The sequence below is a fragment of the Vicia villosa genome, linkage group LG6 (genome assembly GCF_029867415.1).
Source record: "Vicia villosa cultivar HV-30 ecotype Madison, WI linkage group LG6, Vvil1.0, whole genome shotgun sequence".
Classification (NCBI taxonomy): domain Eukaryota; kingdom Viridiplantae; phylum Streptophyta; class Magnoliopsida; order Fabales; family Fabaceae; genus Vicia; species Vicia villosa.
The window spans coordinates 33334446-33406534 of record NC_081185.1 but is presented as its reverse complement, the minus strand read 5'-3'; the positions used below and the strand labels follow the sequence as shown (position 1 = coordinate 33406534).

The 72089-nt window shown below is 36.3% G+C and overlaps 7 protein-coding genes across 7 annotated transcripts; 5 read left to right on the top strand and 2 right to left on the bottom strand.

Annotated features, from left to right (window-relative positions):
- Positions 1-9297: 9297 nt before the first annotated feature.
- LOC131613500 (uncharacterized) lies at positions 9298-11055 on the bottom strand. The gene has a single exon (XM_058885164.1). The coding sequence runs from the start codon at positions 11053-11055 to the stop codon at positions 9298-9300; it is 1758 nt and encodes a 585-aa protein (XP_058741147.1).
- A 1266-nt stretch (positions 11056-12321) lies between these two features.
- Positions 12322-13666, bottom strand: LOC131613499 (uncharacterized). Its single transcript, XM_058885163.1, has 2 exons — positions 13165-13666; positions 12322-13019 (listed from the first exon to the last, which is right to left on the bottom strand). Exons 1-2 carry the CDS (start codon positions 13664-13666, stop codon positions 12322-12324), a joined length of 1200 nt encoding a protein of 399 aa, XP_058741146.1.
- Positions 13667-14757: 1091 nt separating this feature from the next.
- LOC131613498 (serine/threonine-protein phosphatase 7 long form homolog) lies at positions 14758-16398 on the top strand. The gene is made up of 2 exons (XM_058885162.1): positions 14758-15016; positions 15710-16398. Exons 1-2 carry the CDS (start codon positions 14758-14760, stop codon positions 16396-16398), a joined length of 948 nt encoding a protein of 315 aa, XP_058741145.1.
- A 2812-nt stretch (positions 16399-19210) lies between these two features.
- Positions 19211-21866, top strand: LOC131613497 (uncharacterized). The gene is made up of 10 exons (XM_058885161.1): positions 19211-19351; positions 19550-19817; positions 19915-20005; positions 20086-20213; positions 20293-20365; positions 20481-20628; positions 20734-20891; positions 20985-21105; positions 21215-21442; positions 21693-21866. The coding sequence occupies exons 1-10, from the start codon at positions 19211-19213 to the stop codon at positions 21864-21866; spliced, it is 1530 nt and encodes a 509-aa protein (XP_058741144.1).
- Positions 21867-22761: 895 nt separating this feature from the next.
- LOC131611422 (uncharacterized) lies at positions 22762-26513 on the top strand. Its single transcript, XM_058883447.1, has 4 exons — positions 22762-23797; positions 23910-24351; positions 24434-25407; positions 25520-26513. The coding sequence occupies exons 2-4, from the start codon at positions 24140-24142 to the stop codon at positions 25624-25626; spliced, it is 1293 nt and encodes a 430-aa protein (XP_058739430.1). The 5' UTR covers positions 22762-23797; positions 23910-24139; the 3' UTR covers positions 25627-26513.
- On the top strand, positions 25689-26267 carry LOC131613495 (uncharacterized). The gene has a single exon (XM_058885160.1). It carries the CDS (start codon positions 25689-25691, stop codon positions 26265-26267), a length of 579 nt encoding a protein of 192 aa, XP_058741143.1.
- Positions 26514-46034: 19521 nt separating the features above from the next.
- Positions 46035-46571, top strand: LOC131613494 (uncharacterized). Its single transcript, XM_058885159.1, has one exon. It carries the CDS (start codon positions 46035-46037, stop codon positions 46569-46571), a length of 537 nt encoding a protein of 178 aa, XP_058741142.1.
- The last annotated feature ends 25518 nt before the right edge of the window (positions 46572-72089 follow it).

Here is a 72089-nt window from a genome sequence, read left to right as displayed (position 1 = left end):
CCTCAGACGGTTCCAGAATGATCTAACATCGCAGATCTAAAGTTGATACCTCAGACGGTTCCAGAACGATCTAACATCGAAGATCTAAAGTTGATACCTCAGACGGTTCCAAAACGATCTAACATCGAAGATCTAAAGTTGATACCTCAGACGGTTCCAGAACGATCTAACATTGCAGATCTAAAGTTGATACCTTAGACGGTTCCAAAACGATCTAACATCGAAGATCTAAAGTTGATACCTTAGACGGTTCCAGAACGATCTAACATTGCAGATCTAAAGTTGATACCTCAGACGATTCCAAAACGATCTAACATCGAAGATCTAAAGTTGATACCTCAGACGGTTCCAGAACGATCTAACATTACAGATCTAAAGTTGATACCTCAGACGGTTCCAGAACGATCTAACATTGAAGATCTAAAGTCGATACCTCAGACGGTTCAAGGATGATCTAACATCAAAGATCTAAAGCTGATACCTCAAACGGTTCCACAATGATCAACTTTCAAAATCTAAAGCAGGAAAAACTTTGGACAAGTTCCGTAGCAATCATCCTCCTAGACTTAAAGCGGTAACCTTGGACGGTTCCGAAACAGTCAACACAAAGACTTTCAAATCCTTCATCAAGATATAATCAATGGATTCATTCTGATGAACAAACCATCACCCCATTTACCAGGTGGCATCTGAAAGCCCATCTCAGGTAATGTTTCAATCTGCCAACAACATTTCGCAGACGACATTCAAATGCAACTTCCAACATCTCTTCTGATCAAGGTAAGTGCAAATTTTCAGGGCATCTAAATATTCAATCATCTTCAACCTTCAGATTTCAGACAATCTCTTCAGGTTTAAGAAGATTGAATAGGGGCAACTGTTATACCCCAAAATTTGCCCGCATCTTTTTTCAAGAAAACTCCAATCTGAAAATTAAGAGTCTCATATAATCATGGATTTTTATTTCAACAAATATCCTGACATATGAAATACTTAGTTTTTAGAATTTTTCTTATACAGTAATTTGGCTTGCAGTTGAATATATTCTTACGCAAACGCCAAATACTGTTTACTACTTCACACATGCTATTTATTTATTTACAGATAAATAGTACTCACACAATTGGTACAGAGTTAAATCTTTTTGCAGGCGCAGAATCAGGAAACTCAGACTATACTGGTAACAATCAGTCGACAGTCAAACTGCTGGCAGTACAATTCTCAGTGTTTTGTACCATCAATCAAATCAATCTTTTACAATTCAAAATTCCAAGATTTTTGTTCTAGAAGTCTTCTGAATATCACGCGATTAGCAGAGACTCAACACTGCACAAAAATCAGGTACGCTTAACTACCTCCTACACAAACAGTCCCTGACTAGGGTTTTCTTGTTTTTACAGGAGAAACAAGTTTTTGAGACCTCAAATGGATTTCATGCACATCCATATATCTCAAAGTACCATCATACAAATTTTCAAACTTCAATTCACTCAGACGCACCGTCAGCAGCTCAAACAGTCAACAGACGACCCGTTTGACCAAAAAGTCAACAGACAGTCAAAAATGAATTTTTTTGTCAAAGTCCATATTTTGTCAAAGGATTCATCATTTGATCATTGGATGATCATAATTCATCAAGGAAAGATCAAAAATCAACCAAACCCTAAGATTCAAAATTAGGGTTTTTGCCTGAAAAGTCAACTCAACTTTGACTGGTCATAACTCTCTCATCCTTCATCCAAAAAATTCAAACCAAAGCTCATTTTGAAGGAAATTCAATTATCTTTCAAATGCAATTGATATCATGGTCATTGCATTCACCATTTGAAAAATATGACCAAAGACATTACAGGTCATTTTCAAAGTCAACAAAAAGACACTTTTTTTCAAAAGGACACACAAGGAGCATCAAAAATCATTTTGACATGAGACCAAAGACATTGGTTAGAGGACTCTTTGAGGTTTCCAAAAAGTGCAAGATCTCCTTCATATGACAAAAATTGAGGGATTTACACCTTGTTGAAGTTGGCTAAATTTTGGGAAAATACATGAAATCAACATTGCTCAAAAATGTGTTTTTTCCAAATGGGGCCAAGTTTTCATAATCCAAACATCATTTCCATGATATAATGGGCCTCCCACGACCAAGACAAAGCCCACATCATTTTTATCCATTTTTGATTTAATTTTATCACATATAAGATTAAATTTAAAAAGGAAAATGGAAGGATAATGCATAGCTTGAATTCCAAGCATGACTCATCAAGAGAATCATTCAACTCTGTCCCAAGCCAAAGTACAGCAGAGGGAGAGAAGAAAATCAAGCCATAGTGACTTAAATGCCAAGCTACACATGTGGAAAAAGTCAAAAATTCAACAAAGCACTTATTGCTTTCTAGCTTAGATTTTAAGCACTTCAATGCTTATATATAGGCTAGCATACTTCAGTAATGAAGAGAGAGAAGTTCAGAAACAAAGCCTTGCTTGTAACACACTTGTAATCACTTGAAACTTTTCAAAGAAATCTCAAATTCGAATTTTGAATTCCAGTCACTTTCCATACAAACTAAACATTCTAATACCTTCCTCAAGCATCACTAAACATATCTCAATCATTTCCAAGTCTTGAAACCTCATAAATCGAGCTACCTAGGCCACGATTTGTTCAAACTAAAACTAACTCATATCTCATAACACACGCATATCTAGCAAGATGTAGACATATATTTGAACTTAGTGTGGTGTGTAGATCGTTTCTGGACATTTAATTAAGGTTTGGTTGCTTATATACGAAGTTACCATTTTAGGGTTCATACTCTCCAAATTAGGGCTTTCTGAAATAAGCAAAATTACAGGTTCTAAGTGGTACCACTGAATTCGTATGGACTAGACGAATTGAATGGGCATGTCGCGCCAAATTTATATTCACGTTTACCCCTATTCGCTATTTTGCAGGTTTAAGCATCACTTATTATAGCGTTTTTTTACAAAAGCGCTGTTAAAGGTGTTGTCTGGAGGTTGAAGACGAAGACGTGTCTTCCCCCCATTGGTTCAGACGCGCGCGTGTTTTTTTAAATTTGTCTCTGATTCTGTGCTTTGCAGGTGTAACTTTTACCACGTGCCTCAATATCTGGGCCATCTGATCTCATTTAATGACTCATCCAACGCATCAGAATGAATCTCCATGCCATGGACTCTCAGATTAATCACACATGATCATGTATCCTTTTATTTTCTATTTTATTTTAATTTTCTTTGCAAAATTAATTAAAAATAGTTTTAAAAATCCAAAAAATACACAAAAAATATTTTTAGACTTCTAAAATAATATATTATTTTCTGAAATAAAAATATTTTATTTTTCTTCAAAATTTCAATATTTTGCATAATTAATTAGTATATATTTATATATTTGCTTTTTAATTATTCTAACCAATCAAAAAATCATAAAAAAAAATTGTTCTTTATATTAAATATTGTTTATATGTTATAAACTAATTTTGTACATATTTAGGATAATTTTCTCTTTAAGTTTTAATTATTTGTATAATTATTTGCATAATTATGTTTTAATTAGCTTAATCAATTTCAAATCAATTTCAAAAATTCCAAAAAATTAGTTTTGTTTTAAAATTAATTGACAAATATTTTGTACATTTTTTTAAACTTAATTTCTAGGTTTAAATTTGTTTTCATCTTTTTTCTTCATTTTAATTTAATTAATCATGCATTAATTATAATTAAAATCAATCATAAAAAAAATCCAAAAACATGCCTTTTATTTTTCTTGCAATTTAAATTCGTAGATAAATGTATAGGATGTCAAATTCATGTAAATAGGCTAGTTTACATTTCCTGCACAATCGATGTAATAGCGTAGATTTACTTTCCGCACTTTACATTTCCGCATTTTAATTTCCAGCAAATATAAACTGCGTGTATGTCAAAGATAAAATTGAACCGTTAGATCACTAACTTCAAAGATAAAATATCTGAATCCAAACACAATCACACTTGCACCTCTTAAGGTAATCCCTTCTCATTCTTTTCAAAATCAAAGTCAAAATTCTACTGTTTCGAGTACAAAATCGAACCTTTTGTTTGTATCCGATGAAAGGATAGATTTTTAAAGGAAATAAGGATAAAGACCTTACAACTCAGGGTAGACCTCCTAGTTTGCTTGCTCAAATCAAAACAAACAAAATTCTCATACACTGTTGTTTTTCAAAACAAAACTTTCCAAAAAGACAATACTTTGTATACATCCAAACACGGATCATTACAAAGTTAACGTTCTTTTCAAAACATCTTTCGAAAGATAAACAAACATTTTGTATACATCCGCACAAGGATCATTACAAATTCAATTTACAAAGGTATTTGAAACCACATATGAGCATTCTAAAGCAATTGAAAAATGATCGAAAAACAAGTGAGCTAAGCAAACTTAAGAGCCCATGGATAACCATGGATACAAAGGGTGTTAACACCTTCCCTTTGTATAACCTACCCCCTTACCCAGAATTTCTTAAAGGTCTTTTTTCTGTTTCTTTTATAAACCTTTCCTTAATTGGATAAAATAAAAGGTCGGTGGCGACTCTGTGAATTTTTCAAAAATGCGAAAGCATAAGCGATAAAAAAGAGTCAGTTCACGTATCTCTCCCTCTCAGAGGTATGGCCCGAAAAAAAACGGAGGTCCACAACCGTAGTTGGGGACCTCATCGGGCTTTTTTCCCGTTTTTATTTAAAGCACTTAGTTTTTAATGCTTTTGTTGATTTCCTTGGAATTTGTGTGCATGCGTTATGAGTTTTTGGGAGGTGTGTTATCGGTTCCCAACGTCTTTATTCATTAAAGGCTTGTTCGTTTCCCAAGCTTTTTGTTCCCCTTCTTCCTTTATAAAAGGAGGTCTTATGGACCTTTCTTTCTTCATTTTTGTACGCAGGAATGTGTGGAGCTAAGGAGAAGAAAGTGTTTTCAGCTTCGCGTTCTCGTGGAGTGAAGAGGGTGAGTGAGAAGAAGAAGGTTACGACCGGCTCCGCTTCTCGTTCCCAGGGGGCCCGGGGTTCTAATGCTCATGCTCAGTCGACTGGCTTGAGAGTCGTGGTTGACGCAAATGGTTCCGAGACCGAGTGGGATGAAGATTGGTATCAGTATCTTCACTCGGAGGAATTTGTCCGTCGGGAGGAGTGAAGCGTTTTCATTTCATTCGATGTTTGTTTTGTAATCTTCATGAATGATGAATAAAGTACCATTGCTGTGTTTTGTGTGTTTATTTTGCATATTTGGAAGGTTTGCTCGACTTATAATGTATTGATCGCCAAGTGTGTGGAACTGTGGTCGATTGCCGGGGACATGTGCCTGGCATATGGTGAGTCTTGGATTTCGTTGTGTTGAGCTCTGGGGCTCATGGCCTGAATGGTCCCCTCGCGAGCGGGGCGTTCTGCCATCGTGGTACATGTTTACGACAGAGATGCTTGGTATTCAGGTTCCCCGAAGGCCGCACCTGTGATTTTAGATGTAGTATTATTTGAGCTTTTCAGCGTTCCAAGGTCGAGCGAGTTCTTCTCCTTGCAAATTCTCTAGGTAGTATGCCCCGTTTTCTGTCCTTGCTCGGACACGATAGGGGCCTTCCCAATTTGCAGCCAGTTTTCCTTCTCGGGAATCTTTGTGGTTTCTTTTGAGCACTAGGCTGTCTACTTTGAATTCCCGTTTAATGACTTTTGCGTCATGCCTTAGGGCAATTTTTTGCTTGAGCGAGGCTTCGCGTAGAGCGGCTCCGGTTCGGATTTCTTCGACCAGGTCGAGCTCTTCTCTAATTTCCTCGATGTTGCCCTCCGTTTCGAGTGGCACTTCGGTGCGTCTTGAGGGTACATGTATCTCGACGGGGATCACAGCCTCTGTCCCGTATGTCAGTCGGAAGGGGGTCTCCTCGTTGGTGGAGTGTGGGGTGGTGCGATAGGCCCAGAGGACGCTGTGTAGCTCTTCGACCCATCCCCTTTTTATTTCATCCAGTATTCTTTTGAGGCCCCTTAATATTACTCGGTTAGCGGCCTCTGCTTGCCCGTTTGTTTGGGAATGCTCGACTGATGCGAAATGTTGTTTGGTTCCTAATTTCGTGACGAATTCTTGAAAACGGCCGTCGGTGAACTGGGTGCTGTTGTCGGTGATGATGGCCAAGGGTACCCCGAACCGGGCGAGGATGTTTCTTTTGTAGAAGCAGAGTACGTTTAAGGATGTGATTTTGGCTAATGGTTCGACCTCGATCCACTTAGTGAAATAGTCGACCGCGACTATCAGATACTTGTTCTGATTGCTCCCGGTTATGAACGGGCCGAGGAGATCCATGCCCCACCACGCGAACGGCCATGGAGATGACAAAGACTTGAGTTCGTTGGGGTGTGCAAGGTGCATGTCCCCAAAACGCTGGCACTTGTCGCATTTCTTTGCGTATTCCTTGGCGTCATCCTGCATCGTGGGCCTATAGTATCCAGCTCAGAGGGCTTTCCGGGCGAGAGATCTCCCTCCTAAGTGTTGCGAGTTGATTCCCTCGTGTATCTCTCGGAGTATGTGGGGAACCGTGCCCTCATCTATGCATTTGAGGAGGGGAATGGAAAATCCTCGTCGGTAGAGGCGATTTTCAACCAAGACGTACGAGCAGGCTCTCCTTTGGATTACGGAGGCCTCTTTGGGGTCGGCGGGCAGGAGGTCGCTAGTTAGGTAATTATATACGGGGGTCATCCAGCAGGACGCATCCCCTATCGCGTTTACGAGTGTTAGCGCGGATGGAGATTCAGTACTGGGTTTTGGCAATATTTTCTGGATTACAGATTTGTTGCCCCCTTTCTTCCTCGTACTAGCTAGTTTTGATAGGACGTCTGCTCGGGAGTTGTGTTCCCTTGGGATGTGTTTTACTTTGGTGCTCTTGAATGGGGTTAGTCTTTCTCGTACGAAGGCCAGATATTCGGCGAGGGCTTCGCTTTTGACCTGATATTCGCCTGAGATATGGGATGCGACCAGTTGAGAGTCGGTGAATACCTCAATTTCATCGGCTTCTAAGTCATTTGCGAGGCACAGTCCGGCAAGCAGGGCCTCATACTCGGCTTGGTTGTTGGATGTTGGGAATGAGAGCGAGAGGGATACTTCTATGAGGGTTCCTACCCCGTTTTCTAGAATGATTCCTGCTCTGCTGCCAGTTGAGCTTGATGCCCCGTCCACGTACAAGGTCCATCTCCGGGCGTTGTTGTTTGTTGTTTTGGGGAAGGCCATTTCGGCCATGAAATCAGCCAAGACCTATGCCTTAAGGGCTTTTCTTCCTTCGTACTTGATGTCGAACTCTGCAAGCTCTAATGACCAACGGAGCATCCTTCCGGCCATATCGGGGCGTGCAAGCAATTGTTTCACGGGTTGCTCGGTTCGCCCGACTATGGTATGGGCTAGGAAATAGTGCCTGAGTCTCCGGGCCGCGGTTATTAATGCGAGTCCTACCTTTTCGATTTGCTGGTATCTGACCTAGGGGCCTTGGAGTGCTTTGCTTGTGAAGTAAATGGGTTTCTAGCCTTCTGGGGTTTCTCGTATTAAGGCCGTGATGACGGCCTCGGTGAATACGACAAGATAGAGGTATAGGATTTCTCCGGCCTCAGGCCGGGATAAGACCGGTGGGCTGGAGAGTGCTTGCTTGAGATGGGAGAGGGCGCGCTCACACTCTTCTATCCATTCGAAGGCGGTTTCCTTGCGCAAGAGTTTAAACAAGGGAAGGGCATGTTGGGCGGATTTGGCCACAATCCTGGATAGTGACGTGAGCATGCCGTTTAGGGTTTGGATTGATTTTTTTGAGCTCGGGGTGGGAAAATCCGAAAAAGCCCTGCATTTACCCGGGTTGGCTTCGATTCCTCTTTCCGTTAGGTAAAAACCGAGGAATTTTTCTGCCTGAACGTCGAACGTACATTTCTCAGGGTTGAACCTCATCTTGCACTTTCGGGCTTGCTCGAAAACCTTTTTGAGATGGGCGGCATGATCGGTTTCTTTTTGAGATTTGACGATCATATCGTCCATATAGACTTCGAGCATGTCTCCTATTTCCGCTCGGAACACTCTATTCATCATGCGCTGGTATGTCGCGTCGGCGTTTTTCAGACCGAAGGGCATTACATTGTAATAGTAGTTGCCCGATTCGGTCATGAAGGTCGTGTATTTCTTGTCAGTTTTAGCCATGGATATTTGATTGTACCCAGAGTATGCGTCCATAAATGAAAGTAATTTAAAACCGGCGGAATTATCTACTAGTTTATCTATATTAGGCAGAGGGTAAGCGTCTTTTGGGCAAACCCTATTAAGATCGGTGTAGTCAGTGCACATGCGCCATTTTCCATTTGTTTTTTTTAACAAGTACAATATTGGAGAGCCAAGTGGTGTACTTGGCCTCAGATATAAATTTGGCCTCTAGGAGGTCTTTTACAGCTAGTTCGGCCGCAGCCGTTTTCTCTGGTGATTGTTTTCTTTTTCTCTGAGCGACGGCCTTGCAAGCGGGGTCGATAGTCAGGTGATGGCAAGCCACTTCTGGATCGAGCCCGGGCATCTCGGCGGCGCTCTAGGCGAATAGGTCGGCGTTCTCGCGGATGCAAGCTTTGAGTTGTCTTTTGGCCAAGTACGGCAGGTCTGCTCCGATCTTGACTCCCCTGGTCGGATCTTCTCCGAGGGCCACGAGTTCGAAGTCTCCGTCTGGAATTGGTCGGAGGATCCCTTCTGATTTACATGCGTTTGTGCTCTGCTCGGGTTCTCCCAGGAAACGGCTGTCGAGGTCGACCGTGTCGATGCGCGACATTGATCGGTTGGTCTTGGAGACAGCGCTGATTGTTGTTTTGTCTTGAGCGGGTGTCTTTATCGTACTCAAGCCTTTGGCGGAGGCTTCGAAGCATCTCCTGGCCGCTTCAATGTCCCCGTTGAGTGTTGCGACTTGTCCTTTGGTTGTGTAGTATTTGAGTTTGAGATGCACGGTTGAAGGGACCGCGATCAACTCGGCCAGGGTCGGGCGTCCGAGGATGCATTGGTATATCGACAGGCATTCGATGACCAGGAATTGGACTTTAAGACCCTCGCAGTTTCCGCCAATCCGATTGAAACTATGAGCTCGACGAAGCCCCACGATTTAGTTACCGTGCCGTTGAAACCTTGTAGGTCCGATCCTACATAGGGGGTGAGGTGGCCGTCGTTAAGGTGCAGCGTTTTGAACAGTTGGGAGTACAAGATGTCAACCGAACTTCCTTGATCGACCAATATGCATCGAACGTCAAAGTTGGTCATCCGAGCCCGGATGAGGAGGGGAATGGTGGCGGCCAGGGTCGGGCGTCCGAGGATGCATTGGTATATCGACAGGCATTCGATGACCAGGAATTGGACTTTAAGGCCCTCGCAGTTTCCGCCAATCCGATTGAAACTATGAGCTCGACGAAGCCCCACGATTTAGTTACCGTGCCGTTGAAACCTTGTAGGTCCGATCCTACATAGGGGGTGAGGTGGCCGTCGTTAAGGTGCAGCGTTTTGAACAGTTGGGAGTACAAGATGTCAACCAAACTTCCTTGATCGACCAATATGCATCGAACGTCAAAGTTGGTCATCCGAGCTTGGATGAGGAGGGGAATGGTGGCATTGGGTGCTCCACCGGGCAATTCTTCTTTGTAGAAGGATATAGAGGATGGGCTGCCTTGGTCGAGAGCAGCGGCTTTGCTCGAACTGGCTGAGAGTAGCTCGTCGAATTTTCGTTTCACGGATCCCACGCTGAGCTTGTTGAATCCCTCGCCCGATATGACCATGGCGGAGGGGAACATCTCCCATGCGCTGTGAGAAGAGGTGGCGGTCGCTGATTTGGCCCAGTCAGGGAGGTAAAAGTCTTCCGGCCTAGTGATTCTCATGGCTACTTGCATGGCGGGCATATCCTCCGCCGGCTTTTCCTCGATGATTGGTTTGGCTTCTTTGGCAGCCTCTTGCTTTTTCGCGTATTGCTTCAGGTGTCCCTCCCTGATTAAAATCTCTATGGCATCCTTTAGATGGATGTAGTCCTCGGTGTTGTGCCCGTGGCCTTTTTGGAATCGGCAGAACTTCGATTTATCCACGTTCGGTCTCGCATGCATGGTTTTAGGGAAGCGGACCTTGCCCGTCTGGAATTCGGCGTTCGCGCACTCGTTTAAGATGCGTTCCCTTGAGGCGTTGAGCGGGGTGTATTCTTGGAACTTCCCGGTTGGAGCTTTGTAGTCTTTGGGATCCCGGCCCTTGTCGTCTTTCTTTTTGTCCGTTCCCCGACGGGAATCGTCTTGGCGACCATTCTTACTGCTTTCTTCCTGTCTGGAATTGCGTACTGCGTGGGCTTTGAGGAAGAACTCGTCCAGAGTGGCCGGTGTTTCGATCCCGACGGCTTTAGCGAAGTCTGAGCGTGGTCGGAGGCCTCGCTCGAGTAAGAATTTCTTCATATGGGCAGTGGTGGATACTTGCACGGCATCCTTATTGAATCTTTCTATGTAAGCCCGTAGGGACTCGTCTTTTCCTTTGATGATGGCTTCCAAGGAGGCTTCTGACTTGGGGTGTCTTCGGGAGGCCGTGAAGTGTCTGGAAAAAAGTTTCCCGAGCACCTTCCATGAGGTAATGGACTCATCGGGCAAACTTTTATACCAAGTCATGGCTCCTTTGCGCAGGGTGGTAGGGAACAAACGACATTTGATGGCACCGGGCACTCCTCTGTAGTCGAAAAGGGCGTCGATGTTCTTTATGTGTTCGTCCGGATCGGTGGTCCCGTCGTATGTGCCTAGCGGCAGGGGTTTTTCAAGACCGGCCGGTAGGGGTGCTTCCAAGATTGAGTGGGAAAGAGGGCCTCTGCGCTCTTCTTCGTCGTCGCTGGCGGAAGGAGTGAAAGAGTGGCTCTGACTCCGCCTGTGTCGCCTCCGGTTATCGTTGTGCCCTGTCGGGGGTGACCGGGATCTCTTTTTTGGTCGAGGAGACTGTGACCGGTGTCGGGAGCGGTGGTCGCTTGACCCTTTCTTGGAGGATGGACCAGCGTTCTCCATGGGGGAGGGAGATCGAGGGCGTTTCTTGGGAATCACGTCGCGCTGAGAGCGATGCTTGTGACCTGGGGGAGTCTTCGATTGGCGTTTTTGCTCGAGCGCCCCGATCCTGTTGTTTTGCTATTGTATGAGCGCGTTGGTCTGGGCAAGGGCGGCCAAAACAGCATTCATGGTCTGGTCCTGGGGAGTCTGACCTTTGGAGAGGAAAGGGTTGCCCGGAATTTCTTCGGGGTTGTCCTTCCCGTTTGTATCTTCGAGATGATGAAATGGATCATCTTGGAGATCCTTTAGAGAAGGGGACGCCGTGACACCGTCTCGAGGGATGGTGTTTCTGGAAGGGGGGATGATGGAGATGTCGTTTTTCTTGAGTATCACAGCGTCTAATGAAGAGGAGCCTTCGTTATTGCCGGCCATGAGTAATGATTTGATTAAAGCTTTGGTTCCTAGGTTCTTGCAGGAGGCAAGAATGGATCAAGAAGGTGCAAGAAAAAGGAACGGGGGAGCTAGATTTTCCCACAGACGGCGCCACTTATCTTACCGAGCGGATCAGATGGCCAGCAACAATGAAGGCTTGAAGTTTGGGATGGTTGATGGGAAAAAAAGGGGTTGTACATGCAAGGCACTCCGATGCCAAAGTAAGTATGTATTCCACAAGGTACAACAAAGTGAGAAAATTTGGGGGTGGAAAAGATTACCTCGCCCTCTGTGTGGAGAGGGCTATTTATAGGATGTTCTTATGCGGATTAGACTCCTCCTTCTGGGGCGTATATTTAGGTGACACGCGAGTTGGTTGTTTACCGGGCACGAGGGTCCCTCGTGGTCGGCTGTCTTATGAGTTTGCCCGGAGCGACCGGGCGGAATTTGTCACGTGTGGTATTAAAGTGTCTTGGGCCGAAGGCTGGATTGGCCCAATTATACTGATTGGGTCAGTCCAGAACATTTTTGTTATATATTTTAATATATTTTTGTTATATATTTATGTTATATGAATTCAATAAATTATTTAAATGGTATAAAATCATTTTTTTAATTAATTATAATTATAAATTAATTTTTTTAAACATAATTAATACTAAATATTATTTAATACGAAATAAACTTTAATACAAAATATTAAATTAAAAACAAATATTATTAATCATAATTAATGCTAAATAATACAACAACATCTCTAAAGCACTCAAGAATGTCTAACTAGTTAGAAGGGCCTGCTGCATTTGGCCGATGCGGACATTTTTTCCGCATATGTAATCCTTGACAGATTCCACATCATCTTTTTATTTTCTTAACGGTGTTCATTTTAGTCCTAATGCGAGTGCTGTTTGGGCGACCTTTTTTGTTTCGTCGCATTCTTTCATTGTGTAAAAGAATATCACCTTGATAAGGAGTCCATTGATCTTCTTTGGGAACACCGATGAAGCTTTGTTCGTATACCTTGAAGATATTTTGAACTCTAAATACAGGAGGGATAAACATTTGATAATTGAGTCGGACATGAGAACAAGCTGCAATGGCATGCGAGCAGGGCACATGAAAAGTTTGAAATTTCCCACAGTCACATGTTTGTTTTTGGAGGTCGACGTTATAATAAGTAAGTGGCCGACACTCGTTATTATTAACTATCTCTTGGATGACAAAATAGTTTCTCTCACGATCAAAACTCAGGACATTATAACTATGAGATTTTTCTACTTCTTTTTGCATCTCTTTCATGCAATTATCCGTGAAATCCTTCTTTGATGACAACATTTTTGTCCAATTATGACCTCGCCTCCCAAACAATGTGCCCATCCTGAAGTATGTTGACCTTACCAGTGTTGTAATAGGTAAATTCCTTGTTTCCTTCATCACCGAGTTCAATGACTCCACAAGGTTGGTTATCATGTGACCCCATCGTCTTCCACCGTCATAAGCTCGCGGCCATTTTTCTCTTGGAAGATTCTCTATCCAGTTGAAAGCTTTCATGTCTGTTTGTCGGATTTCCTCTCGATAGTAAGCGTATGTAGACTCCGTCAGAGCATACCATGTATATGCAATATTAAAAATATTAGTATAAAAAAATGAGTTTAAAGGTTGAAGAAAAAAACACTAAAAAAATATAGAATAAATTACCCATGTTTACAACTTTCTTGCGGAGGTCTTTGTCCTTGATCGCTCGCATAAAATTTTGTGCGATGTGCCTGATGCAATACACATGCACTGAAGGAGGATTTTGCCAGCCATTGTCTGGGTTGTTGTATGCACTCTTTATAGACTCGTGTCGATCAGATATCAAACATAGATCAGATTGAGGGGTCACGTGCAGCCGCAAATTTTTTAGAAAAAAACTCCAAGCCCCTCCTGTCTCACCTTCAACCAATGCGTAGGCGATTGGGAAAATGTTACCGTTCCCATCTTGCGCAACAGCCATTAGCAACGTTCCTCTATATTTTCCATACAACCATGTGCCATCGACTTGCACAATTGGTTTGCAATAGGCGAAACCTCTGATACTAGGTTGAAACACCCAAAAAAGGCGATGGAAAATTCTTGCACCACTAATTTGTGTTCCATCATCTAAATATGCAGGCAGTGTTTCCAGTTCTATTACAGTTCCAGGAAGATGCTCTTGCATGACTAACAACCATTGTGGTTGCTCGTTGTATGAAGCCTCCCAGTTTCCATAAATAGACTCGATTGCTTTGTTCTTTGCAAGCTATCCCTTTTTATAAGATATCGTGTAGTTGAAAACTGTACGAACATGAGCGATAATAGTTTTCACCTTGATTGAAGCGTCGTCGCTGACAAGAGCTCTGATGCTTTAAGCGATAAGATTTGAGTCAAGCTTGTTGTGATCTTGTGACATAGCAGACGCCTTGCAAGTGTGTAGTCCACCAATTCTACCAATAACCCATTTACCACACCCCTTTCCTAATGATGCTCTACATGTGAAGCCGCATCCTTCAATCCGACATCTAACCAAGAAACGTTGCGTATCAGGCTTATAAATCTCGTAATCAACACTATTTTTAATGTGATATTGACGGATTGCATACATACAACTTTCTTTGTTTTCAAACTTCATGCCCTCCTCTAAACCCCCACCATCATGATCGTCATCTATGGAATCAAAGACATGCACAGTAGAATCGAAGGAAACATGATTTCTCATGTGATATGGTGGGTTGTATAAATCAAGTACTGGAGAAGGTTGGGACACGAGAATAATTTCGTCACCTGAATCGTCACTAGAATCACCAAACAAATCAAGTTGCCTGACATCATCAGAGTCGCTATCATCATCAACCTCTTCTTTCGGAAACAATGGCTCGTTATGTTAGGCATGGGATGACTCTACATGTGCAATTGATTGATATGGTTTGTAAGTAAAGAAAGATGGTTATATTTGTTGCATAAAAGATGGTTTGCATGTAAAGAAATAATGTTGCAACTATTTATCATGCAAGTCTCAACGCTGCATGCATGGGATACACGTGGAACACGCATGAGACCTTGTCTCCAAAGCAATTGGAGACACGGGGGGGTTTTCTCCAAAGCAATTGGCGACATGGGGAAAGCAATTGGCGACATGGTCCTTTATTCCAAAGCAAATGGCAACAAGGGGCCTTTTCCCCATTTTCATTGGCGACATAGTGAAGACGTGATGGGAAGCATGCATGCCTATATAAACAGGCTATTCTGTACGCAAATAGCACACCTCAAAAAATGGCACTACTACTTTGCTCAGTGTTTATTGTTCCGTATAATACTTCTGTTCAAATTTCTGATTATAACACCACTTTAACTGATTCATTAATTACACGACTAATGGAAAGAGAGAAACTCCGTCATTTAAAAAATCAACTACGCCAGGTCATCGAAATTGATCGAAAAATTCGTCATATAGCATTTAATCGCAGGTACTTCAACGACGACGGCGTTCTAATTGAAGAAATAACACAATTAGAGACCGATGAGGATGTGCGTAATATGTTTTATGATTTTATGAGTGGTTTTAACAAAACGCCATTTGAATTGTATGTTAGATTTAGTAGATCAGCAGATGAAGTGATAACATTGTGTAAAAAACTGATTTAATATAAATTTATGATTCAACTATGTTATTTATTGTTCCATTTACTTTTCACCCACCTACATTTATTTTTTACCCACCTATATTTACTATCCCAACCACCTACATTTTCCTATAAATACACCACAAACTCTTATCATTTCTCACACTCTCAACCAACTTCTTATATCATTTCTCACACTCTCAACCAACTCTTAAAAAATGTCAAACTTGCTTTGGGTCGGTTCTCTTCATAGAGGAACGAGAGAAAATATTGCTAGTGTAAGTATTTTAGTTTATGTTTAAGTTCTTAAATATTATTCGTAAATAGTTATCATTTTAGTATTTTAGTTTATGTTTAAGTTATTAAATATTATTCGTAAATATTTATCATTTTAGTATTTTAGTTTATGTTTAAGTTCTTAAATATTATTCGTAAATATTTATCATTTAAGTATTTTAGTTTATGTTTAAGTTCTTAAATATTATTCGTAAATATTTATCATTTTAGTATTTTAGTTTATGTTTAAGTTCTTAAATATTATTCGTAAATATTTATCATTTAAGTATTTTAGATGTAACATTACTATTTTTTATTACCGCTAGATGATGAACATGTACACGGGTTTAGATGTAGAAGTCACCAAAAGTTGGAGCCATATTCTGCAATCATCCCGTATCTAATTTCTTCAGGTTTATACCATGTAACAAATATACCCTCAACCCAAATCGACAACCGTTTAATTTTGGCGTTATTAGAAAGATGGAGGCCAGAAACTCACACTTTTCATCTTCCGACTGGTGAATGCACCATCACATTTGAGGATGTTAGCATGTTACTAGGCCTTCCTATTGAAGGTACGCAATTAAATGGTCCTTCTGAGCTAGATGATGATGTATGGCCTGCAATCGTAGGGGAAACACCACCACAAAATGCTTTACATGGTTCCGCTGTAAGATTGACATGGCTTAAAGGCATTTATCAAGCAGAAGTAAATAGACCAACAGAAGCTTCAACAGAAGAGCATAAAATGAGATATGATCGAATTTATATAATGATTCTCATTGGACAACTTTTGTTTCCCGACAAAAGCGGCAGTCACGTCCACCCAAAATGGTCACAATTCCTCTTTGACTTTAATCAGTGTGGAACATATAGTTGGGGTTCAGTTGTTTTGTGTAACTTGTACAGGGAGATGTGCAAATCTTGTGAGTTCAAAGTAAAAGAAATATCAGGATGTCTTTTACTTCTTCAAGCTTGGGCATTTACACGCATGCCTATTATTTCTCCTTAAACTGCGTTCTATTCAACATTTCCTCATGCGGCGAGGTAAAATATAATTTAATTTCAATATTTAATTTTTTTCAATTACTTTTGAATAATTTTTATATTTTTATATTTCCTTTAGATGGTGCGTTAAAGGCAAGAACTTCAAGAACAACCCCCGCCACTATCTCCAAGGATACCGGTTCCTAATTGATCACATGCAGCCAAATTAGGTTTCTATTCTTCAGCTCTTTTGTGAATATATTTTGTTTTACTCTATTTCGTTACACTAACAAATTTATTTAATTAATTTTACTTGTTAGTTTATTTGGAGGCCGTATCTAGGATTTGCACCCCCACGAGTTAAAGATAGTTCGATTTGGAGTGCAAGAACGTATATAATTTGTTTCCATATTGTTGAAATGCATCAAAGTGATCGAGTGAAGCTTCAGCTTGGCTATCTTTAAAATATACCCGATACACCAGTGTGCCTCAAAGAGTATCACAAGATGAATACAAACAAGTCCCGCAAAACTCCATGGACAGAACTATACCGCCATGAACAACAATGTTGGACAGATAGGGCCTCCTATATGTTTGAGGGAACACAATTACAAGAGGAGACAAAATCATCAACACAGTACATGCATTGGTATAGGTCGCTTCCATTCATATATGCATCGTACGAATACTTTCTCACTGACCCGCGTTCAATTCCAAGTGGGTCTCAACAACAACAACAACAACCTCAACCCTAACTAATTCAACAACAACATCAACCCCAACTCTTTCAACAACAACCTCAACACCAAAACTTCCAACAACAACCTCAACCCCAACCTCAACCCCAACCCTTCCAACAACAACATCGACGCTTCCAACAACACCATCTTAACCGCAATTATTCCCAACAACATACTCATAGCCCTTACATTGACCCACAATACTCTTCCTACACCCAATTCATCCCATCTCACTCTCAAACAAATTATAACTACCAAACCCAACACCAACAAACCTATATTCGTCCATCCTCACAATTCACACCTATCCCGAATCCAAATTTTGATTCCCCTTACATCCAACAAAACCCTTCAACCTCCTCATAGACTCAACCACCCACCGCCAATTCTTACATCCCAATCGTGACCCACCATGACCCGCCGCACACACAATCCACCTCAAACTTAAACTTTGATCTTAGTGATTATGAAATGTTAAGTGAAATTTGGTCTTCTCCTCCACCTCCAACACAACAAACACAACAAACACAAGAAACACAAAACGACCCTGCTCCAACTGAAGAAGAACAACAATATGGTCGTGGTTATCCTCGTGTAAGTCGACGACCACCTTCCTGTGGTACCGATGGTCATGTATGAAATAAAATGTATGAAATTTCGTATTAATATTATTTAGTATTAATTATGATTAATAATATTTGTTTTTAATTTAATATTTTGTATTAAAGTTTATTTCGTATTAAATAATATTTAGTATTAATTATGCTTAAAAAAAATTAATTTATAATTATAATTAATTAAAAAATGATTTTATACCATTTAAATAATTTATTGAATTCATATAACATAAATATATAACAAAAATATATTAAATATATAACAAAAATATTTAAAATAACAAAAACGAAAAAAAAAAAAGGCCTTGTCTCCACCTCAAATGGCGACATGCTCTCTTGTGGCAGACAGGGCCCACCATGTCTCCATTCCAATTGGCGACATGGTCTTTGGAGCAGATGGGGCCCACCTTTTCTCCACTCGGATTGGCGACAAGGGATAAAGGTGTGGCATTCTGGGAATTAAATTTCAGAAGGTGGCATTTAGGGAATATAATTTCTCAGTTGTGGCAGGTGTGAAAAAAAATTCGATGTAAGTTACATTTCAGATACTATTTTACTCCAATTTCTATTATGCTGTCAGTTCATAGAATCCATAAATGAAAGAACATGAGTATAGAACAAGGGTCCTGTCATTATGGTAAACCAGTAAGGTGTGGATTCAAATTTGTATATTGAAATTAGTTTTTTTAGTTTTAATTATAGTGTTGGAGTGATTTGTTTCTAGATGAGTTGACCTCTTACTCCTGGAAATAGAATGGTAATGAGAAGGGTCAATTCATTTTAATGTTGTTTTTTATCTTAATAATAATCGGTTTTTTACATAGAAACTATTATGAAATTTAAGTGGAATTTGATTTTGGTTAGAGTACATGTAATGATTACATGGAAACTATTATGAAATATCCATAAATCAACAACTTATTATGTGGAATTGACAATGCTATTTAAATTTATGCAAATCTGATTGTTGATGATTTGGGTGAGTAGATACCTATATCATATATGTTTTTGTTTTATGATACTTTGAATTACACATAATCAACTACTATACTAAGAAATATAATGCCTCTATTAATTACATTTTAATCCCATGATAATCCCTTGATTAATGACATTTTTAGGATAAAACTGTCATTACGGGTTAATTGCATTTTTTCATTAATGTTTTAAGTTTTTAATTAATGTTTTACGTTTTTTATACTGCAAACACAATCATCACATAAGCTTTTTCCAATACCCAACCATTTGGTGCAATATCCCATGCGCCCATTCTCATTCTTTCCAACTTCCGAAATCAATTTTTAACAACTTCCAATGAATCCTTCTATTCGTTGCCCGTTCGGTTTCTTATACTTCCTCTATATCAATTGTACCATCAACAGAATAGTTCATCTTGCATTGTCATCCGTAAAAACCATCCCCAAACCATTGCATGCTCCATCGTCAACCCTAAACATTAGGGAATTTACTTTCAGCTTCAATGTCTCGCAGAACCGATTTCGTCCGTGATGTTGATGATTCCAAAGAAACATGGCGCCTTGCTGTTCGTATCAACGATCTCTGGAGTGTCGTAAATAGTAAAGGTGTCGAGCATCTTGAGATGGTGGTGATTGATTCAAAGGTTGAATTTTTATTTTAAGATTCTTTGTGATATTAGGGGTTTAATAACTTTGTTATGTAGATCGTATTCAAGGTTTCAAATTTATTTTAGGTTCTATGTATTTTTCATTTTCTCAACAGCTCCTATTCATCTTCTATATATTTTATTTTCAAAAGCAGCTTATATAATATTGTTCTGTTGGTTTTTTTTTTTATTTAGGGAGATCGTATTCAAGTGTTGGTTCGTGGTGACCATACCTTAAAGTGGAAGCAGCTGCTGAAAGAGGATATGACTTGCATCATAAATAATGGAAATTTTTATGACAATGATTTCCAGTGGAAGCAGTGCAATCATCCTAAAAAATTTGTTTTTTTGAGCGGTACAACTGTGAAACCAGTTGACCTTAACAACATTCCCTCTAAGAAATATTTCTTTAAAGATTTCTCCGATATACTCACAGGAGAATGTAAGATGGATAGACTTCAAGGTATGCCAGAGATAATTTGAAGAATACATATTATGAATTGCTTAACCCTATTTTAAATCTTTGTAATAATTTATTGTAAAATACTTTTCATTTTCAGATATCATAGGTGTGGTTGATGAGATTGAAAACTGCCAATCCAAGATTGGAGGAAAAAAGATTGTCATTTCTTTTAAACTGAAAGATTTGCGGTATATTTCAATAATATTTTCATATATTATTCTTATTTTGCTGTCCTTTTGACATTTTGATGGCTATTTATATTTTGTAGTTGGAACATTGTAAGTTGCACGTTGTGGGACACTTATGGAACCAGGTTTTTAAATTATTATAATGACGAATCAAACCGTGGAGCAATAGTCATTGTTCTAACTCATGCAATCATTAAGGATTCCCAGGGTAAATAGAATATTCCATTTATAAGCAGAAATTTATGAACATTATTTTAATAACCTGATTCACTTTTAATTTTTTGCAGTCTCTAATGGCTGGAGTGGCTCAAAACTGTTTATCAACGACGATATTGGTGTTATCAAGGAATTCATGTCTAAGTATATATTAAAATTTTATTTTGTGTTGTTTATAATTTTTAAGAAATTCAACTACAATATTTCTTAAGAAATCCACCTACAATGTTTGCTTCATAGAAATTGTGATATTTCGTAGGCTGTCTGAATCTCAGAGGAACGAAAAACCATCGGAATCCACTCAGACGATATCTTCTTGGTCTGGGTCAACCCAATACACATCTATTGATAAGTTTGTTTATAATTCCAAATGTATGTTGCTAACGGAAGTGGCAAAGTTAAAACAGGTATAAGTCTGTGACCTTTTTTACATCGTACTGGTACATGAACTTTTATTTCTCCGAATCCATAAATTCAATATATGTCTTAATGAATAAATTTTTTCTTAACAGGATACTGTTTGTGTTACTGTGGCTACTACTTTGAAATTTGCTGTTTCCATATATGGATGGTTCTACTATGGATGCACCGGCTGCATTTTGAAGGCTCCGAATCCAGATAATCCGTTTAAATGTGGATGTGGTGAAAATGTTGTGAAACCTGTACCAAGGTGTTCTAAACTTGATGTTTAAGTTTTTCTTCCTTATTTTTATTTTTCTATCGTAATGACTTATGAAATATATTGTTTGAAATAAATTTTTAGGTACAAGGTTGAGATTCATGTAATTGATGGAGATTCCAAGTTCCGTTTTGTATTTTGGGATAGCGATTGTTTTAATATCATTGGAAAAACAGACGACGATATGCGCAAATCCATGATTGAGGTTTTTAATTTTGAATAAATATTTCCGTTATGGATTTATAATAGAAGTGTTACTAAATCAATTTCCAATCTAATTCCGACCTAATCCATTTTCCATGCTTCCTTTACAGAATGGTGAAGATGATCCTATGGTCTATCCAGACGAACTTGAAGTACTTTTGAAAAAGAGAATGGCTTTTAGAGTTAAAGTGCAGCCAAACTTCAATCAAGGTTCCGTTCAGAAGCTTTTAACAGATGCCTCTTCTGTTGATCAGATTTTAGAAAACTACATCAAACAGCAAGATGAGCAAACTACAGACATTGAAGTCAAAGAACCAAACACCCCAATAGATACCTTGGTAGTCACTGATATATTTTATCTAACTTTTTCCAAATCTGTTCGTCTATTAATGAAATTATTTCCTAATTTCTCCATTTATTTTTCAGACTTTTAACATTAGTGGTAAGGATCCAAGAAAGGGAGATAATGTTGATTTTTTTCGCTGTAAGTACATATCAAACTCCTCAATCATTGGATCCTTAGAGTTTAATACATGAATTATTTAACACATTGTTAATTACATATAATACATTTTCATTATCCTGTAGCATTCACTTTCGGCATGTGGAGAAAATGACCCCGAAATTAACAGTATAGTCACCCCAACAAAGACGAAGTCATCAAGTGCACCAGACGGTGATAATGAATGTGAGTTGGTCGGAACTACCCAGTACTCGGGTAACAAGCCACTGAAGAAAGTGAAGATAGAGGCAACCAAGTGATACGTTGATGATTTATAGAGCATTTTATTTATGCATGATGTTTTTCTTCAGCTTTTATGTTTGGATTTTATTGTAAAACTCTGTTCCTTTTTTTTGCTATTCCCTAAGACCCCCCATTTTGGATAATATATGCTTTTCAGGAATTTATTATATTGCTTCTATTATTTTTCTACTTTGTGATTATTTGGAAATGTTGTCTATAATATACAACCTAAAAAAATAATCAAAGCACGTTGGATAATATATTTATTAGCACATGCTGATATAGAAAATAATAGGAGATTTTTAGTGCCTTCTTAATATAGTATAATTGTGTTACGAAATTATTGTCATGAATTAAAATTATAATCTTAAATAATAATGTTTGCATAAATGTTTTTAGGTTTAAAATAATAAGTCGCATATATAAAAATACAGTAACAAATACCTTTAATTGATAATAAAATTATTCTAATATCATTATCATAGTTTATCAATTTTTAATAACACATTTATGCAATTCAACAAATAATTTTTTTTTCAAGTTGCCTTTCTACGTAACTTTTCGTATTCATTTATATGTAAATGTGCCCTAACAGCATAATCAAAGGATACTTAGTAATATGTAGTGTATAATTTGTGTTATACGCAACTTTTGGTAGACCTGTGTAAGTAAAATGTCAAATAATATATATATATATATATATATATATATATATATATATATATATATAATTTTATAGGTATACTACATATTAATACTATAATGTATGCACCTTCTTCATAACTATTGGTATTCCTGTGTTTTTAAATGTAGCAAAATAAATTAAATAGCTAACAGTGATCTCACTTAGGGATAATTTCAATAACTGCACGCTATAATAAAGGGGTTATGTATTAATAATGACATTTAGTTCTTCCATGCTTGCTATTCATTGGTCGCGTGGCTATTTTGTTAAAGCATGCTCTTCCCCTTAATCATTTCGTTAACATTAAATAAATGTATCTTAACAACATGTCATCTATATATTACATGTAGAATACTGCAGATGCTCAAAAACATATTGAATAGCGTTTGGTAATCCATCAATGGAGTTTAATATGGATAATGAGAATTTGATTTTTTTACGTCAGATCAACAAAATGAACGCTGCTAAGGCAAGGTTTAATAGAATGAAGGTCCTCAGCCAGAAGAAGGCAAAGCGGTTGTAGACAGCAAACAAAGAGAATGAGTGTTTCTTTTCTCCATCTTCCGTCCAACAATCTTCTTCGTTCCGAACACCGTTATCAACCATAACTATGAATACCATCAACATTTCATCATCATCTTCACCTAACCCCTTTCAACCATCTTCTTCAAGAACTCAACCTTCAACTATTGAGATGTTAAATTACCGGAAACCCACCAAATTTCCTTCAAACAGATTGGGTGTGAATTTGACAAACAAAGAGAATGAGTTTTTCTTCTCTCCATCTTCCGTCAAACAATCTTCGTCATTCCGAACACCGTTATCAACCATAACAATGAATACCATCAACATTTCTGAGTCATCTTCACCTAACACCTTTCAACCATCTTCTTCAAGAACTCAACCTTCAACTATTGAGATGTTAAAATACCGGAAACCCACCATATTTCCTTCAAACGGAATGGGTTTGAATTTGACAAAAATATTTGACAGCACCGTTAGAGGCTCAAATGATCATCCCGAGGTTTCTGCATCTCCTGTCCCGATAACAATTTATTTTCGGATTCAGATGACAATAGTACAGGAAGTATATGAATATTAAGTACTTTTTTCCTTCAGAACCCCTTATCATATTCTAATTATCAAATAACTTGCATTTTTTATTTTATGCTTCAAGTTTTGAAACGAACTCTGATATTGAATACTTGGATGAAGGTTATAACATCTCTACAGACTTGAATTCTGCAACGACTTCTTCAAATGGTAATCCATTCAACTGTTTTTTTTATTATTACATATCTGCGTTACTATACTATATAGAAGAATGTAATACTACAATATAAAAATATTTCCTCAAACACTGTTTTTATAATAGGATACTACGATATAGGATACGCTAATGTGGAATGCCAACAGTGCGGTGCGCAAATGTGGTATCTTGAAAGAAAGGAAAAGAATCGAAATAGAGCTATTCCTAAATTTTCAATGTGTTGTCGAAATGGCAAGATTCAACTTCCATTTCTCAAGATGCCACCTAAATATTTGTAGCATCTCTTATTTGACAGTGATACGGTTCAGTCTCGAAATTTCCAGCAAAACATACGAATGTATAACATGATTTTTGCATTCACCTCTCCTGGTACTAAGATGGATAACCTTTTTAACAATGGAAGCGGTCCTCCTACTTTCCGTATTCAAGGGCAGGCATGTCATAGAATTGGTAGTATGTTACTCATGCCGGGACAGACTCCAAAATTTGCACAGCTCTATATTTACGACACTGAACATGAAATACAACACAGGATTAAGGGAATAAGGTATTTATTTGCCAATGATTTTTTGTTACGTTCATTTTGTGTTTGAGACTTTTTCATAATTTTTTAAACTAATGTTATGTAGAACAAAAACTGGCGTTGACATTGATATTGTTACAAAATTATCTCAAATGTTGTACGAACACAACGTTCATGCTCAGTCTTTCCAAATGGTGAGAGATATTTTGTCTCAAAGAGGTGTAACAGATTTGAAACTGAGACTTATTTCAGACAGAAAAACTGATGGACGTATTTATAATCAGCCGACTGTTTCCGAGGTCGCTGCTTTGATAGTTGGTGATGTCGATACAGCTGAAAAAAGAGATATCATAATGCACAAACAGTCGGGCTCTCTTCTAAGAATTGATGAGTATCATACTTCTTATCTTGGATATCAATATCCATTGCTTTTTCCATATGGTGAGGATGGATATAGGCCAAATGTGAAACATCGGGATCACAATTGTGTTGTAGGTTCCTCCGCACCAAACAGTCGTGCTGAATTGGAATTTAACGATGTTCCATGGGAAGAAGCTACAAAGAGAAACAGGCTAACGATAAGAGAATGGATGGCATTCCGAATACAATCAAGACATAACGAGGCACCCACATTGTTAAGAGCTCGAAGGCTAATCCAACAATTTTTAGTTGATGGTTATACAATGTTGCAATCGGAGAGACTTAGATGGCTTCGTAAAAATCAATCCAAATTAAGGGTTGGAAAGTATCACAATTTGAATGAGTTAAACTCGAACGGTGTGACGCAAGGCTCAAGCACTAGAAAAAGAGTAGTTTTGCCGTCTTCATATGTTGGCAGTCGTAGATATATGGATCAATTATATTTTGACGAAATGGCAATATGCAGCTATGTTGGTTTTCCTGACCTATTTATTACATTTACATGTAATCCAAACTGGCCGGAGATACAACGTTATGTCAGACAATCAAACTTGAAACCGGCCGATCGTCTAAACATTATTTGTCGAGTATTTAAAATGAAGTTTGATGAGTTACTGTCCGATCTCACCAAGAAATCTGTGATGGGCAAGGTCCTTGCCTGTAAGTTTATTTGCTTTCCTTTATTTTTTCAAACTTAAAATTTTCCTTTTATATGTGTTGACTTATTTAGATGCTGCAATTTAATAATAAATATATGACATTTCATTAACAGATATGTATACCATTAAATTTCAAAAGAGGGGTTTGCCACATGCTCACATAATAATTTTTCTTCATCCGACCAGCAAGTATCAAATGCAGATGATATTGATAAGATAATTTGAGCTGAAATACCTGACGAGAATTCTGATCCTGAGCTCTATAACTTGGTAAAGTCACATATGATATACGGTCCATGCGGAAGTCTTAACCGAAATGCACCGTGTACAAGGGATGGTAAATGTTCCAAGTATTTTCCAAAGGAATTCCGTCCTCAGACAATAGTTGATCAAGATGGCTTTCCTGTTTATCGAAGAAGAGATAATGGTCACACTGTGTTAAAGAATGGAATTCGGTTTGATAACCGTCACGTTGTACCATACAATTCAGGATTGTTAAAGAAGTTTCAAGGTCACATAAATATGGAGTGGTGCAATCAAAGTTCGTCGATAAAGTATTTATTTAAATACATCAACAAAGGTTACGACAGAATCACCGCTGCCGTTGTTAGGAATGATGAGGTGAACCAAAATGCCCAGAGAAATATCGACGAGATTAAACAATATCTTGATTGTAGATATGTATCTCCTTGTGAAGCATGTTGGAGAATATTCTCTTTTCCCATACATGGAAGAAAACCCGTTGTTGAGAGGTTATTTTTTCACTGTGAAGGAGAGAATTCTATGTTTTACAGAGACATGGATCGCTTAGATACCGTGTTGGAAAAACCAAGTGTCACGGAATCAATGTTTACTTCTTAGTTCGAGGCAAACAAAAAATATCCTGAAGCCAAGGAGTTAACATACAGCAAATTTGTTGGAAGGTTTGTTTATGTCAAGAAAACAAGGGAATGGAAACCGCGGAAAAAGGGTTATACAATTGGTAGATTGGTATGGGTTCCTCCAAGCTCGGGTGAGTTGTACTATATCAGAATGATGTTAACGCATGTGTCGCACCCCAATTTTTGACCCGCTTATTTCATTCATTTTTGACTTGTCGAATTTTATTTCATCTGCATTCATAGTTCAATCGTCGCATCATTGCATATTTTAAAAAAAAAATCAGACTTTTATTAAAGTCAATAAAAATTAGCCTTTTAATAGTTTAGATTAAAATTTAATTTTTATTTTTAGTTTAGGTTTAATTTAGATAATTTTTTATTTCATTTTTATTTTTTATTATTATTAACCTCTTTTTTGTTATTATTATTATTATTATTATTATTATTATTATTATTATTATTATTATTATTATTATTATTATTATTATTATTATTCCTTTTTTTCTAACAAGTCAAACAAAAAATAGTACACAAAGAAACAAAAAAGGGGTTTTCACGGTTTCTGCTACATCTAAGCACTACCCTAAGCACTACCCTGCATTTTGCTGTCCAATACAAGCCAAAGATTTCACTAATTGGTCCCTCCAAAACTCTGCACCATCTCTGCTATCCCATGCCAAACACAACACTCCAAAATCTGCCGCCAACTTGCTACCTTGCATCAATTTGTTCATACACAAAACCTGCATCCAAAAGAAAGAGGACAGCATACCAAATGTGATTCAAAAAACCTCTTCAAATCTCTTCCCAAACCCTAATCTCAGGGTATAAAAAGAGACGTGGAGCAACAAAAAGGGGGGAAGAGACCACAAGAAAACTCTGTCAAAATCATTGCACAAAATAAGCTTCCTCCAAAACCTTCATATTACCATCTCAAATACTCAGCAACTTGAGCCTTCATACTCATAAAACACAGCTCCGAAAACCAACCTCCATACTCCATCCATCCACAAACATCATCAAACTCCCTTCATTCATGCACCAACCTGCATTTTAACATTTCATATACATCACCTCCATAGCAAACGTTTTAGAACCGTTCACAAAATAAACCGTATCTCACCTGCAAATACATTTTCAAATCCAGATCAACAACCATCAATCACTTCATGGTGTACGCAATATTCACCATCATCGATTCAAACAAATAACGAACACCGACATCAGAAGCAACACAAACAGGGAAGAAGGAACATAGATCGAAAGGAAAACTGAAACACATGCCTCTATAAACTCTTGACGGTATCCTTGAACTCTATGTACTTATTTTATCTCTGCGATTTGAAATTGTTGCTTGTTATGTGATTGTTCTTACGAAGTTGTATGTTCATCATGTTGCGGTTACCTTAATTTTCGTTGCCTTTGGGGATTATTCTTGTTATCTGTTTGTTTGTGTTAACCGCGAATCATAAACGAGATCGAGATGTGAGGAACGTTGCCTTTTGTTGTTGAATCACGCGAGATCGAGTCGAGAGATACGAGACTCTTTAGAACTTAGAGTTTTGAGGTGAGAGATGAGTTACGGTTGTTATCGTTTTCACGTTGAGATTTGTAGATAGATGGCTTTGTTTTGTTATTGTTGTTTTGCTGTTTGAAAACGTGAAAGAAGAAGAAACAAAAAAAAACATGAAGCAGAGAAAGAGTACACAAGAGGCTGAGTTTCTTTTAGGGTTCCTTGAATCCGTAAGTGTGGTCTATTGGGTCAGAAACCCCCTAACCCGGTCCGGCCCAAACTAGTTTTTTTTATTCCTTGCTGTTAGTTCTTTTTTTTAATCCAATTCCTTGGGCCTCAACAATCATGGGCTGGTGCCCACACTCTTTGCACCATCACCAGATTCCTTACACCCCTCCTATACTTTTAGTTTATAATTTATTTTCTTCATGGATTTTAATTTTAATTTTCAATTCTTGTTTTCTTTAATCATAAAAATGTAAAAATATGTTTTATTTAGACTTTTATTTTTCCTTTTAATATATAAAATGCAAAAAAATTAGATTAATCTCTCAATTCAAAATCAATAAAACTTGGTCCAACACCAAGGCGATTTCAATAAACTTCTCGATCCAACGTCGAGTTTTCTTCTTTTCGAAAACCTTTTCCTAACCATACCGAAAGATCGTGTGACAAGAAGTGTACACCTCTTGAATACCTCGATTCTTTTGGATTAACACTTTTTTTTTAAATCTTTTTTTAATCAAATCAAAATGACCAAGTGACAAGAAGTGAACACCTCTTGAATACCTTGATCTCTTGAACTAAAACACATTAATAAAATCAAAGTGATCAAGTGACAAGAAGTGAACACCTCTTGAATACCTTGATCCTTTGAATCAAAATACCTTAATCAAATCAAAGCGATCAAGTGACAAGAAGTGAACACCTCTTGAATACCTTGATCCTTTGAATCAAAACATATTAATCAAACCGAAAGATCTTGTGACAAGAAGTGCACACCTCTTGAATACCTTGATCTTTTGAATCAAAATACATTAATCAAATCAAAGCGATCAAGTGACAAGAAGTGAACACCTCTTGAATACCTTGATCCTTTGAATCAAAACAATAATCAAACAAAGTGATCAAGTGACAAGAAGTGCACACCTCTTGAATACCTTGATCTTTTGAACTAAAACACTTTAATCAAACAAAGTGATCAAGTGACAAGAAGTGCACACCTCTTGAATATCTTGATCCTTTGAATCAAAACACATTAATCAAACCGAAAGATCTTGTGACAAGAAGTGCACACCTCTTGAATACCTTGATCTTTTGAACCACAATTAATTTACAAGGACAACAAGTGACAATGGGGCTCGCTCCTGTTCAATACCTTGGGTAAAGACGCGCTAGGTGAACACCTATGCTCAATCCTTTGCTAAATGTCCCTTTAAAACACAATCTCAATTTCATTCAACCTTTTTGCCTCATGGCCTTTTCATTTTAAAACTCTTTTCATAAACGAGACACTCATTCAATTTTAAATGCGAACATACTTCCACATGTGAAGATCGAATATCTTCCACTCGAATGCGATGATGGCCAAAATCATGTCTTATCTTGATTTAGTCATCCATTCTTGTAGTGATATCATATCCATGTGCGCGTAGTATTTCCATTTGAAAGCGATCGAGTACCTCTCGCTAAAATCAACCAACAAACTTTCGTGGTTCTTAGCCCGAACTACGATTGCTCTGACTTTCCCATTGCACTAGGGAATACGTAGGCACAAGATACAAACGTCTTGGCGAGCATAATAATAAAAAATCTTTTCTTTTTTCTTTATAATAATAAAAACGCTAAAAAACATTTCTTTCATCTTTTCTCGATTAATAAGCTAAAGAACACAAACATCATGTAAACACTCAAACACGAAACTAACTAAATGGGTCCCATCGAGTACGATGGAAGCGAGGGGTGCTAATACCTTCCCCTTGCTTAACCGACTCCCGAACCTAAAATTTGGTTGCGATGACCATCTTATCCGTTTTCTTTTTATCCGTGGGTTTTATCGATATTTTCCCTTTCCTTTTGGAATAAATAAAGTTCGGTGGCGACTCTGTTGATACTTCGAGCGCGCGATTGCGCTCGAGTCACATTTTTACCGCTACAGAAAGTGGCGACTCTGCTGGGGATATCCTAAGAGAGTCAACCCTAGTTTAGTTTGTTTTATGTTTGAGTGTTTGCTTTTGTTTGTTTATTCTTATGTTCTTTATGCTTATTCTTATATTCTTTATGTTTATTCTTGTATTATTTATGTTTCTTTACTCTTGCTTTATCGCTTTTATTTTATTTCTGTATATATTCATTTGTGGATATGGGAATGATATTTGAGTGAAGCTCTCAACCCGAGCTTTGAAAAACAAGAGAAAAACATAAGTTAGGAGGTGGTTGTGTAGTGCTAGTCCCCAAGGTGAACACCTTGAATGGCTAATACGAAAACCCCACTTGGAGGAGACTTAGTCATGAAATTTGTCATAAGATGGTTCACCCATCGCATGGCAGAAATCTGATTTCGTCGCTAACTCCAAGGACCTTTAGAACCCGTTCCATCTATGGTGATGTAGGTACTATCAAAAACCTTAGAGCTAACCTTGTGAGGGGATTCTTGGGTAAAAGAACATAGAACTGTCTTATTATAAGAAGCTTTCCTCAATAGGTCCTTTTATCCATTTACATTTATCATTTTAATTCAGTCTTTGTATATCATCGTGTTGCATTCCATATCATATGACATTGCATCATTCCTGCATGTAAAAAAAAAAAAAAATCATGCATCTTCATTCATACATTCAAGTTGTCAACAAAAGACTCATTTCATTTGTCTTCACCCTCAAGTGGTCTGTCTACCGTCAAGTTGATTCCTCAACACATTGAACTGGAGGCATGAATCTGAAGACTATGGAAGAACCTCAACGAGGCCAAGATTTGCTAAGAGTAGAAGTTATCCAATTGAGGATCCAATATATCAGACAAGGCAACTCATCCTCGTCACGTATTAGTCACTAGGCCTTGTTTCTTTCTGTTTGTAATTTCCTTGTTTTATCCTGTGTGCTGCATTGAAAGTTGTTTGTTTCAAAATGTTAATTTTAATGAAATGAGCATTGCATCTTTGAATCAATCCATTTACATCCATTGTGTGTTTCTTTATGCTTTATCTTTCAAAAAAAAACAAAATATATCTCTTGTTCTTTTTCTTTATGCAAAGATTGGAGGGAGGATGATGACAACGAAATACCCAAGTTGTTGAATTGTATGCTTTCAAATAAAACTTTGCTGATGATGTACAGGCATTGTTTCAATCCCCAAACACTGGAGAAATAAGGAAGTTAATCCCTAGTCAACCTCTTTGAGCCTTCGAAGTTGGAGTTTCTTTTTTAAACGAAAAAACCCGCAATTTTAACCTGGGGCAGGGTAGTTCTCAGTTAATTTGTTTGTGCATTCAATTCAAGAAAATCATTAAGTACACCTTTCAATAAGGGTTTCGATCAAAAGTGACCAAGATGGTTATCATTAATCATTTTCAAGGCAGTCACTATCCTTCCAAATACAAAAAATATATTCAATGAAAAAGCCCGCTAAGTTAAAACCTACGAAGGAGACTTAGGCAAAACTAGGGCATCCCGCTGACTGTGATCTCAAATGGAACAGTTCAGGCAAAAGATAGGGATATAAAGCAAAAAAGAAAAGTCAATAAATTCCATGAACAACAATAAAACGTTGTGACTATCAAAAGGAAGAAGTGACTGCCATCTCAAAGATTCCCTTGGCCTTTAAACCATCACATTAATAGGTGCAAATCCAAAAGCCTCTTGGAACCTGAACGCATAATTTGAGTTAACTGAGCGTAGGATTGGAGATCATCACGAAGAATGGGGTGGGTACAAATAAATTTTGAGCCTATATCCTTGGTTTCTGAAACCGTGAACCAAGCCGCATTACAACCTTCAAAAGACCTAATTGAAGCAAGGTTTATTTTGAAAACATACTACAACAAGGTTGCGTTAACCTGACTCCTAAAGATCTTTGCAAATCGTTTGATTTACCATACCTTTTGCTTTATCTATCACTTTGAATGTCAAGACCATTGTGTTTTGACCTTTGATTCATTTGCTTTACATCAATAGCATCATTCCAATAAATGACTTTGATTTCAAAATATGTTTTGAGCATTGCATTAAAATTACCATTTCTGAATGAACATTTTATTTTCAAGTACTCGTCTTTCAAGGAAGTTCAAACAGTCGAGAAACTTGATCAGTGATCCTATCAGGGGCACGTTACTTCAAAATCCCGTTCTTCAAAACCTATACTGGGGGCATGTGTTCCCAACATTTATTTCAAGAACTGAAGCAAGGATCAGTAGACAATCAGTCAATCAGGGGCACTTTTCTTCAGCAATCCCCCAAGCAGTTTATCAGTCCTTCTCAAAAGGATCATCAGTGTGACATAACAGAGTTGGCAATGTTCTTGTGTTAAGGAATCAGAGTTCCAATCTTCCCCCACAAAAGAGTCTACCCCAGTTGTCATAACCAATTACATTACATTAATCATTCACATCTCATGCATAGAAAATTCAATATCATGCATCAAAATAAAATTCATACTCATTTGCATTATTTCCAGGTCCCGTTGTTATCAACATTTTACCTTGAGATAAAAGCCCAACTTACTTGGCATCTACCAAAATGATGTTTGTCTCTTCATCCAAAGCTACTCTTGGATTTGAAATTGTCTCTTCGTCCAATGCTACTATTGGATGTCTTTTTGTTTCTCTTCGTCCAATGCTACTATTGGATGTCTTTTTGTTCCTCTTTGTCCAAAGCTACTCTTGGATTTGTATTTGTTTCTCTCTGTCTAAAGCTACTGTTGGACATGTTGTTTCTCACCTTTTATCCAAAGCTACTGCTGGATATCACAATCCCTAGTAAAGTGTTATTCAAAGCTACTGTTGAATGATCTTTATATCTTTGAGCCGGAATACCATCCTTTTCTCATCCAAAGTCACTCTTGTATGCTCTTGAGTTTGTTTTCCCATCCAATGCTACTATTGGATGTTCGCTCGTATTTTCCAAAATTGGTATCCATTTCATCTATTGCTCCTCAGGATGACTCTGATATATTTTCTGGTTCAGGTTTCCTTTTTGCATTCAAAGCCACTGTTGAATCTCTTTGGTTTCCGTTTTATCCAAAGCTACTGTTGGATTGCCCCGATGTTTTTCAGAGTTTGGATTCCATTCGTTCAAAGCTACTCTTGGACGTCTCTGCCATATCTCCGAGTTTGTAGGTCTCCTATTGCATTCAAAGCCACTGTTGAATCTTGTTGGTTTCCTTCCATCCGAAGCTACTATCGGATGTCTCCGATGTTTCCCCAGAGTTTGGATTATTTTCAGTTACATTCAAAGCCACTCTTAAATGTCTTTGATGTTTGGTGTCGTCTAAAGCCACTCTTAGACTTTCCTACCCGAAGTTTTTATTTCAGATTCATTCAAAGCTACTCTTGAATGTCTCTGATGATTTCCGCCGTCTAAAGCTACTCTTAGACGTTCTTACTATCTTTTTACCAAGAGTTTTATCCCTCATTTCCAAGTTTCTCCATCAACAGTTTGTCTTTTGTGACATTATATTCCCCACAGAATTCAGAGTGTCTCATATCATATTGTATTCAAAATAACAAAAAAAGAGTCCATGCATTGCATTTGCATGTGAAGGACAAAAATTGTGTACTTTGTATTTAAGTCTCTTCACATCTTCGATAGAAGAAACTTAAATAGGGGCATCTGTCGCACCCCAATTTTTGACCCGCTTATTTCATTCATTTTTGACTTGTCGAATTTTATTTCATCTGCATTCATAGTTCAATCGTCGCATCATTGCATATTTTAAAAAAAAAATCAGACTTTTATTAAAGTCAATAAAAATTAGCCTTTTAATAGTTTAGATTAAAATTTAATTTTTATTTTTAGTTTAGGTTTAATTTAGATAATTTTTTATTTCATTTTTATTTTTTATTATTATTAACCTCTTTTTTGTTATTATTATTATTATTATTATTATTATTATTATTATTATTATTATTATTATTATTATTATTATTATTATTATTATTATTATTATTATTATTATTATTATTCCTTTTTTTCTAACAAGTCAAACAAAAAATAGTACACAAAGAAACAAAAAAGGGGTTTTCACGGTTTCTGCTACATCTAAGCACTACCCTAAGCACTACCCTGCATTTTGCTGTCCAATACAAGCCAAAGATTTCACTAATTGGTCCCTCCAAAACTCTGCACCATCTCTGCTATCCCATGCCAAACACAACACTCCAAAATCTGCCGCCAACTTGCTACCTTGCATCAATTTGTTCATACACAAAACCTGCATCCAAAAGAAAGAGGACAGCATACCAAATGTGATTCAAAAAACCTCTTCAAATCTCTTCCCAAACCCTAATCTCAGGGTATAAAAAGAGACGTGGAGCAACAAAAAGGGGGGAAGAGACCACAAGAAAACTCTGTCAAAATCATTGCACAAAATAAGCTTCCTCCAAAACCTTCATATTACCATCTCAAATACTCAGCAACTTGAGCCTTCATACTCATAAAACACAGCTCCGAAAACCAACCTCCATACTCCATCCATCCACAAACATCATCAAACTCCCTTCATTCATGCACCAACCTGCATTTTAACATTTCATATACATCACCTCCATAGCAAACGTTTTAGAACCGTTCACAAAATAAACCGTATCTCACCTGCAAATACATTTTCAAATCCAGATCAACAACCATCAATCACTTCATGGTGTACGCAATATTCACCATCATCGATTCAAACAAATAACGAACACCGACATCAGAAGCAACACAAACAGGGAAGAAGGAACATAGATCGAAAGGAAAACTGAAACACATGCCTCTATAAACTCTTGACGGTATCCTTGAACTCTATGTACTTATTTTATCTCTGCGATTTGAAATTGTTGCTTGTTATGTGATTGTTCTTACGAAGTTGTATGTTCATCATGTTGCGGTTACCTTAATTTTCGTTGCCTTTGGGGATTATTCTTGTTATCTGTTTGTTTGTGTTAACCGCGAATCATAAACGAGATCGAGATGTGAGGAACGTTGCCTTTTGTTGTTGAATCACGCGAGATCGAGTCGAGAGATACGAGACTCTTTAGAACTTAGAGTTTTGAGGTGAGAGATGAGTTACGGTTGTTATCGTTTTCACGTTGAGATTTGTAGATAGATGGCTTTGTTTTGTTATTGTTGTTTTGCTGTTTGAAAACGTGAAAGAAGAAGAAACAAAAAAAAACATGAAGCAGAGAAAGAGTACACAAGAGGCTGAGTTTCTTTTAGGGTTCCTTGAATCCGTAAGTGTGGTCTATTGGGTCAGAAACCCCCTAACCCGGTCCGGCCCAAACTAGTTTTTTTTATTCCTTGCTGTTAGTTCTTTTTTTTAATCCAATTCCTTGGGCCTCAACAATCATGGGCTGGTGCCCACACTCTTTGCACCATCACCAGATTCCTTACACCCCTCCTATACTTTTAGTTTATAATTTATTTTCTTCATGGATTTTAATTTTAATTTTCAATTCTTGTTTTCTTTAATCATAAAAATGTAAAAATATGTTTTATTTAGACTTTTATTTTTCCTTTTAATATATAAAATGCAAAAAAATTAGATTAATCTCTCAATTCAAAATCAATAAAACTTGGTCCAACACCAAGGCGATTTCAATAAACTTCTCGATCCAACGTCGAGTTTTCTTCTTTTCGAAAACCTTTTCCTAACCATACCGAAAGATCGTGTGACAAGAAGTGTACACCTCTTGAATACCTCGATTCTTTTGGATTAACACTTTTTTTTTAAATCTTTTTTTAATCAAATCAAAATGACCAAGTGACAAGAAGTGAACACCTCTTGAATACCTTGATCTCTTGAACTAAAACACATTAATAAAATCAAAGTGATCAAGTGACAAGAAGTGAACACCTCTTGAATACCTTGATCCTTTGAATCAAAATACCTTAATCAAATCAAAGCGATCAAGTGACAAGAAGTGAACACCTCTTGAATACCTTGATCCTTTGAATCAAAACATATTAATCAAACCGAAAGATCTTGTGACAAGAAGTGCACACCTCTTGAATACCTTGATCTTTTGAATCAAAATACATTAATCAAATCAAAGCGATCAAGTGACAAGAAGTGAACACCTCTTGAATACCTTGATCCTTTGAATCAAAACAATAATCAAACAAAGTGATCAAGTGACAAGAAGTGCACACCTCTTGAATACCTTGATCTTTTGAACTAAAACACTTTAATCAAACAAAGTGATCAAGTGACAAGAAGTGCACACCTCTTGAATATCTTGATCCTTTGAATCAAAACACATTAATCAAACCGAAAGATCTTGTGACAAGAAGTGCACACCTCTTGAATACCTTGATCTTTTGAACCACAATTAATTTACAAGGACAACAAGTGACAATGGGGCTCGCTCCTGTTCAATACCTTGGGTAAAGACGCGCTAGGTGAACACCTATGCTCAATCCTTTGCTAAATGTCCCTTTAAAACACAATCTCAATTTCATTCAACCTTTTTGCCTCATGGCCTTTTCATTTTAAAACTCTTTTCATAAACGAGACACTCATTCAATTTTAAATGCGAACATACTTCCACATGTGAAGATCGAATATCTTCCACTCGAATGCGATGATGGCCAAAATCATGTCTTATCTTGATTTAGTCATCCATTCTTGTAGTGATATCATATCCATGTGCGCGTAGTATTTCCATTTGAAAGCGATCGAGTACCTCTCGCTAAAATCAACCAACAAACTTTCGTGGTTCTTAGCCCGAACTACGATTGCTCTGACTTTCCCATTGCACTAGGGAATACGTAGGCACAAGATACAAACGTCTTGGCGAGCATAATAATAAAAAATCTTTTCTTTTTTCTTTATAATAATAAAAACGCTAAAAAACATTTCTTTCATCTTTTCTCGATTAATAAGCTAAAGAACACAAACATCATGTAAACACTCAAACACGAAACTAACTAAATGGGTCCCATCGAGTACGATGGAAGCGAGGGGTGCTAATACCTTCCCCTTGCTTAACCGACTCCCGAACCTAAAATTTGGTTGCGATGACCATCTTATCCGTTTTCTTTTTATCCGTGGGTTTTATCGATATTTTCCCTTTCCTTTTGGAATAAATAAAGTTCGGTGGCGACTCTGTTGATACTTCGAGCGCGCGATTGCGCTCGAGTCACATTTTTACCGCTACAGAAAGTGGCGACTCTGCTGGGGATATCCTAAGAGAGTCAACCCTAGTTTAGTTTGTTTTATGTTTGAGTGTTTGCTTTTGTTTGTTTATTCTTATGTTCTTTATGCTTATTCTTATATTCTTTATGTTTATTCTTGTATTATTTATGTTTCTTTACTCTTGCTTTATCGCTTTTATTTTATTTCTGTATATATTCATTTGTGGATATGGGAATGATATTTGAGTGAAGCTCTCAACCCGAGCTTTGAAAAACAAGAGAAAAACATAAGTTAGGAGGTGGTTGTGTAGTGCTAGTCCCCAAGGTGAACACCTTGAATGGCTAATACGAAAACCCCACTTGGAGGAGACTTAGTCATGAAATTTGTCATAAGATGGTTCACCCATCGCATGGCAGAAATCTGATTTCGTCGCTAACTCCAAGGACCTTTAGAACCCGTTCCATCTATGGTGATGTAGGTACTATCAAAAACCTTAGAGCTAACCTTGTGAGGGGATTCTTGGGTAAAAGAACATAGAACTGTCTTATTATAAGAAGCTTTCCTCAATAGGTCCTTTTATCCATTTACATTTATCATTTTAATTCAGTCTTTGTATATCATCGTGTTGCATTCCATATCATATGACATTGCATCATTCCTGCATGTAAAAAAAAAAAAAAATCATGCATCTTCATTCATACATTCAAGTTGTCAACAAAAGACTCATTTCATTTGTCTTCACCCTCAAGTGGTCTGTCTACCGTCAAGTTGATTCCTCAACACATTGAACTGGAGGCATGAATCTGAAGACTATGGAAGAACCTCAACGAGGCCAAGATTTGCTAAGAGTAGAAGTTATCCAATTGAGGATCCAATATATCAGACAAGGCAACTCATCCTCGTCACGTATTAGTCACTAGGCCTTGTTTCTTTCTGTTTGTAATTTCCTTGTTTTATCCTGTGTGCTGCATTGAAAGTTGTTTGTTTCAAAATGTTAATTTTAATGAAATGAGCATTGCATCTTTGAATCAATCCATTTACATCCATTGTGTGTTTCTTTATGCTTTATCTTTCAAAAAAAAACAAAATATATCTCTTGTTCTTTTTCTTTATGCAAAGATTGGAGGGAGGATGATGACAACGAAATACCCAAGTTGTTGAATTGTATGCTTTCAAATAAAACTTTGCTGATGATGTACAGGCATTGTTTCAATCCCCAAACACTGGAGAAATAAGGAAGTTAATCCCTAGTCAACCTCTTTGAGCCTTCGAAGTTGGAGTTTCTTTTTTAAACGAAAAAACCCGCAATTTTAACCTGGGGCAGGGTAGTTCTCAGTTAATTTGTTTGTGCATTCAATTCAAGAAAATCATTAAGTACACCTTTCAATAAGGGTTTCGATCAAAAGTGACCAAGATGGTTATCATTAATCATTTTCAAGGCAGTCACTATCCTTCCAAATACAAAAAATATATTCAATGAAAAAGCCCGCTAAGTTAAAACCTACGAAGGAGACTTAGGCAAAACTAGGGCATCCCGCTGACTGTGATCTCAAATGGAACAGTTCAGGCAAAAGATAGGGATATAAAGCAAAAAAGAAAAGTCAATAAATTCCATGAACAACAATAAAACGTTGTGACTATCAAAAGGAAGAAGTGACTGCCATCTCAAAGATTCCCTTGGCCTTTAAACCATCACATTAATAGGTGCAAATCCAAAAGCCTCTTGGAACCTGAACGCATAATTTGAGTTAACTGAGCGTAGGATTGGAGATCATCACGAAGAATGGGGTGGGTACAAATAAATTTTGAGCCTATATCCTTGGTTTCTGAAACCGTGAACCAAGCCGCATTACAACCTTCAAAAGACCTAATTGAAGCAAGGTTTATTTTGAAAACATACTACAACAAGGTTGCGTTAACCTGACTCCTAAAGATCTTTGCAAATCGTTTGATTTACCATACCTTTTGCTTTATCTATCACTTTGAATGTCAAGACCATTGTGTTTTGACCTTTGATTCATTTGCTTTACATCAATAGCATCATTCCAATAAATGACTTTGATTTCAAAATATGTTTTGAGCATTGCATTAAAATTACCATTTCTGAATGAACATTTTATTTTCAAGTACTCGTCTTTCAAGGAAGTTCAAACAGTCGAGAAACTTGATCAGTGATCCTATCAGGGGCACGTTACTTCAAAATCCCGTTCTTCAAAACCTATACTGGGGGCATGTGTTCCCAACATTTATTTCAAGAACTGAAGCAAGGATCAGTAGACAATCAGTCAATCAGGGGCACTTTTCTTCAGCAATCCCCCAAGCAGTTTATCAGTCCTTCTCAAAAGGATCATCAGTGTGACATAACAGAGTTGGCAATGTTCTTGTGTTAAGGAATCAGAGTTCCAATCTTCCCCCACAAAAGAGTCTACCCCAGTTGTCATAACCAATTACATTACATTAATCATTCACATCTCATGCATAGAAAATTCAATATCATGCATCAAAATAAAATTCATACTCATTTGCATTATTTCCAGGTCCCGTTGTTATCAACATTTTACCTTGAGATAAAAGCCCAACTTACTTGGCATCTACCAAAATGATGTTTGTCTCTTCATCCAAAGCTACTCTTGGATTTGAAATTGTCTCTTCGTCCAATGCTACTATTGGATGTCTTTTTGTTTCTCTTCGTCCAATGCTACTATTGGATGTCTTTTTGTTCCTCTTTGTCCAAAGCTACTCTTGGATTTGTATTTGTTTCTCTCTGTCTAAAGCTACTGTTGGACATGTTGTTTCTCACCTTTTATCCAAAGCTACTGCTGGATATCACAATCCCTAGTAAAGTGTTATTCAAAGCTACTGTTGAATGATCTTTATATCTTTGAGCCGGAATACCATCCTTTTCTCATCCAAAGTCACTCTTGTATGCTCTTGAGTTTGTTTTCCCATCCAATGCTACTATTGGATGTTCGCTCGTATTTTCCAAAATTGGTATCCATTTCATCTATTGCTCCTCAGGATGACTCTGATATATTTTCTGGTTCAGGTTTCCTTTTTGCATTCAAAGCCACTGTTGAATCTCTTTGGTTTCCGTTTTATCCAAAGCTACTGTTGGATTGCCCCGATGTTTTTCAGAGTTTGGATTCCATTCGTTCAAAGCTACTCTTGGACGTCTCTGCCATATCTCCGAGTTTGTAGGTCTCCTATTGCATTCAAAGCCACTGTTGAATCTTGTTGGTTTCCTTCCATCCGAAGCTACTATCGGATGTCTCCGATGTTTCCCCAGAGTTTGGATTATTTTCAGTTACATTCAAAGCCACTCTTAAATGTCTTTGATGTTTGGTGTCGTCTAAAGCCACTCTTAGACTTTCCTACCCGAAGTTTTTATTTCAGATTCATTCAAAGCTACTCTTGAATGTCTCTGATGATTTCCGCCGTCTAAAGCTACTCTTAGACGTTCTTACTATCTTTTTACCAAGAGTTTTATCCCTCATTTCCAAGTTTCTCCATCAACAGTTTGTCTTTTGTGACATTATATTCCCCACAGAATTCAGAGTGTCTCATATCATATTGTATTCAAAATAACAAAAAAAGAGTCCATGCATTGCATTTGCATGTGAAGGACAAAAATTGTGTACTTTGTATTTAAGTCTCTTCACATCTTCGATAGAAGAAACTTAAATAGGGGCATCTGTCGCACCCCAATTTTTGACCCGCTTATTTCATTCATTTTTGACTTGTCGAATTTTATTTCATCTGCATTCATAGTTCAATCGTCGCATCATTGCATATTTTAAAAAAAAAATCAGACTTTTATTAAAGTCAATAAAAATTAGCCTTTTAATAGTTTAGATTAAAATTTAATTTTTATTTTTAGTTTAGGTTTAATTTAGATAATTTTTTATTTCATTTTTATTTTTTATTATTATTAACCTCTTTTTTGTTATTATTATTATTATTATTATTATTATTATTATTATTATTATTATTATTATTATTATTATTATTATTATTATTATTATTATTATTATTATTATTCCTTTTTTTCTAACAAGTCAAACAAAAAATAGTACACAAAGAAACAAAAAAGGGGTTTTCACGGTTTCTGCTACATCTAAGCACTACCCTAAGCACTACCCTGCATTTTGCTGTCCAATACAAGCCAAAGATTTCACTAATTGGTCCCTCCAAAACTCTGCACCATCTCTGCTATCCCATGCCAAACACAACACTCCAAAATCTGCCGCCAACTTGCTACCTTGCATCAATTTGTTCATACACAAAACCTGCATCCAAAAGAAAGAGGACAGCATACCAAATGTGATTCAAAAAACCTCTTCAAATCTCTTCCCAAACCCTAATCTCAGGGTATAAAAAGAGACGTGGAGCAACAAAAAGGGGGGAAGAGACCACAAGAAAACTCTGTCAAAATCATTGCACAAAATAAGCTTCCTCCAAAACCTTCATATTACCATCTCAAATACTCAGCAACTTGAGCCTTCATACTCATAAAACACAGCTCCGAAAACCAACCTCCATACTCCATCCATCCACAAACATCATCAAACTCCCTTCATTCATGCACCAACCTGCATTTTAACATTTCATATACATCACCTCCATAGCAAACGTTTTAGAACCGTTCACAAAATAAACCGTATCTCACCTGCAAATACATTTTCAAATCCAGATCAACAACCATCAATCACTTCATGGTGTACGCAATATTCACCATCATCGATTCAAACAAATAACGAACACCGACATCAGAAGCAACACAAACAGGGAAGAAGGAACATAGATCGAAAGGAAAACTGAAACACATGCCTCTATAAACTCTTGACGGTATCCTTGAACTCTATGTACTTATTTTATCTCTGCGATTTGAAATTGTTGCTTGTTATGTGATTGTTCTTACGAAGTTGTATGTTCATCATGTTGCGGTTACCTTAATTTTCGTTGCCTTTGGGGATTATTCTTGTTATCTGTTTGTTTGTGTTAACCGCGAATCATAAACGAGATCGAGATGTGAGGAACGTTGCCTTTTGTTGTTGAATCACGCGAGATCGAGTCGAGAGATACGAGACTCTTTAGAACTTAGAGTTTTGAGGTGAGAGATGAGTTACGGTTGTTATCGTTTTCACGTTGAGATTTGTAGATAGATGGCTTTGTTTTGTTATTGTTGTTTTGCTGTTTGAAAACGTGAAAGAAGAAGAAACAAAAAAAAACATGAAGCAGAGAAAGAGTACACAAGAGGCTGAGTTTCTTTTAGGGTTCCTTGAATCCGTAAGTGTGGTCTATTGGGTCAGAAACCCCCTAACCCGGTCCGGCCCAAACTAGTTTTTTTTATTCCTTGCTGTTAGTTCTTTTTTTTAATCCAATTCCTTGGGCCTCAACAATCATGGGCTGGTGCCCACACTCTTTGCACCATCACCAGATTCCTTACACCCCTCCTATACTTTTAGTTTATAATTTATTTTCTTCATGGATTTTAATTTTAATTTTCAATTCTTGTTTTCTTTAATCATAAAAATGTAAAAATATGTTTTATTTAGACTTTTATTTTTCCTTTTAATATATAAAATGCAAAAAAATTAGATTAATCTCTCAATTCAAAATCAATAAAACTTGGTCCAACACCAAGGCGATTTCAATAAACTTCTCGATCCAACGTCGAGTTTTCTTCTTTTCGAAAACCTTTTCCTAACCATACCGAAAGATCGTGTGACAAGAAGTGTACACCTCTTGAATACCTCGATTCTTTTGGATTAACACTTTTTTTTTTAAATCTTTTTTTAATCAAATCAAAATGACCAAGTGACAAGAAGTGAACACCTCTTGAATACCTTGATCTCTTGAACTAAAACACATTAATAAAATCAAAGTGATCAAGTGACAAGAAGTGAACACCTCTTGAATACCTTGATCCTTTGAATCAAAATACCTTAATCAAATCAAAGCGATCAAGTGACAAGAAGTGAACACCTCTTGAATACCTTGATCCTTTGAATCAAAACATATTAATCAAACCGAAAGATCTTGTGACAAGAAGTGCACACCTCTTGAATACCTTGATCTTTTGAATCAAAATACATTAATCAAATCAAAGCGATCAAGTGACAAGAAGTGAACACCTCTTGAATACCTTGATCCTTTGAATCAAAACAATAATCAAACAAAGTGATCAAGTGACAAGAAGTGCACACCTCTTGAATACCTTGATCTTTTGAACTAAAACACTTTAATCAAACAAAGTGATCAAGTGACAAGAAGTGCACACCTCTTGAATATCTTGATCCTTTGAATCAAAACACATTAATCAAACCGAAAGATCTTGTGACAAGAAGTGCACACCTCTTGAATACCTTGATCTTTTGAACCACAATTAATTTACAAGGACAACAAGTGACAATGGGGCTCGCTCCTGTTCAATACCTTGGGTAAAGACGCGCTAGGTGAACACCTATGCTCAATCCTTTGCTAAATGTCCCTTTAAAACACAATCTCAATTTCATTCAACCTTTTTGCCTCATGGCCTTTTCATTTTAAAACTCTTTTCATAAACGAGACACTCATTCAATTTTAAATGCGAACATACTTCCACATGTGAAGATCGAATATCTTCCACTCGAATGCGATGATGGCCAAAATCATGTCTTATCTTGATTTAGTCATCCATTCTTGTAGTGATATCATATCCATGTGCGCGTAGTATTTCCATTTGAAAGCGATCGAGTACCTCTCGCTAAAATCAACCAACAAACTTTCGTGGTTCTTAGCCCGAACTACGATTGCTCTGACTTTCCCATTGCACTAGGGAATACGTAGGCACAAGATACAAACGTCTTGGCGAGCATAATAATAAAAAATCTTTTCTTTTTTCTTTATAATAATAAAAACGCTAAAAAACATTTCTTTCATCTTTTCTCGATTAATAAGCTAAAGAACACAAACATCATGTAAACACTCAAACACGAAACTAACTAAATGGGTCCCATCGAGTACGATGGAAGCGAGGGGTGCTAATACCTTCCCCTTGCTTAACCGACTCCCGAACCTAAAATTTGGTTGCGATGACCATCTTATCCGTTTTCTTTTTATCCGTGGGTTTTATCGATATTTTCCCTTTCCTTTTGGAATAAATAAAGTTCGGTGGCGACTCTGTTGATACTTCGAGCGCGCGATTGCGCTCGAGTCACATTTTTACCGCTACAGCATGTAAAAGGTCCACAGAGTTACAAAGACATAAAAATAGTTAATAATAAAAGATGTAATTCTTTCTGCGATGCTTGCTTTGCCATGGGATTTATTTGTGACGATAGGGAGTACATTGCTGCCATTGAAGAGGCAAGTCACTGGGGCTCTGGGCATTATTTGAGGTTACTTTTTGTTCACATGTTGCTATCAAGCAGCTTGAATAGACCAACACATGTTTGGAAAAAAACATGGAAATTATTATCGGACGGCATATTATATGAGCAACGTCGAATTGCAAACAATAGAGGTTAGTATGAATTCAAGTATATAAAAATAATATATACTGCCTGCAACCCTTAACGGTATTCAATTATTTTTTGCAGAGTTGATTTTGTCAAATGAAGAATTGGTCAATTTGACATTGGTAGAAGTTGAAAAATTACTCCAAAAGAACAGGAAGAGTTTATCCGATTTTGTTGGAATGCCACAGCCAAATGGATATGTTGTTCAGCAATTAGGCAACAAGTTGATTTATGATGAACGTACCTATGACATCATAGAACAAAGTCAAGAATACAATGCATTATATCAACATCTCGCAGGTATTTGTGCATTTTGATTGTTGGGTTTTATCTGTTACCATTTTTCGTATCTCATTTATTGAAAACCGTAACATATGATTTCTTACAATTATAATTAGATGAACAAAGAACTGTTCTTAACACTATTATCGGGACTGTCAATAACGAAAGAGGAGGTGTCTTTTTTCTTTACGGGTACGGCGGCACGGGAAAGACGTACATCTAGAGGACATTGGCGTCTTGCATACGGTCGAGAAAACAGATTTGCTTGACGGTTGCTTCATTTGGTATAGCCTCTCTTTTGCTACCAGGAGGTAGAACAGCCCATTCCATGTTCAAAATTCCAATCCCAACATTGGAGGAATCCATATGTAACATCGTAAAGAATACCGATCGAGCTGAGTTGCTTCGGTTAGCCAAATTAATTATATGGGACGAAGCTCCAATGGCTAACAAATATTGTTTTGAAGCACTCGATAAAACCCTTAAGGACCTTATGTCTGACACAAAGGCTTCCAAGTCTATTTTTGGTGGTAAAGTTGTTGTTCTCGGCGGTGATTTTCGTCAAATCCTTCCTGTTATTCCAAGGGGCAGTCGTTCTGACATCATTCACGTGACCATCAACTCTTCATACATATGGGCTTACTGCAAGGTTCTCAGACTAACAAAAAACATGCATTTGTTGCAATCCACCACACCTTAAAGTTCAAAAGAATTAGAAGAGTTCTCAAATTGGATTTTAGATGTTGGAGATGGAAAACTGGCTGAACCGAATGATGGATATGCAGATATTGACATGCCTAAGGACATGTTGATATCCAATTTCGATGATCCGATAAAAGCAATTATTGATTCAACCTATCCTAACTTTCTCCAGAATTACAAAGATCCACAATACCTTTAATGTAGAGCAATATTGGCTGGAACTTTGGAGACAGTTGATGTCGTAAATCGTTATGCGCTAGATATGGTTCCAGTTAATTATAATATACGTTGTTGGGTAATGTTTGTCAATTAATAAAATTACTGATAAATGATATTTTTAAAATCTGATACACTCATTTGCTTTGATTGAAATTATGCAGGAGATGAAAAGATTTTTTTGAGCTCCGACTTAGTTGACCAAATGGACACTGATGCTTGTGATTCGTTTGATGCTTTGACAACGGAATTTTTGAATACACTGACAGCATCCGGTCTTCCACATCACAGCATTAGACTAAAAGTGGGGACCCGTATAATGCTTTTGAGAAACATCGATCAATCCGAAGGGTTATGCAATGGTACAAGACTCATTGTTACAAGATTGGCCGACCATGTTATAGAGGCAAGGATTATCTCCGGTAAAAATATCGGAACTTCATTTTACATTCCAAGAATGGATATCTCTCCAACGCAATCACCCTGTCCTTTTAAATTAACAAGAAGGCAATTTCCAATCACTGTGTCCTATGCAATGACGATTAACAAGTCGAAAGGTCAATCGTTAGACTATGTTGGGTTGTATTTGCCAAGGAATGTTTTCAGCCATGATCAATTGTATGTTGCAATATCAAGAGTGAAAAGCAAAAACGGTCTCAAGATACTAATCTACGACAAAGACAATGAAGCGGCACACACTACCACCAACGTGGTATTCAAAGAAGTCTTTGAAAATGTGTAATTGTAAAACGTGAGTAATTTTTTATGATATGGGACATTCATTTTTTTCTAAGTTAACCACAATTGCAATCTGTTTATTTAGTATCATTTTGTCATGCAGTGTTGTTCAAATTGTCATGCAGTGTTGTTCATTTTGTCATTAAATTACAACAACTGCACCTGTTGTATGCATCACCTGAGTTTTCTGAATACATGCTAAACCACAACCACACGGTTCCTTTCTTAGTTTAATAAAATTTCACATCCATATTAAAGTTACACAATTTAAAAAAGGGTTAACAACTTATATAATACTGAAAATCCAAAACAACAGACTTCATAAATCACACACACTCAGAGAAATTCTAAAACAGATAGAATAACTTAACTATCCCTTAAGTAACAGATTAACAGCATCATCAAATTCTGTTCATTAATTCCACAAATATGACATCTGTAAAAGGAAGCATGGAGAATTCAAGGACGTCTCCAGATTGAAGGTTTTTTTCCTTCGTAAAAGCGTACCACCCAAGACCAATATGTTTCTCATATGCATTCCTTCGAGCTCTGATAATTCCACAGTGATATCCCTTTCCATCCATCAGATCTACCATCCTTATCGAATTTTGTTCTTTGCCAAAACATGTCCTTGATATTTCCATTGGGATATTCTGTGGTTTAACACACGTCTAATCAATTTGAACAAAAACTAACTCACCATTAAAATTAAGAAATACAAGTGCTTTATGTACTTACAAGGGCATTTTGTCTGTGCATGTTTGATTCGGTTACATTCGACCTCCACTTTACCTCCACGCTATAATCAGCATTACGTTCGTCCTCGGTAAGAAACCCATCTTTTATGAGAGTCTCAAACATCTTATTTTTCTCTTCCTCAAACTCTTGGTGTATGTTACGTACCCATTCATGGCTGTCTCTCTCAGGATCACTGTAATAAAGCAGGCAAGAATAGTTCAGAATAACTCCAAGATCTGACAAAAAACATAACATTATATATGAACTCCAACTATATCTACCTACATAAACAATTGTTTTACTTAATGCATGAGAATCTGCTAACTTATACCTATTTATGCTTTCAAAACAGTATAGATTTGTGCATGCAGAATTTACTCACGTGCTGGTAGGATAAGGAACAAATGGCACCCCCCACTTCACCATCTCCCAAATTTAGATGATACTAAAGTAATTGTATTCATTATTAGAAGCCTTCCCATATATATAGACTTAACCCAAATGGGCCAGATAATAGTTATGGGCCAGTATTTCATAATATCCAACTAACCCAAATGGTGTTAATTTATTTGTATGCACGTAAATCCCATATTAGTAAACTATATGCGATATAATTATCAACTACTATGTTTATCAAAATTATTTCTCATACAATTTAATGTTCACACGTAATATTTTTTTTTTGTATATAAATATCAGGCTGAAGGACTATTATATTTTGAAGTGTTTTTAAAATGGCTGCTATATTATTTAAGAAGTTCTTAAATAATAAAACATAACCATGCAAAAGCAGTAAACAGTTTAATATAGCAGCCATTTTATAAACCATTTCATACACCGGATGCAAGCCTCCAAAAAATCTTTAACAGATCCCATTGGCTACTAAGATTTCAAACAAAATAAACAAATCACATCTCACACAATAAACAAACCCTAAAACGTAGAAACTTTGATTATTCGAAAAAAGTTTATATCAAATACCCAAATAAGATTCATAGTATTTTCGCAAAATACAGGCTCACATTGAGCTGCTTAATGAAAATTACGTACCATCTACCCTGTGTAAAGACTCCTTTTGGCTATTCAACAAAGATATTCAAAATAAATTTTTGGTCATGTTTACTTATGCCAAAAATATTTATGCCAACTTATGCTAAAATATTTATACCAAACAAACACCACCATATAAATAACAACATTAAAAGTCTTTTAAAATTAATACTCCAGTCATATATCATATATATATATATATATATATATATATATATATATATATATATATATATATATATATATATATATATATATATATATATATATATATATATATATATATATATATATATATCACCAACACGCATTTATATAATATTACTACTATAATTACCAATACCAATGTATAGATACTATCATGTTTGGTTATCCATAAATATTTTACAACAAAATCAAATAAAACTTACTTAATGAGCCAACTAAAGTCACAGAATTCTAAAACAAAACACAAGTTATCAGCATCACATTCTTCACTAATTCCCACAGACAACACACACCAAAATTTCTTCAACAGGTGGGTACCTAATGGTGAAATGCAGAATATCACCTTTCTTGAACTTCCTTCTTTTCCCAAACTCATACCACCCCCTGCAAAGAAACATTTCATTCTTATCATCTCTCTTCTTGAGGACACAATTGTAGGCCTTGCGTTTGTCCGTGTCATACAGCCCAATGGTAGTCTTGCCTTCCAATTCACACCCAGTTATGACCTCAACAGGAATTTGCTACAATTCATTATAAATTACTCGCATTAGCACAAGGCATTAGTTTCGGTCACTTAAATTAAAATCATACAAAAGTTATGTCTTACTTAAGAACTTACAAGAACTTGCGTGCCCATTCTTGGTGGGTTTGTAACCACCTTAGTCCAGCTTTTTTCATTTTCAATTACAACAACCTCTTCAGCATGCCTGTATTTCAAATAAACATTTAAAACTATTCTATTTATTAACTCAAATCTAATACTAAAACGGAATATACATCTACAAATATGACACTTCTATTTAGGTTGTCATAATTTTTTGGATTTAGCTTCTAAATATATAACATAAATTAATATATTTACCCTTCCTTATCGGATGATATTGAAACATGGTCATCTTCATCCTCTACCATAACTCCTTTTCCCTTCCTGTCCGAACTCCTTTCTTTGGCATGCTTCTCTTCCCTGCATCCAGAAGATCAACAATAAACTATTGTATCTAAACATTTAAACTATTATCACACCACTTTTATCATTATTTATTACCTACTTATTATCATCTTTTATCTTAGATACCTCCAAAAGTTACATGCCATAACTTTTCAATGACAGGAAAATAATAAATACCAAACTAACAAATAATATGTCTATCTTTTACCTTTGTTTGGCAATGGAGGTTGGTCCTTCCTGATTTTTTTTGCTCTTCTTTCGCTTATGACATTCTTTGCCATCCTTCTCTTCCCTGCATCCAGAAGAAGAATAGTAAACTATAATTTATAAACATTTTTACTATTATCACATAGCTTATATTATTATGTATTACCTACTTAATATCACCTTCATCTTACATGCATCCAAACATTAGCAGACATAACATTTCTAATAACAGAAAAGCCAAGCCATTAATATCTAAGTAACATATATCATGTATAGGTTTTACCTTTCAGAATCTGAAGATAATACAATCACATGACGTTGTTCTTCTCTTCTCGACATTCGTTTCCTTTCCCCGGCACCAACCACAACATGTTCTTCAGCCTTGCCTTCCGTATTTCCAGAACGCTTTCCGCACACATCAGATTTGCTTGATTGCCATGCTGCCTTCCATTTTATTGAAGTGCGTCATTTCTCAAGAGCTGCCATTATTACCCTAAAATGACTTTCGCGTTTCCAAAGGCATCCCTTCCACTTTCTGCGGTTACACCTCTCCCAAACTTTCCTCCATTCACCTACAACACTAACCAGCTCCAACACTCGGCGAATCTCAACCTCCCTCTTCAGTCTTTCCCAATTGTTCTCCATTCCAAGTTGCTCGATCGTCCTAATATTGCAACAACAAAAAATTTACTTAAAAACGACAATAATGAACATGCAACTCATAAAAAACATATCTTATACATCTGTTCAGATTCCAACAACATCTACATATCTATTAGACAATCAAAACATTCAATCTACATCCAACTCACCGATCGGGAATGTTAAATGGCGAAGAGTACGTCATTGCCCCGCGAAAGTTTCGTTTGCTCCGTCGACCAACTGCTCCTCCCCAATACGAAACCCTAACGTCGTTTTGGGAAGTAATGTTTCTTCAGTTAGGATCCCAACTTTTATACCTACTTCTTTTACATGTATATTTCTTGGGCCCATTACTACTATATTTATCCTAATGAGAGGAATAAAACGTAAATGAAAGGTTAGTGGAATACTTTTTTTTGGAGAAGTACAATTGCACGCTTCCAATAAAATATAAATGCCTTTTTGGAGAAGTACAATTAATGATGCTTTGTATACCTATTACTACACGTTTCTTTAACTTAGTTGACAATACTTTTTTTTGAATACCTCAACAGTTTTTTTATATATAAATTAATAATAACTTTTTCAATTTTACTTTTTATTTATTTATAAATAAATACTTTATAATGAACATTTTTCATAAATTGTATAAAGTTGATTTTCCCTGGGCCATTACTTTATGGGCCTTTGAAAACTTTTGTGATATATTCTTCTTTCTCTCCGACCTTTAATAATATGATTCATAATAACTATTTAATCATTGTAATCTATATGAACGAAATACATGTTCAAATACTTTATTAATATGCAAGCCATATAATTAACGTTATTATAAAAATTAATCTATAATATCAGATTATTTAAAGCAAAATAATAGGAGTTCATAATATAGTTCACAAACACTCTGATTGGAAATGTTCGTCAAACTTCGTGCAACGTTATAGTAAAGAGATTACGATATTAAAAAACCCATTAAAATTAAAATCAGACACAACTTTAGCTCAAAATAAATGACATCCTTCCTTGCCTCTTTGGTATGTTCTTTCTTTGTTGGTGTCATCATTCTTTCTTCAACGCCAAGTCAATTATCTGAGAAAATCGAGCCATTTGACATATCAACATGTCTACACTACTAACCCATTTGGAGAACAAAAAATCATACCACCCCGCAGCCATGTAAATTTCATATCTCTTAACGATGTTTTTGCGTCTTAAGTAAACTGTAAATTCCCGTTGCTTTTATTTCAATTATTCACGTAGAAAGAAATAAACCTATATATCAAGAAGCACAAGCAGTATAAATCTAAACTATTTCATTCAATTTATTAGATGTTATGTCAACTTTTTTATTATAGTTATAGAATGCTTGAAATAAAGTTCAATAGTACTACATACAAATTACATTCATTTAATACATGTTTTTACAACTACAAAAACATTTAATTTCAATCATCGTAATTTATACTTGGTTTAAACAAAAATAAAATATATTTAGCTTTCAAATTTGCTTTATAGGAGTAAAACATCTCTAACAAAATCCATAAATCCAAGCATATAGAGACATTATTAGTCCAACCTGTATTTCCATAGATAAATTCAAAAGAAACAAAAATTGTTTCAAAATGGCATTGCAAACATAAATTTAAACAATAATTACTACAATTTATATATTATCCAGCAGTATTTCCAAAACATCATTGTTTTCATAATAATTTAGCAGTACCGCAATAGAAAAAAGGAAAAACAACCAAGTCACTTTCACCTACGCCTTTCCACAATCAAACGCACATAAGGCGAAAAGCGCAACATGCTCCAAATTAAAGTATCGCCATTACAAAGTTTGATACTATTAGCTAATTCATACCAGCCCCGAGCCATGTACCTTTCATACGTGCTTGGGACTCCCTTCCTCCATGCCTTATGAAGGCTGCAGTTGAACACCTTTCGAGTCGCCACATCTACAACTTTAATTTCATCCTAATATACTCGGAGGCATTTCCTAGCTATTTCCTTCGAAAAATGCTGCATAAATACAAAAGTATTTCAGTATACCATTTCATAATGTTTTTCTATGAAAAGAATACAAATCGTATACAAAATTGTGATATTACCATAACATTTTTTGCACTTTTTTTCCCGTTTGTAATGAGACTTTTCCAAGTGAATTTCTTTGCCCCATTCGACATCTCCTCTGTAATTTCAGCCGACGGCTTCCCTTTCCCTTTCTTTGGCTGCTTTCCTTTTCTTAACACAAGATTCTGAACCGGTCCACGTGATGAACTTGCTCCTCCAAACTCTTTTCCCTTTTCTTTCATTCCTACACTTGGTTTCTTAACCTTCTTTTTCTTTGAAACCCGCCTTGGCTCCCCATCAACCCTCTCAATCGTTTGTTCCTCAGCCATTGGTTCCATCAGTTCCTCCTTTACATCATGAATCACAACATTGACATGGCTTGAAGGTTGAGTAACTGTCGTTGCGGATGTAGTATCCATTTGATCAGCCCGTTGTTTCTTCCCATGTTCTCTTAGTCTTCTATTTGTTGTAGCAGTCCTATCATCGAAACACACTCTCTTTGAAGCTTTCTTTGCCTTATCTGCATTGTACCCTGTTTCAGCAACCAATCCATCTATCACCCTCATTGCTCCTTCATCGCTAACAACCAAAAAAATCATTACAATGATTAAATATTTGTCTTATAAACCCTAAAGAAATTATTAAGCTACTTGAAAGACTCAATACAAATCAATCTGAATATGAACAGACACAATTTTGCTGAAACTTCACAAGAAATGAATATGAACAATAAAATCTGAATCTGAATATGAACAAACACAATTTTGCTAAAATACTCAATACAAACACAATCTGAATATGAACAAAAGATACCCCAACAATTGAAAAACGCAAGAATCATTAATACAAGTTGTTGTACTCTGTTTGTGTCAATCCTGAATTTCATCAACATAAACCCTAATCATTCTTAGTCTGTATTAAAGTAAACATATATACATATATTCATGTTCTATACAAGTTCTTTCACAGGAAAACGCAACACATTGTCAATCTTTCACTACCCATAACTCTATAATAGCCATAAGAGGGAAAATCAAAGCTAAATTTTAAAAAACCGATTTTAGAAAATTTGGTACTTCCAGAGTAATATTCGCTTTTAGCGAACAAATGCATCTTAACCCTTTTCAAAACAACAACACTTCAACTCAGGATCTTGAAAGACTAACAATCAGACATATAATCGTAAGGAAACGGTGAAAGAATGTACCTAATTTCCATGTCGTCGTCCTCCGATATCCACCCGTGGCACGGTTTTCTTCCTTCGGTCATCTTCTTCTGCATGCAGCAAAGTCGAAGTGACAATACTGTTCAAACAACTCGTGCGTTTTGGTTTGACGATTCTGATTTTTTCTTTCAATAAAACATAACTTCATATACGGTCCCTTTACTTCCCATAATGATGGGAAGTTACACCTACTAATTAGCAATGGGCCAAGAGAATTGTTGGGTTCAATTGGGCTTGGATAATTATTCATTAACAGGGTTGTTCCAAATCTAACCCCTGCTGACCCAAAATATGTTGATTGTAAATTAATAAATTCAGATAAATAATTTCTATAATGTTATCCCCAATAATCTTTTGTTATATTTCTTCTCTTAATATTGCCCCTATATATACATATATATAAAAAATAATGTTATAATATCAATTATATATATAAAAAAATTCTACAAATTTATTTAATAAAATTGAATTTATATTGATAATATAAAAAAAAATTGCTTCGCCGCGACCCGTGCGAACGCACGGGTCTCTTACTAGTTACGTTAATAATGAATAAGGGACTCACTCTTCACAAAAACAAAAATTTGAATATTATTTCTAGGAGATGTCATTTATATCTTTGTTAAATCAGAATGAATTCAAATCACCGTCACACTAATTTTTTTTTTACATTTTAGTTTTCATAATTGTGAATATTATAAGATTGATGTAGAATATTCACAACATTGAAATTTTAATTAGATTTTTAGTATTATCACCCGAAATTAATTTTTTGACAATTGAATTAAACATTATCGATTGACATAATTGCATTTTTTTTATTTTTCATATTGATGTAGATGAGCCTTTAATGCAAAGTTGAAGAAGAATGACTGTTATATAAAATTGGCGGAGAGTTTAAATGTTAATTACTCCCTCTGTTTTTTATTATAAGTCGTTTTGGAAAAAAAATTGTATTTAAATATAAGTCGCTTTACAATTCCAATGAATAATTAATGCTGCTTTTCCTATTATATCCTTAAATATTTATTATTTTCTCTCTTTTCAATTATATAATTTATCTTTCATATATTGTTAATGAAGGATAATTTTGTAAAAACCTTCATAATTTCTCATTTTCATACAACAATTATTATTTTTCTTAAACTGTGTGAAAAGTCTAAAACGACTTATAATAAAAAACGGAGGGAGTATCATTTTTCAATGTCACTATATTTCTTGATATAGGTTTTATATTTGTATTGACAATTTAATATTTGATTAGCTGCCATTAAAAATAGTCATTGATAATTAATAGTATTTAATTATGGAATATGCATTAAATTAATATGTACTAAAAATTAGATTTAAATAAATTTAAATATTTTTGGGCTTAAATATTATATCAATCGATTAACCAAAAATCCAAAAATAACCGTCCGTATAAATCCATTCACAAAAATGTTATTATAGAAACTAGAAATATTTTAATCATAATTTCTCTTTTTTTTAATTTGTAATGCAACTCTTCTTACTAAAAGTATCAATTTATTTTTGTAGTCTAATGAAACAATGATAATGCTATTTGTAAAAGTTAATGCAGCATCATAATTCCCCTGCAGAATGTTATTTTTGACATCGAAAACGTGTCTCTATACTGGTGTAACCTTTTTTGCCGTGGTCACTTTTGTTTTTTAATAGATACATTGTTCTACGATGAATATCCATGGCTCTGTAAATGCCATTAAGTGAATTTTGAAATTTCAAATTTGATATTATGTTACTTATGACATTAACTGCATCTTTATACTTTAACTACATGTTAATTGTCACTATAATTTATTGGATATAGTCTTCTCTATTGCAGTTTTTCTTGTACATCAATTTGATGGTCAAGTTTTTGTCAAAGCATGATATATCTATAATGGAATTTATGATTGTTATTTTTTGTGTTAATATAAATAATATATTAGCACTCAGTTACATATACATTACCTAATTTTAGGTATAAATTAATTTTTACCGCTTTTAGTAATTAATTCATTACTATAGTAAATAAAATATCATTTACATGATATTTCTTGATATTTCATTAATTTATACATTATCATCTGTTGTTAATAAACTTAAAGATTATCATTAATTTTTTTTAAATAATTAATAATTAAAATGCAATTCATTGATAAAATTCCGGTAAATTTTACCAATGATAATGCTATTTGTGAATTTTATCAATGAAACTCTTATCATCATAATATTTTATTTTTATTTTAATCAACAAAATATTTATAGTTATTAGTAATAGTTGTAAATATTTGTAGTTATTAGACATGTTTAGATTTATCGTGTTGATGATTTGCTACGTATATTTTTAATTATTAGTGATTTTATAATAACAATTATATATCATATATCAGTAACAACCGAACCTTATCGAATGATCTAAAAAATAAATGAATTTACCCGTGCGGGAGCACGGGTCTTCTACTAATTTTCATAAACCACTCTAAAAATATTTTTTATAAAATTAAATTTTTTTATTATTTAAATTAATAATTTAGAGTAATATTTATTTTTAGGTTTAAATAATTAATTTTTTAAATTTAGGTTAATTCAACCATAACATTTTTGGACTTAAGTTAATTTAATCAAATTAGGATTTTTAGGCTAATTTGTTTTTAGGTTTTCTAACCCTGATTTTATTTTTTTGGCTAACTATTTTTCATTATAACTATTAATTATTGGTTTCTCTAACCCTTTTAATTTTAGATCTCTTACCCTATAATTGTTGAGGTTTTTTTTTATTGCGCGATTCTTTTCTCATCTCTTATTCTAGTGTATGTCGCATGCCTTTAATTTGTTCGGTTATTTATTTTTCTGCCATTTAAATTCTAGAAAATGTGTATAGGCTTGCAAGGTTTTTTGTAATAGTTTAGCTTTATTTCCTGCCCATATTTTCTGTACATTATAACTGCTTATTTTCATTAACTGCGTGGTTAGTAATTTAGGGAGTGACAATAGTTAATAAATTTAGTTTGCCTAATACAAAATAAATATCTGAATATAAACACGTGATTGTTGCACCCACACACCTTTAGGGTAATTCCTCTTATGCTACCTTCGATCAAAAATAGTCAAGTCCCTCGGATACGAGGATGCCTTAGCAACTGTTGCCCTCAGTTCATTATCATCATCATCAAAGATCATAAGTCCCTTCGATGTTGCCTACAAATGTATATGATCTTGTCCCGCGAGGTTGCCTACTATAATATGATGATTGTCCCTTTCGAATGCTAAGGTATCCTTATTTGTTGCCTAAAATGACTATTATATCTTTCCCTGAGACTTCCTACCCTCTTTATGGTATGGATAGCCTTATGGAGAACGATAATTCTCGATGACCCTTTTCAAATCCAATGAAAAGACTACCTACCCTTCTTAGGGTATGGATAGCCCTTTCAAACGAAAATCTTAAAGAACATAAAAACATTAAACTTAGGCTAGGTGCTTATAACTCCTTGCTTACAACAACTTTCAAATTACTTTTCACACCTCCTTTTCAAAACAATTTCCAAAAGGCTACGCTTATTTACAAGCTAAAGTCATTATTCAAATCTTTTCAATTCACACACGACACTCTTTTAAACAATTCAAACAAATAAGTGAGTTAAGAAATTAAAAGCCCATGGAAAACCATGGATACAAAGGGTGCTTACACCTTCCCTTTGTATAACCTACCCCCCGAACTCAAGTCTTTTAAAAAGGTCTTTCCTGTTCTTTTAGACTTTCCAATTGGATAAAATAAAAGTCGGTGGCGACTCTTTCTATCTGCAACATGTCAAAAAGTCAGTTCTCCCACCGAGTTACAGAACTGGCGACTCTGTTGGGGAATACTTAAAAGAGGGGTTATCTTAAAGTCTAGATCACTTAATATTTGTTTGTTTTGCTTGCTTTATTCTTCAAGGTTGTTTTGGGAATTGAATGGAAGATGAATCCTATACCCGGATTCGAGTGCACCTTAAGATAGGAAGTGGCATAGTCATGGCGACCTCCCTTGTGCATGCTTGAGATTGGTCAATATGAGAGTTCACGCTTAAGTTAGGCCTCCAATGGTTATGTATGTACTTCTCTTGCATGAGAGAGGTTTATGTATGTACCTTGGGTGAGTCGGAGCTTAAGGACCTTTAGTTACCCATTAACCCATCTTGACTTTTAGGAACGTAGTGGGGGGACTACTCTCGACTTATGTTGGGGGCTTAGTCGCTACCCGATACTACAACTCAGATAGGTTCATTCTTAAAAGTATCATTGCATGGTATGAATGCATCATGTTCGAGGGTGCTTTAGAAGGACTGACAATTCAGAGTAACTTTGTAGAACCCGTTGCTGATTTCATCCTTATCCTTAGAAGTACCTATTGGGGAAGGGTAGTTACCTAGTCAAACTCCATGCAAGCCTCTAAACCTAAGGACACTTGTGTGACTTGCTTGTGTGTGCTACTAACCCTTTGATTTCCTTGCAGGTTTTGTTGTAGGGCTTGTTTGTCCTTACTATCTTACGCTTAGCCTGACGCATTACATTCGCATAGCATCATGACATCATAACATCATAACATAGCATGTTAACGAACCCTTTCAAGGATCTTAGGGATTTAGGGCCCACAATTTAAGGTGCTCTTATCAAGGACTGAATTCCTATAAAGGGGCAAGAGGATTTATTTTCTTCTAGCCATATGTCTTCTAGTTCAGAAGCACAATAACCTATCAAGGGGCAAGAGGATTTATTTTCCTCTAGCCATGTATCTTCAAATTCAGAAGTACAGGTATCCCGAATCAGAGGCGACGACCCACTCGATATGGTGAGCTTGATTCCCAAAGAAGGACGTTCAAAGACAAAAGACGAAGTTCTTCAGCAAAGCTATAATCTAATGTCGCAAACTAAATTTTCTAAAGATCCTTGAAAGCATTGCATTTGCATCCATAACATCGCATCAGAGGTTTCTACCACAGGTTTCTCATCCTCCCTCGCTGTTTATTTCAGCACAAATGGATCTCGAGCAACCAGTCAAAGACCTTCAGGCTCAGAACACCCAGTTCCAAGCTTTGATTCTGAACTTGTCCAAGGGGCAAGACGAGCTGAAAACTCTTTTGACCAAGAAGGAGAAAAACCCAGAAGATCTGTGGGCGTCCTTAACATGGGAAGAAGATTCCGATGACCACTCAAGAAAGCTGAAGAAGTCAAGGTTTTCGAAGAGGATGACAATGAACAAAAGGACGACGCTAGTGTCAAAACTGATGCGAAAAGCGGCCATGATTCTGCCAATCCCTCAGAGGAAGAAGAGGACTACTACTTTGAGGATGAACATCCATACGACAAATACAAGTTGCTGGAAGAACGCATGAAAGCCATGGAGATCCAAAGGGTACCTAGGCTGGATTTTGAGGAACTAGGACTCATCTCTAGAGTTGTCATCCCTCCGAAAGAATTCTTAAGGTATGTCATGGGAACCATGAAACATGGAATCAGGTTTGGAACGAATTCTAAACTTGAAGCTAAAGGCTACTGTGATAGTGATATGGCCGGAAGTGTTGATGACATGAAAGCACTTCTGGTTATGTGTTCAGCCTGGGTTCAGGAGTAATTTCTTGGTGTTCGGAGAAACAAGACACCGTAGCGTAATCTTCAGCTGAAGCAGAATATTTGGCAGCTGGTTTGGCTACACAAAAATCGTTGTGGTTGAGAAGAATACTTGAAGATATCGGAGAAAAGCAAGAATAAAGTCTGTTGCTTCACTGTGACAATAAATCAGTAATAGCCATGGCAAAGAATCCTGTTTTCCACAATCGAACAAGACATATTAATATAAAACACTACTTCATTCGAAGTGTGATCGAAGATGGCGATGTGCAGTTAGTGTTCTGCAATTCACAAGAGCAGTTTGCAGACATTTTTACTAAAGCACTACCAAGGGGAAGATTTCAGCAACTTAGAGAAGCAATGGGAGTTAAAGAGCAACATATTAAGGGGGAGTGTTAAAATTAATGTGTTGTAACCACCACTATTAGTAAGCATTATGAAAGAAGTGTAACCATCACATTATAATGATTGTCTTTATTTAGAGTTATGTTAGAGTTGTATCATTAAGATTTAGAGAACCAAAGAGTCCTCATCTTAATTATCATCTTATTGTCTTCTATGTCAGTTTTTATTCAAGCCTATATAGAGGCTTTGTAATGCTAAGAAATATATAGCAGTGGGTGGTGATTTCAATAAAATCAGCAGTTTTTTCAATGTTCTTCTACCAGTAGAAGTATCGTGCAAAAAGTGACGAAAACCAGTTTTCCTCTGCAAAATCCTGCAACACTATAATTTATAACATACCACCTCTAGAATACCACCAACAAGAACAAAAAAACGAGTAATGATGATGTGAGGATTGTTGGAGTTTTCTATGGAGGTTGTTGAAGGTTGGTTATGCAGGTTGTTAAAGATTGGTTATGGAGGTAAGTGTGAAGAGAAGAAGAGAGAGTGAAAATGGATTTGAAACTGAAAAATGGAAAGAACGAACCGTGAATGAAATGTGTGAAGGGTTTTGGTTTATATATGTGGCATATTGGAGTTATGGTGTGGCTGCATGCATTTGATAGCTTCTCTCTTCTAGTTTTCATACATGAGACTGAATGGAATAGAGGGTGTCACGAGTAAATAGTGAAGCCTTGGGGTGGTGAACTTTTTTTGAAAACTTCACTAGTGCAAAAATACCTTTTTAGCAAAGGTTTTTAAGTCAGTTCACCTAGCACCTGACTTAAGAAGTGATGCGGTGGCAATTCCGTAAATATTTGTAACTTAGTTAGATCAGGTGCATTTAAAACCGACTTAACAAAGATTAAATAAAAAATTATAATTCACATTAAATTTCTTAAGTCGCATGTGTTCACTAACTAACTTAAGAATTCTATTTGTTAAGTCAGGTGTCTCCCACCTGACCTAAGATGTTTTATATACTTCTAACAAGACGTTGGTTCAATTCTAAATTGTTACATTTTAGTGAAATAAAACCATAACACCATATAATAATAAAACTTATGAGGATTCGAACCGAAGAACTCAGACTTCCAAAATTTAAACTTGCCACTAGACTAGTTATCAAAGATGATATTCAATTATTATATAATATATGGGAATGTATCAAATAGGATGACATTTTAAATAGGAGATATGAGAACTTTATCCTAGCCATCCTAGCCATTAGATTGGATATTTGGCCTTGATGAACATTTATTCTCTATGATTGCACATGAATTCTCTATTAATCCTGTTGCAATAATGTTGTGATTCTTAATATTTTTGATAAACGTGATTGGTGCAGCATCAATATCTTTTACGGTGTAGTTGTTGAAATAACAAAAATCTTTACATTATTATAAACAATTGTGGTTGTGAACCACAATTCCAAATCATGCATATAAGTGGTTAATAAACTCCAACTAAGGACATTCTTCTAAATAACCTCCATTTGAATTCCTCCATTTGAATTATGACTAGAACAATTTTTGGTCAGATTTTACTTACCTCATGTCAGAAGTTTGGTTACCAGAGACTTTTCCCCTAAAACTCGAGAGGTTAAGAGGGAAAAACATGCATATATAGGCTTCAATCTGTTGCACCTTTTCTTAACAATAGCTCATAATTGTTACCAATAGTTTCCAAGTTGTGTTTATTATAATGTAAAGTGTGGTGAACTTCATAAAGAAACATTATTACATTTTTGGAAAGAAAATGTTCTATCATGAGTTACATGGTGATTGATGTTTTGTATTCTGCACATAGGGCCTTCAACATTTTTTAGCTCAAAACAACTTGAAGTTTTTGACGTTGAATTATTAAGCATACAAAGTTGTGAAAGAAGAAAAATGGGAATTTATTCTACTGCTGTATGCAATTGAGATAAAAACTCTCATGTATCTAAATATTAGCTAGTTATTAAATTATGATATTGCTTTGTAGAGTATTCTTTCTTGTTTTGAATATGTATTATGAAAATACTTAGAAATTTTCATATGAATCCTCTAATCTTCATTCCATTAGATGGTTTAGCAACAATAGATTTGTAGAATGGGCATGAAATAGTACTACACTTGTTTGTACATGAAAAAAATACACCAAAATTACTAACATCCTTCATGTCACCGCGGATGATGGTTGCTAAGCATGCTTACCTCCTTTTCATTTGATGTGTAGCTATTATTCGATAAAGTGTATCCTAAGGCAATTTCATGGATCACTATTGAAAGAATGCAAGCATTCAAAAGTAGGTTTTCATACAACATCTCCAGGCATGGTTCTCATAGAACTTCTTTTAAGGTACTTCTCTATTTGCAAATTTGTTTTGTTGTTTTGAATGAATTGTTTTCTGAAACCTTCTTGTGTAGTAAGTTTACACTTCTTTTTCTGTCTTCAACCATACTTTCAGCTCGTTGTGATCATGTTCATAACAAATAGAGTTCTTGTGTTTGTGTTTGTCTCGTAGTGGCTCGACTATTAAAAACAAGCAAATTTTTAACATCATATGTGAGTGATAAGAATCACAGAACCACACTATGTATGACAGAAAAAGATTAAATAGCAGTATATGAAATGAAAGAAAGAGACAATGATAGAGAGATGAATGGATTGTTTATATTTAGGAAAATAAAAAGGATTGAGCTATTCAGCTAGGATAATAAAGGAATATTCCAAAGGCAGAGCTTCTCTACTAGAGAAAAATATCTCCTGTCCACTATTTCTGCTAACCTCTCCGAATGGTTCCTCCACTCCCCCTATTCCGTGCTTAATGGTAACAATTCTAACAGAATCACATGGGATTCATTGCCACCTCATCAACAACCTGCTCTCTATTATTTCTTCTAGAATAAGTCCTCCAGACAGTAGGCCTCTTGGGAGTTAGGCCCACATCCTCAACAAGCCCATCTTGGTTCCTATCACTGCCCTCTCATTCAATAGGAGACTTGTCCTCAAGTCTGACTTGAGGAAATTGACTTCTCAGTAGGTCTTCATTTACCCAGGTGGTGTCTTCCATGTTTCTTCCTTTCCACTTCACCAACCATTGTTTCATTTTCTACCCCCCTTCAATAACTTCTCTGGAAGCCATCACAGTTTTAGGTTCTTCCAAATCTACTTTTTCTACTTCCAGACCAGCAGGTAACTCGGACTCCACCGAGTAATTTCCAATATCTTTCTTTAATTGGGAAATGTGAAAAACAGGGTGAATTCTTGCAGCTGCAGGCAATTTAACCTTGTATGAAACAATCCCTATTTTCTCCACAATTGGACAAGGGCCAAAATATCTAGGAGCCAGTTTTTAATTAATTCTTCTCGCCACCGATGCGGTCTTAATTTCAGAAATACCCACTCTTCCACTTCAAAACAAACATTTCGGCGCTTCTTATCGGCATACTATTAGAACAAGAATTGTTCTGATCAATATTCTTAGTTTTGATGATAACAATGTATATGAATTTTGTATAAGATAATGTGGTACTCTAATCCTATGCAATTTCCATTTCAGGAAACATATAAAGAGTATGCACAAAATCAGCGCAAGAAGCACTGACTCAGAAGGTTCAACATGCAACATCAGAACATGCTCTGGCAAGACATCAGAAGATGGTCAAGCAGAATCAGAACATGGTCTACTGAAGCATCAGAAGAACTTGAGATCAGAAGCAGAAGCACTGAAGTTCTCATGGTATCACGCTAGCAGCACTTCAAGGTCAGAAGACAAGAAGATGCTCTGCACCAAGCTGTTTGACTCTGATGATATTCAAACGTTGTTTCTACAAACATCAGATCAGAAGCAAGTACAAGATGGAAGGCTACGCTGACTGACAAAAGGAACGTTAGAAGCTATTAAAGGCAAAGTCAGTTAAAGCAGGAAAAACAAGGCTCGAGGTAGTTGACAAAAGAGTGAAACATTAAATGCGATGCGGTACGGATCACGCAACGCATTAAATGCTCCCAACGGTCATCTTCTCAAATGCCTATAAATAGAAGTTCTGATGAGAAGCTGAAAACAACACTTTGCTGAAACATACAGAAACGCTGTCAAATTCAAAAGCTCTCAAACTTCATCTTCAACCTCACTTCATTACTGTTGTAATATCTTAGTGAGATTAAGCTTAAACTTTAAGAGAAATATCACAGTTGTGATTATAGCTTTTTAAGAAGCATTGTATAACTCTTGTAAGAATTTGTTTACATTCATTTGTAAAGAACTAGAGGAGATCAAGTTGTGATCGGATTCTCTAGAAAGTCTTAGAGGGTATCTAAGCATTGTGTTCCTAGAGTGATCAGGTTGTGATCAAAATACTCTAGAAGACTTAGAGGGTATCTTAGTGGAAAACCATGGTAATCTTGTGTGATTAGTGGATTAAATCCTCAGGTGAGGTAAATCACTCTGAGGGGGTGGACTGGAGTAGTTTCGTTAACAACGAACCAGGATAAAAATATTGTGTTCATTGTTTTTATCTTAAGAATTTTTAAAGTCACACTTATTCAACCCCCCCCCCTTTCTAAGTGTTTTTCTATCCTTCAACTGGCATCAGAGCGCCGGTTCTAGGTGCAAGCACTTAAAAGTGTTAGAAAAGATTCAGGAAGAGAAAAACGCTAAGTCAATATGGTTGAAACTCCTCCACCTACATCTACATCTGGCTCTGCTGAGCAACACAATGGAAATGGTAACAATGGTTACACTAAACCACCAGTATTCGATGGTGAAAACTTTGAATATTGGAAAGATAAACTTGAAAGTTACTTTCTTGGTTTAGATGGTGACTTATGGGATCTTCTGGTGGATGGTTACAAACATCAAGTGAAAGCTAGTGGTGTAAAGCTCTTAAGACAAGAGATGAGTGATGATCAAAAGAAGCAATTCAAAAATCATCACAAGTGTAGGACTGTTTTGCTGAATGCTATCTCTCATGCTGAATATGAGAAGATATCTAACAGGGAAACTGCCTATGACATATATGAATCATTAAAAATGACTCATGAGGGAAATGCCCAAGTCAAGGAGACTAAAGATCTTGCCTTGATCCAGAAATATGAAGCCTTCAAGATGGAGGATGATGAAAACATTGAGAAAATGTTCTCAAGATTTCAAACGCTAACTGCTTGATTAAGAGTTCTTGACAAGGGATACACTAAGGCTGATCATGTCAAGAAGATCATTAGAAGATTCTGAAGAATCAAAATCAGAAGAAGAATAAGAAGAAGATGAACTGTCCATGATCTCCAGAAGGGTAAACCAACTCTGGAAGAGCAAACATAGGAAGTTCAAGAACTTCAAAAGTTCTAAGAAGCTGGAAAAAGGAGAATCTTCTGGAAGCAGAAGATATGACAAGAAGAAGGTTACTTTCTTTGAGTGCAATAAGCCAGGTCACTACAAGAGTGAGTGTCCAAAGCTTCAGAAGGAGAAGCCCAAGAAGAAGTTTCATAAGAAGAAAAGTCTTATGGCAACTTGGGATGATTCAGATTCATCAGAATCAGAATCTGAAGGCGAGCAGGCAAACATTACACTGATGGCCACAATTGATGATGGATCTGAATCTACATCAGAATCAGATTCTGAATAGGTATTTTCTGAACTATCTAGAGAAGAGTTAGTTTCCAGTCTAACAGAACTTCTGGAACTCAAGGCTCATCTTAGTATCAAATACAAAAAGCTGAAAAAGCTATTTGAATCTGAAACTAAGAAGTTGGAAGTGGAAAATTCTGAACTGAAGGAGAAAGTCTTAAAATTATCCAAAGATGTTGGATCCTTCTGACTCAGAAAAGTCCATTCCTAGCCTGAACCATATTCTGAAAGAATATGACTTGAGCTTTAGAAAGTTCTTATCTAGAAGTATTGGCAGAAGTCATCTTGCTTTTATGATATATGCTGTTTCTGGAAACAAGAGAGTTGGCATTGGCTATGAGGGTAATACCCCATACAAACTTGAACTTGTAGATGATATAAAAATCACATACAAGAAATTGTATGATCAGTTCAAGTATGGCCACTCCCATGATATTAGGCTCACATCACATGCCAAAAGCTTTCACATTACACACACTAAGAAGCATGTGACACAACCTAGAAAATATCATGTAACTCAGAATAGGGAATATCATGCTGTACCTCCTGTTTTTTATAATGATAAACCCAAGTTCAATCAGAACTTGAGGAGAACTAACAAGAAAGGACCCAAGAAAATGTGGGTACCTAAGGAAAAGATTATTCCCGTTGCAGATATCCTTGGCTGCAAAGAAGACAAAGAAAAGCATGTCATGGTACCTGGACTCTAGGTGCTCTCGACACATGACGGGAAGAAGGTCTATGTTCCAAGACCTGGTGCTTAAATCTGCTGGAGAAGTTAAGTTTGGAGGAGATCAGAAGGGAAAAATTATTGGCTCAGGAACCATAAGTACTGGTAACTCTCCTTCCATAACTAATGTTCTTCTAGCCAGAACTATGATCAATGAAACCAATATGGCTAAGTATTTCTGGGCAGAAGCAATTAACACTGCATGTTATAATCAGAATAGAATCTCCATAAGACCTATTCTTAATAAGACTCCTTATGAATTGTGGAAGAACAGAAAGCCCAACATTTCTTATTTCCATCCTTTTGGATGTGTCTGTTTTATTCTGAATACTAAAGATCATCTTGGTAAGTTTGATTCTAAGGCACAGAAGTGTTTCCTTCTTGGATATTCTGAATGCTCTAAAGGCTACAGAGTATACAATACTGAAACATTGGTTGTTGAAGAATCAATCAATATCAGATTTGATGATAAGCTTGGTCTTGAAAAGCCAAAGCAGTTTGAGAATTTTGCAGATTTAGATATTGATATATCAGAAGCTGAAGAACCAAGAAGCAAAGTACCAGAAGCTGAAGATCTCAGAAGCAAAGGATCAGAAGATCAAGTTGCTGCATCTTTAGAGAATCTCAGAATTTCTGAAGAGCCAATAGTCAGAAGATCTTCTAGACTTACCTCTACTCATTCAGAAGATGTCATTCTTGGAAAGAAGGATGGTCCTATCAGAACAAGAGCATTCCTTAAGAACAATGCAGAATGTCAATTAGGTCTTGTCTCTTTGATTGAGCCAACTTCTATTGATCAAGCTCTAGAAGATCCAGACTGGATAATTGCCATGCAAGAAGAGCTAAATCAGTTTACAAGGAATGATGTATGGGATCTGGTTCCTAGACCAAAAGGATTCAACATCATTAGAACCAAGTGGGTCTTCAGAAACAAGTTAAGCGAAAAAGGAGAAGTTGTAAGAAACAAAGCCAGACTAGTTGCTCAGGGCTATAGTCAGCAAGAAGGGATTGACTATACAGAAACCTTTGCACCAGTGGCCAGGTTAGAATCTATTCGCTTATTGATTTCCTTTGCCACTCAACATAACATCACTCTATATCAGATGGATGTTAAGAGTGCCTTCTTAAATGGTTATATAGAAGAAGAAGTTTATGTTCACCAACCTCCTGGTTTTGAAGACTCTAAGTCTCCAGAACATGTTTTCAAATTAAAGAAATCATTGTATGGATTGAAGCAAGCTCCTAGAGCTTGGTATGAAAGATTAAGTTCTTTCCTTCTGAACAATGGTTTCACTAGAGGACAAGCGGATACTACTCTCTTCTGTAAAACATTTAAGAAAGATATTTTAATTTGTCAAATTTATGTTGATGATATTATCTTTGGAACATCTAATGCTACACTTGGAAAGGAGTTTGCTAAGTCTATGCAGGCTGAGTTCGAGATGAGTATGATGGGAGAACTCAAGTACTTCCTTGGGATTCAAATCAATCAAACTTCTGATGGAACATATGTTCATCAAACGAAGTATGTGAAAGAACTTATGAAGAAGTTTAATCTTTTTGAAAGCAAAGAAGCCAAAACTCCTATGCATCCAACATGTGTCCTAGGTAAGGATGAGGTAAGTAAGAAGGTAGATCAGAAGTTGTACAGAGGTATGATTGGATCTCTTCTATACTTGATTGCTTCTAGACCTGACATTTTATTCAGTGTTTGTTTGTGTGCAGGATTTCAATCAGATCCTAGAGAATCTCACTTAACAGCTGTTAAGAGAATTCTGAGGTATCTGAAAGGTACTACTAATGTTGGTTTAGTCTACAGAAGATCTAAAGAGTACAACTTAGTAGGATTTTGTGATGCTGACTATGTTGGAGATAGAATTGAAAGGAAAAGCACTTCTGGAAGTTGTCAATTTCTTGGAAGTCACCTGATCTCCAGGTACAGCAAGAAGCAAGCTACCATTGCCCTCTCAGCAACAGAAGCAGAATATGTTGTTGCTGCTGGTTGTAGCACACAGATGCTCTGGATGAAGAGTCAGTTAGAAGATTATCAGATTTATGAGAGTAACATTCCTATCTTCTGTGATAATACTTCTGCTATATGTTTATCTAAGAATCCAATCTTACATTCCAAAGCTAAACATATTGAGATTAAACATCATTTCATTAGGGACTATGTTCAGAAGGGTGTTCTTTCTTTAAACTTTGTGGAAAAAGACCATCAATGGGCTGATATCTTTACAAAACCCCTTGCTGAAGATAGGTTTAAGTTCATTCTGAAGAATATCAGTATGGATTTATGCCCAGAATGAGAAGATGAGAAGTTCTGACGTATGGATAAGTTTTGAAATGTATTTGGCTATCTTCTTATAAGAAGTTCTGATTGTGATCATTTAGAAGTTCTGATTCTGTTATTACTAACGCTTCATTATCTAAGTTGATTCAGAAGTTCTTTTAAAGCAAAACAGCTGTCACCAGCTTTCCAGATGCTGAACACGTGTTCACTCTATTTGGACAAGCATGCGTGCAGTTGAGGAGACGCCGCCCTAGGTAACTGTGCAAATTATTTCAAATGTTACATTATCTCCCCCAACGTCATTTATCATTAAATGCAATTGATTTTTTTTAATCATATTCACTCAAACACACATTGCATTTCATTTCAAATCCGTCCCTATATAAACTCATCTTCACAACAATTCATCTCTTTACATTCTCTCTCTTCATTCATAGTCTCTTTCGTTCATCTCACTCTCTCTCTCTCTCTCTCTCTCTCTCTCTCTCTCTCTCTCTCTCTCTCTCTCTCTCTCTCTCTCTCTCTCTCTCTCTCTCTCTCTCTTTCTTTGTTGCATAAACCCTAGTTCTAAACCGTATCTCAGAATCTCTTCATGCTTTCATCTTCAAGTTCACAATCTGAAATGACTTCAGCATATCTTGTTCATCACAAATTTGGGTATTGTCCTCTGAAGACTTGTTCCATTCCGTATGGAGACTCTTTAGAAGGGATTTTCAGTCGGATGCTATGAACATCCAGAGAAGATGCGTTGTTGAAGCTTCTGGATCTTCTGGTTACTGCTTGGATCTTGATGATGGTAAGTACTTTCATCCAATCCAGAATTGGAGATCTCTTGAGGAGAAGAAGTTTGTGGATGAGTTGGAAGATGAACCATGCCTGACTATGGTTGTGTGGAAGCCTAAGTTTCCTGTTCTGACTGAAGATTCCCAATGGCTATTCCACTGGCTTAGGGCGAATCCTTCTGAGCAGGCTCCTACAATGATTCTTCCTGAGGTTGTCTACCATCCAGTAGTTGCTGCTCCCATTCCTCCAAAGAATCTGGCTGAGATTCTTCAAGCTCTGGAGAATGGAGATTCTGATCTTCCTACCCCAGAATATGATGAAGATGCTTCTATGGAAGAAGCTGATGCTGAGAAACAAGATGCTGAGAATCATTCTTCTGAGAAAAGTCCTGTTCCGGAAACTCAAGATGATGTTCTCACATTGGATGCTGCTGTTGGTAAAGCTATCCCTCTGAATGATAGTTGTGCATCTTCTTCTGCTGAACCCTCCGTTCTGGTGAACGCTATCAAGGCCCTTCAACAGAATCAAGATGTTCTAGCTTCTCGCCTGGATAAGCATGATGAAGCACATGAAGAATTCAGAGCCTTCATGAAGAAGCAGACTGAAAGCACCGCTGGAATTCACGACCTTCTGGCCAAGATAGTTTCCAAACTAGGCTAGTCGTAGTCCTTTGGTCTTAGTTGTTTCTTTTGTTTTTGCATCTGTTTTTCTTGCATCTTTTGTATCTTCTGATACATTTTTGATCAATCAATGAATCTTTATCTTCTCTCATATTAGTTGTTTTTTCATCTGAATCTTTTATATTTTTTGATGTTATGACAAAAAGGGGGAGAAAATGTGATAAATGAATTGATTTATAATATCAGTTGCTGGGAGTAAGTCTCCACATTTCTAACAGAATTTGCAAGTTCTATGTCTTTGAGTTTTTTTGCAGGATTGAAGACATTCTAAAAAAGCTCAACATGAGAAGCAAAGACATGGGGAAAAGCAATTCTATATAAAAACATGCTCATGGAAATTGAAGCAAGCTGAGTGTTGTGAAGCTTCAAGATCAGAAGGAAGAATGTTCTGATATTCTTGTGATAGAATATGCTCCAACACATTCTTATCCCTTATATGTTCTGATACATTTTTATGTGCTCTGATACATACTATATACTCTGATACATATTTTATGTTCTGATTCATTCATGCCTTGACTCTTGTTGTCTAGTTTGTTTCTGAAACATTTCAGGATGTAGAGATGCTCTGACGATGCTCTGGTACATTCAAGAATGTTCTGATACAATCAAGCATGCAATGATTCTAGAGGAAATTCAAAGCTCTGAAGCTGTTCTATGGAAGCAAGAAGCAGAAGCTCTGAATGTTCTGAAGTTCTAGGCTTATGTGAACGTCTCAACTGAAATGGAAAATACTCAGGGAAGTCCTTTATTTATAAATTTCTTCCAGTATTTATTTCAGGGGGAGATTATTCATCTCAGGGGGAGATTGTTAATCTCAGGGGGAGACATATTCACACACTATGTTTATATGCTTATGCTATAACTGTGTATTTGTCTTTAGCCATCTGATATTCTGATTGCAAATTCATATCAATTATATATGTTTTTGTCATCATCAAAAAGGGGGAGATTGTTAGAACAAGAATTTTTCTGATCAATATTCTTAGTTTTGATGATAACAATGTATATGAATCTTGTATAATATAATGTGGTACTCTAATCCTATGCAATTTCCATTTCAGGAAACATATAAAGAGTATGCACAAAATTAGCGCAAGAAGCACTAACTCAGAAGGTTCAGCATGCAACATCAGAACATGCTCTGGCAAGACATCAGAAGATGGTCAAGCAGAATCAGAACATGGTCTACTGAAGCATCAGAAGAACTTGAGATCAGAAGCAGAAACACTGAAGTTCTCATGGTATCACGCTAGAAGAACTTCAAGGTCAGAAGACAAGAAGATGCTCTGCACCAAGCTGTTTGACTCTGATGATATTCAAACGTTGTTTCTACAAACATCAGATCAGAAGCAAGTACAAGATGGCAGGCTACGCTGACTGACAAAAGGAACGTCAGAAGCTATTAAAGGCAAAGTCAGTTAAAGCAGGAAAAGCAAGGCTCGAGGTAGTTGACAAAAGAGTGAAACATTAAATGCAATGCGGTACGGATCACGCAAGGCATTAAATGCTCCCAACGGTCATCTTCTCAAACGCCTATAAATAGAAGTTCTGATGAGAAGCTGAAAACAACACTTTGCGCAAACATACAGAAACGCTGTCAAATTCAAAAGCTCTCAAACTTCATCTTCAACCTCACTTAATTACTGTTGTAATATCTTAGTGAGATTAAGCTTAAACTTTAAGAGAAATATCACAGTTGTGATTATAGCTTTTTAAGAAGCATTGTATAACTCTTGTAAGAATTTGTTTACATTCATTTGTAAAGAACTAGAGGAGATCAAGTTGTGATCGAATTCTCTAGAAAGTCTTAGAGGGTATCTAAGCATTGTGTTCCTAGAGTGATCAGGTTGTGATCAGAATACTCTAAAATACTTAGAGGGTATCTAAGTGGAAAACCATTGTAATCTTGTGTGATTAGTGGATTAAATCCTCAGGTGAGGTAAATCACTCTAAGGGGGTGGACTGGAGTAGTTTCGTTAACAACGAACCAGGATAAAAATATTGTGTTCATTGTTTTTATCTTAAGAGTTTTTAAAGTCACACTTATTCAACCCCCCGTTTCTAAGTGTTTTTCTATCCTTCACATACTTCTTCATCTGTTGTTGTGCCCTCAGCAAATGATATTTTAATTGCCTCAAGGCCTCGTCTCTATCCACCAATTCAACCTCTACTGCGTTCACTCTAGTCTCTCCCTGCGAAAATCGAATTAACGGAGGGGCGTCCTTCCATAAACAACCTCAAAGAGTGTTGCTCTAGTGGAAATATGGTAGAAAAAATTATACCACAATTCTGCCCAAGAAACCCAGTAACTCCTATTCTTGGGCTGCT

Excerpts from the sequence above, each read along its gene's own strand:
- LOC131613500 (XM_058885164.1), bottom strand. The coding sequence starts at position 11,055 with ATGGAGAACGCTGGTCCATCCTCCAAGAAAGGGTCAAGCGACCACCGC.
- LOC131613499 (XM_058885163.1), bottom strand. The coding sequence starts at position 13,666 with ATGCAAGAGCATCTTCCTGGAACTGTAATAGAACTGGAAACACTGCCT. Across the intron at positions 13,020-13,164 it reads CAAGAAAGTTGTAAACATGG|ACATGAAAGCTTTCAACTGG; the intron begins GTAATTTATTCT and ends TCCGACAAACAG.
- LOC131613498 (XM_058885162.1), top strand. The coding sequence starts at position 14,758 with ATGGCACTACTACTTTGCTCAGTGTTTATTGTTCCGTATAATACTTCT. Across the intron at positions 15,017-15,709 it reads AGAGACCGATGAGGATGTGC|ATGATGAACATGTACACGGG; the intron begins GTAATATGTTTT and ends TATTACCGCTAG.
- LOC131613497 (XM_058885161.1), top strand. The coding sequence starts at position 19,211 with ATGTCTCGCAGAACCGATTTCGTCCGTGATGTTGATGATTCCAAAGAA. Across the intron at positions 20,006-20,085 it reads TTTAAACTGAAAGATTTGCG|TTGGAACATTGTAAGTTGCA; the intron begins GTATATTTCAAT and ends TATATTTTGTAG. Across the intron at positions 21,106-21,214 it reads TGCGCAAATCCATGATTGAG|AATGGTGAAGATGATCCTAT; the intron begins GTTTTTAATTTT and ends CTTCCTTTACAG.
- LOC131611422 (XM_058883447.1), top strand. The coding sequence starts at position 24,140 with ATGTATAACATGATTTTTGCATTCACCTCTCCTGGTACTAAGATGGAT. Across the intron at positions 24,352-24,433 it reads CACAGGATTAAGGGAATAAG|AACAAAAACTGGCGTTGACA; the intron begins GTATTTATTTGC and ends AATGTTATGTAG. Across the intron at positions 25,408-25,519 it reads GATGGGCAAGGTCCTTGCCT|ATATGTATACCATTAAATTT; the intron begins GTAAGTTTATTT and ends TTTCATTAACAG.
- LOC131613495 (XM_058885160.1), top strand. The coding sequence starts at position 25,689 with ATGATATACGGTCCATGCGGAAGTCTTAACCGAAATGCACCGTGTACA.
- LOC131613494 (XM_058885159.1), top strand. The coding sequence starts at position 46,035 with ATGGACACTGATGCTTGTGATTCGTTTGATGCTTTGACAACGGAATTT.